This window comes from Gorilla gorilla, chromosome 1, assembly GCF_029281585.2.
Source record: "Gorilla gorilla gorilla isolate KB3781 chromosome 1, NHGRI_mGorGor1-v2.1_pri, whole genome shotgun sequence".
Classification (NCBI taxonomy): domain Eukaryota; kingdom Metazoa; phylum Chordata; class Mammalia; order Primates; family Hominidae; genus Gorilla; species Gorilla gorilla.
In genome coordinates, this window is record NC_073224.2 from 141,837,084 (window position 1) to 141,898,031 (window position 60,948).

At 35.6% G+C, this 60,948-nt stretch overlaps 1 protein-coding gene and 1 long non-coding RNA gene across 2 annotated transcripts; one reads left to right on the forward strand and one right to left on the reverse strand.

The window, feature by feature from the left end:
• Positions 1 to 32,457: 32,457 nt before the first annotated feature.
• LOC129529405 (uncharacterized) lies at positions 32,458 to 40,526 on the forward strand. Its single transcript, XM_055374100.2, is given in 4 exon segments — positions 32,458 to 33,018; positions 35,751 to 35,859; positions 35,982 to 37,220; positions 37,222 to 40,526. Coding segments are annotated over 2 exon segments (513 nt in total). The 5' UTR covers positions 32,458 to 33,018; positions 35,751 to 35,859; positions 35,982 to 36,972; the 3' UTR covers positions 37,487 to 40,526.
• Positions 40,527 to 48,415: 7,889 nt separating this feature from the next.
• LOC134756910 (uncharacterized) lies at positions 48,416 to 53,510 on the reverse strand. The gene is made up of 3 exons (XR_010130362.1): positions 53,221 to 53,510; positions 49,490 to 49,582; positions 48,416 to 48,658 (listed from the first exon to the last, which is right to left on the reverse strand). It is a non-coding gene; the product is annotated as an uncharacterized lncRNA (long non-coding RNA).
• Positions 53,511 to 60,948: the final 7,438 nt, after the last annotated feature.

A 60,948-nucleotide genomic window follows, 5' to 3' on the forward strand; every position in this document is an offset into this window, starting at 1 on the left:
TCCAGTGTATAGTTTACAATTACAGCACATCTCATCTCATACCAGTCACATTTCAAGTGCTCAATAACCTATGTATTAGACAGCCTCGCTCTAACAACTAAAACAGTAAATTATTGGCACAGGAATAAGCAGACAGGTGAATGAAACCAAATAAACAATAGATTCAAGTAGAAACGTCCGTTTATTATATGATAAGGTAGTATCTCAAATCAGTGAGTCAAGGATAAAGTTTTTAGTAATGGTGCTATAACAAATGGATAAGCATCAAAAGACAAATTCTGATCCTTATCAGTAAACACTAAGTGGACCAAAGACATAAATGTAAAAGGGAAACCATAAAAGTACTAGAAAAAAAATAGAAACATTTCTTCATAGCCTTGGAAGAGCAGATTCTATTTGTAACTCAAAAATCCAGAAACTATGAGGGAAAAAGACTAAGAAGTTGCATTACATTTTTTAAAGAAGTCCACAAGGCAAAACACATCAAAATAAAATGTACACACATAAAAAGGGCAAAGCGGAAAAAATTGTTAATTGATGTCAGAAACTTAAAACTAAACCCCTACATAAATAACAAGCTTTAAGATATGGAGAAGAAAAAGACCACCAATACAATAAGCAATTAGAAAAGGATGTGAGTAATTCTCAGTAACAAAAATACAAGCAGTTTTTAAACATATGAAAATTTCTCAGCTATCATTTCTCACCTATCATATTGACAAAAAAAGCAAAATGTGATAAATATACTCTGTTGTCAAACCTATGGGAAAATAGGCATCAAAATTATTAATTTTCTTTCTTCTTTAACCCACTTTTAGGAACTGACTTAGATATATTTTCACATGAACAAAATGACAAGTATACCAGCGTTTCATTGTGGCACTGCTCATAAAAGCAAAAAGTTGGACACAGACAAGAGGCCTACAATAGAGAACAGCTGAACATAAACTATAGTACATACATATATTAGCATGCTATGCAACTATGGTTGATCCTTGAACAATAGAGGTTTTAACTGTGAAGACTTTATACACAGATTTTTTTTTTCAATAAATGTTACAGCATGTGCACCTGCCTCTTCTGCTTCCCCTTCCACCTTCTCCACCTTTTCCACCACTGCCCTCTCTGAGACAATCAAGACCAACCCTTTCTCTTCTTCCTTCTCCTCAGCCTACTCAACATGAAGATGATGGCTTTTATGAGGATCCACTTCTACTTAATGAATAGTAAATATATCTTATCTTCCTTATGATTTCTAATTACATTTTCTTTTCTCTAGCATATTTTATTGTAAGAATACAGTGTATAATAAATATAACATATAAAATACATGTTAATCAACTTTATGTTATCAGTAAGGCTTTCAGTCAGTAGTGGGCTATTAGTAGTTAAGTTTTGGGGAGTCAAAAGTTATACATGGATTTTTGACTGTGCAGAAGTCAGCACCCTTAACTCCCAAGTTGTTCAAGGGTCAACTGTACTAAAATAGCAAATAAACAGAAAATGATAAAAATATTTTAGTGAAAAATAAATACATATATACAAATAATGCTGATTTTAATAAGAAAAATAGAAATATAAAATACTTGTTTTTTATTCATATATATTTGCACAAAGAAACACTGAAATGGTGTCCACCTACAGTGGGTAGGAGGAAATGGGGTGGATAAGAGGGAAAGTGTTGTGATTTTGATTTCAAACCACATGAATGAATTACCAATTCACAAGAAGAGAACATAAGGTCAAATACATATATGTGCTTGTGTGTATTTTTGCATGTGTGTGTATGTGCATGCACCACGTTTTGAGACAATGGGAAATGGAGATCATTACTGGTAATCAAGAGACTAGTTCTAAGTCTGGCTCTTCTAAAATTAGGCTATTACATTGCCTTTAATTTTTACTTTTGTTCCATAAAAATGAATGAACATCTTTCAGCGTGGTTGTTATAATGACATTTTAACATTTTAGTTAAATTATAATTCAAGATAAAATTAGATATTTTAGAGTAATTTGGAATTGGAGAAAAAATGAGAAGGAAGACTTGAAGCAGGTGAAGGATACTTGAAAGAGTCGGTGTGAACAAAGTGGGAGACAGTTAAAGGGAAAAAGAGCAGATTTTGCTAAAGTTTTGAGGGTCCAGCTGAGGGAGGTGATCAAGAATCTACCTAGTTGTATGATTTCTCTCTGTGTTTGTTTCATCTATGTTTGAACCCACAGATGGGTTCATTCATTGTTGAGCTTCCTATTGAAAGAAACAGGAACTATCACAGGAAAAGGGAGTATAGGATTTGATTAGAGACAGGCTGAGGCTTTGGACCAGAGAATATCAGCTTAATGATGGGGAGTGGAGAGTGAAGATGAGCAGAAGGAGTATCAGAGAGGAGAAAGCAATGGGCCAATGACATCACTGAATGAATTAGCTGCAAAGATAAAGATTAGGATAAAGACTAGGGTACAGAAATTTTCCCAATGACATGCCATTCATAGTGAGTTTTCCATTCTCCAAATTTCTCCAGATTTTGCATTTTGTACCCCAAAGTCAGATTATTTTTGTTATCTCAGACTTTCTTGCTACTCAGACTTCCTTGCTTCAAATCTTGGTTCTACCGCTTACTACCTGTGTGGCATTGGACAAGCTACTTAAATTTATGTGCTTCAGTTACCACATCTATAAAAGAGAAAAGAGTGATGCCGCCTGCCTTAGCTTGTCATTTTGAGTTGAGGACACTATCAAACAATTAAAATATGACAAATGCTTTCTTATTACTGGCTGTAAGAGAAATTCTGATTTCAGAGATGTTATAACGTAAAAGCAAATACGCACATTGGATTTGATTCTTATTTAATTAGTTTGCTCCTTCACCATAGAACCTAGGACTTCTAAATTAATATTTTAAAGGCCAGATTAAAGATTTAATATAACAAAGTTACAGCCCATTAATGTTCATTACCAACCCACATTTCTCCCAGTGGTTCCTCTAAAACAGTGAAATAAACCAGCCCAAATTGTAATCATCCTGAAAAGGGGGGTAAGATATTTTTGTGGCTTCTTTAAACAATGCTTATTGATAAATGTTTCTAGTAGAACAGTTATCAGATACAATGTGCCCTATATTCTTTGTGTTTATTTAATAACTGCAGGTTATTGTACCTGTTTATTTATGACCCTTTAGAAATGCAGAAAAATTAGCGATAATGATGTTAACATCCCTAAATCAAAAGACTATGTATAATAGGAGAAAGAATATTGATTTGGATTTAAGCTCATGTGTTGCCTTCTCCCACCTCTGTTACTTTCTCTCTGTATGAATTTGGATAAATTACCAACCTTCTCAAACCTGTTTTCTAATTTGAAAAATGGGTACAATCTAATAGGTAAAAATACATACCATTTAATAGAATTGTTGGGAAGTTTAAATAACATACTGTCTATAAAGTGTCTAGATACATGAGGCTTGAATGCTTGTCCCTAACCCCCTACATTGATTTCTGCCCTGACATCTCTAACAGTATAAGGTTAAATAAAAAGGGAATGCTAAGAAAGCTGGACCTATTACAAAACAGTTCATACTTACTAAGATCACTCCCCCTCACCCAAGTCATTTAGTCACTTCCTCTTTTTCTCAATATCCCATTAAAAACAGTCTTTTTCTCTTTAGTTTATGATTGATTATCTGGGAAAGGGCGGTAATGCTCTTTGTGAATAATGCTACATATTGAATTGAGAACAAAATAGCTGAAAAAAGTCTGAGGCAGTTCTAGTTGGCACACAAATCAATTATAGATCATCATTTAACAGAAACCAAAACACACGCACACTACAGGACTAATTTTGCCCTCAACCTCTTTCTGAGAGAATATACACACACACACACACACACATGCATACATGATATATGTATATACATATATGTATACATGTATATATACACATATAATTGTCAGCCTTCTCCATTGACTTGTAATAAAAGAAAAAATCTTAAAAATATCAATATTGCCATTCATTTGAATCAGAAAAGCATTGTCTCTATAGTATGTAACGTCGGAGTGAGTTACCTGCAGTAAAATAGAAATTAGATTCTCTGCATCTTAACAAAGTATTATATTGTGTAAACACCGATGCAAAAGAATGGCAAGAACTTTTAGCATAACCACTAATACTGATTCCAAAAACAGGGGGAAGAGGCATAAATGCTCTCATGTCTGTGTGCACACTTCTTTGCAGTGTGACATTAATGTTCCTTTCATCAAGAGGTAGAGGCAGTTTCTTTACCTACTTATGTTTGGGTCTGCCTTGTAACTCCCCGTGATCAATGGAATGTGATGGGTGTTATGTTATCAGAGTTCCAGGTCTATGCCTTAGAGGCCTTGTAGCTTCTATTGTCAACCCCTTGGAAACCAAGTAACACTTTCTAAAGAAGCATGAGCTAGCCTTCTTGACAATTGGTGAGGGGTGTGGGTTTTGCCAACAGCCAGACATGTGAGCGAGGTCATCTTAGATTATTTCATCCATTAAGCCTCCAAGTTGCTGCAGTCACATAAGTGACCTCATGTGAGACTCGCAGAAAAAATATCCACTGATCCCAGCTGAAGCAGAATGAGGAGAAATTCTACTATTCAAGAGAATTCAACAGAATTAGGAGAAAATAAAATTATTACTTCATTTTAAGCCACTGAAATATTTTTTTCTGAAAAAAGTGGCATATTTTATTGGTGCTCAACAAAGTTTTTCAGAAGATTAGAAGATTAATAATAACAGTTTGAAATACATTCTCAGAAATTGCAACTGCTGGGCCCAAAGAAAGCACAGGTTAAACCAAGATGAGTTCACTTCGTTTCATCTGATTCATTCATTCTCTACATCTCCTGCCTCTGCTGGAGCATGTTTTGAATTTCATATTTCAAAGCAATGATTGGACCAGGACAGCTAGTAAAGAACCTTGTCATTTCAGCTGTACAACACCATTCTCAAATCCTCTACAGGCCATTTCTCCTTTATATTCTCCAGAGTTGGCCATATTCTAGTTTCTAACAATTTCTTATTTTTACCATAAGTTTTTTTCCAGATCCTTCTTCTCCTGAAGATGCTTCCTCAGAAACTAAGGATAAACCAGGTGCAAAGAAGTCCAAAATTGTTGCATAAATATCTGGCTTCATTAAATGTCAGTCTACATCTTCACTTTCACTTGTGAAAGCAATGAAATCTGGGCTAAAGAAGACATTTTTGACTCCTTCCATCCTAAATAACTGCTTTGCCAGAAGGGAGTAAAATGCTGCAGCTGGTGTGGGAAAATCTATGGTCCTTGTCTCTAAAATTGGTTTTCCTCTAATAAACTTCAAACTGTTGGGATTTGGGGTATGTTATGTTTAACTAAACTTATTTTATATGCAGTTACAACTAAGTGATAATTTCTGGTGAAACAGAAATTGAAACTAAATAAGCATACATTTTACTACATCATTGTCCTATACATGTATCAGTTTGTGACATAGTGACCAGGCAGGTAGTTGGAAAAGTGGTCTTAATACATGTTGATAAAGAGGCTGTTTCTTAGAGATATGCAGATTTATCATATTTAACAGAATCACTAGCAAGGCTCTATAGCAATGGCTACAGTTTTCTCCAGCCACTATTATATGAGGTGATTTGTTACCCAGCAGTAGATAACTAATACATCCACCAAAAAAGACAGTATGTTTTGGTAAAAAGAATACTGAAAAGGCAGATGGTAATCTGGGTTCAAGTCCTAATTACACCAACAGATTAACCATGTGAAATTGGATGAACCTCTTAAGCTGTCTAGTCCACAATTTCTTCTTGTGCAAACAGAGAAAGTTTCATTGGACAATCTTTTTATTATTATTATTATACTTTAAGTTCTAGGGTACAATCTTTTAAGTCACCTCAGCTATAAAGTTTATGCTTCTAACTTACTATAGCTGACAGCAATTGTAGATCCAAATTAATTGAGCTTTAGTTTTAGAATATGGGTCATAACTGTCTAGAAAGCCTGGATTCTCACCTGCTGAAAACAATGATACCTCTTATCTTTCTCAGAACAATGATTCTGGAAAACATCTAAGGGAAACTGCTAGTTTGAAAGATACTTTTCTTTTACAAGCTGAATTAATACAATATGACCAGGTGAATAGTACTGGCTTATATGTACAAACCTAACACAAAAGATGAACTTAGAGAATTTTTAAACTTTCCCCTATTTGAGAGAATATTATTTGTAAAAATCCTTAGCCATGACAATAAATCCAAATAAAGGAATCTGCAGAAATACAGACGGAAAGTGTTGCACCAAGTTTTCAGAATTTCCATTTCCTAATGTCTTCATATCATTTTAAGTAGCAAGAACTAAAAATTATACGTGTTGTCTAATATTCCATTCTACCATAGACATCATTGAATCTACTTATTTTGTAGCTACCCAAATGTTAACCAAGGATTTTGAATATAAACATTTCCTGAACAATCAAAATATTTGTAATTAGCCTCAGGAAATGTTTGTGGGCTCTGAGAAAGTGCCCTCTATCTGGAGTCTGATATCCAGAGCATTTGCAGTCGGCTTCCTAGCCATGTGACCCTGGGCAAACCACTAACCTCTCTGAGCTGTAGTTTCCTACTCTAAAAAAAAAGGGATGAGGTTATCTGTCCTAATTATTTCACAATGATATTGTGAGGATCAAATTGGAGGAATCAATGGAAAGGTTTTTACAAATGCTCAACTGGTAATATCCAGAGGAAAGGAAAAATGAGGGGCCTGGATAATTCTCAAACCAATGCAATGCCTGAAAGTTGGCTGTATGTCCATAAAGCTGTAATGTTTGAGACAGAAATGATTAACACCAGAAATAGACTTTGTTTTTCTTTTTAGGATCATTTACTTTTGTCAGTTGAAAACTTTTCCATTTTTTTCTTTTTTCAGCCCTTTTACTTTTTGTACCCCATGCTGTTCTCATTCATATGTTCAGTAACTCAACTAACAAACATTCATTGAGTTCCTAGAGAATGTGGAAGACACAGATGATCAAGACCTGCTCCCTGGCCTGAGGGGCCCAAAGTCATAAAGCAACAAGTCATTCCAAGGCAAGGGGAAACAGTAGTAATGAAATCACAGCCAAGGTGCCAAGGAAGCAGAAAGGAGGAACGACTCTCTTTTCTGAAGGGGAGAGAAAGATACACTGAGCGGCCTCTCCAAAGGAAGTGATTGGCATTTGAGCAGTATCTTGAAACATGAGAATTTTTCTAGGTAAACAAGGGGCATCTGAAGCAAATCATAAGATCACAGCATATGTAAAGCCCTTCAATAAATAATGATAAAAATGATATTAAGAGTTAACATCTAGCATGCATTTGCTATGTGGTAAGAAATGAGTTTAGACTATATTTTTAAAGTAGAAGGAAGATATTTTTCACACTTAGAGTATTTCACATAGCAAATGTTCAATTCCTGATTTTTTTTAATTTACATAATCTTTTGGTGAATTAATGTCTCTAATTGGCGCCTCGGTGACATGATGCCCTCCAGTGAAAATTTACCTCAAGGCTATGCATTTAGCAGTTTTTAAAATGTACCCTTTGGTTCAGTTTTGAAGAGAAAATAATTAATGATTAAGAAGTAGAAGTTGTAATAGCTTAACAATAATACATTCAGGACTCTAGTCTTTCTGTTTACAAGGTGTTCAATCTTTTAAAAAATTGCAACTAAAATGCTAGCTATTGGAATCATTAACAATTTAACTTGCACTTTCTTTGACATCAGTGAAAGGGTATTATTTATCACACTAAGTATATATTATAATCTTCTGTTGATAGTAAAAGATCAAAGATTACCTTGCATCAAACAGAATTATGATGCCATAACATTTTATCTTGTTACAGCTGATATCAATCACTAGGCAACAGTGAGCTGCAGAGGAGATTTTTCAGTCAGTATCCCTGACATGCTCAAACATCTGAAATATAGCAACCAAATCCTATGTGCATTGGTTGTGAAAGTGAAAAATGTAGTATAAACAAATAAGTGGCTGATTGCCAATATCATACATGTTGCTAAATATCACTTGGCTTCTGAGTGAAACCAATTGATAGTATTCTTACTAAGAGCCTCATTAAAAGAGAGAAAAGACAGCGTCAATAAAAGGAAAAGTGGAACATTGTTTTAAACAGATGGTGGTAACATCCTCAATCACAAGATTAAGGCAAAGCCCCCTCCTAATGTAACTCTCTAGAGAAATATATATTCCCTCTCTTTCATCAGAGAGCTATATAAGGCCCTGACTGAAGTCACAAATCTCCCAAGCAAATCTTTCTCAGGAAAGGTCACAACCTCTTTCTTGCATCGATTTTGAGTTATATCCTAGGCTCACTCAATGGGTAATCTAGGCCAAGCTTTTCCCCCCTCATGGTCATGTAACTGCATAGGACTTTTCCTCCCTTCTCATTATGGTGGTGGCTTTGCTTTTTAGATAAAGAGAGCAGAGTCCTTGAGTTTTTGCAATGTTCAATGTGCATCCAGCTCTCTCAAATACTGAAGCTATAGAGAGGAAAACATTTTAGTTGGAAAATCATTTGTTCATCTTCTTATGCAAATTTTACAGCATGCTGATTCATGTCAAAAACTCAGCACTATATTCATCCCTTTGTCATACCTGCCTCTTTTTTGATATTTTTAAAAAGGAATTACAGATTAAAAAGAGCTTTATTATAAATCCCAAACTTCAACCCTTCCAAGGACTAAGTGAATATTAAAGTATTTAGCATTTATAAATTGTTACATTATTTATATTAACAATAACAGTCACTCACCCTGTGAATCATAAAATCATTTGCCTGAAAATTGTATTTTCTTTTTTTTCCTGTATCGAGATGGTCATATATCATATTATCGAGAACACAGCAAAACGTTCCCAAACATGCAAAATTATTGGATGGGGACATTCATTTTTATGCAAACTATATGCATATTCATATAAAACAGTTTGAAAAATGTATCAGATATAATTAGCATGTTTATGAATCTATTTGCTCTGCTATTAAGTAACAAATTTGTAGTAACCATGGCAACTGCAACATCACAGGCACAAGTTCTATTTTTGTAGTAACATGAGTACTTTTCTTAAAGCAACATTCATGCTCAAACCTCACATTTTTAAAGTATTAAAAGAAGAGTTTTTAAAATATGTCATTTCATTTTTCATTAGACAAGGGCATATTTTATATTTGAGTTTAATTTATATTAAAAACTGTTTCTTTTTTGATGTGTGTTGTATCCGTGTCTGTGTGCTTGTGTTTGCCAAAAATAATATTTAAGTGTAAAGAGGAAAAGAACCATGGAATAGCAGGGGTATGTTAGTTGACACCTGTGGTTATGAGATTGTTAATTTTTTAAGATTCCATTTCACTTGAAACAATACAAATATATTACTTTTCCAAATTTTTATAATAAAAATGAAAGCCAAATGTGGTTTCTCATTAGGTTTTCATTTAAAATTCTTCTTTAGTTGTAACCATTAAGTTTTATCAAAATCTAAACAATAACATTTCTCTGCGTGGTCAATTTGGGGAGGCTATGTTTTGGTTAACACTTTGTTAAAATAAAGTTTTACTTATTCATCATCTTAGCAGAACCACTTTCAGACATGTCACCTGGGCATTATCTGTAACCTTGAAAACCTGACTTTCCTTCACTGTAAACTGGAGATTATAATAATACCTTTATTAAAATATTTTGGGGAATATAAAATCAGAAAATGCCAGCTTGATAAAAACCTTCATAATCTTTAAAAATTACAATTCTACATTCAGATGCATTTTGTTAAAAATATCAAATCTAACCCTGAAATGAAAAGTTACAAACAATACAGGTCCTACAAATATCTGATTTCTGTATTTTCTCAAGAAGCTGCAGAGGTAAAATGGGTGTCTAGGAATTGGGATGATGAGCTTGGAAAAAAGGATTTTGTAAAAACGACTTTTTTCATTTAAAAAAAAAAATGTCTGCCCTGGGTTTAAGTCCTTGAATCAATCTCTTACTGAGACTCATTTTGCTCAGCTACATATGGAAATAATACTACCTACTTCTTTGTATTTTTCCATGAGTAAATATAAAGTAGTCATCATATCCTATGATACAGAAGAGTTGCCAATTAAAGTAGTTTACTTAATTCCCGTCCTTCATTTTAAAACTTTATTGACTTGAGAAAGTAAAGAGAGGGCTAAAGAGAAAGTAAGATGTTCAGATGAATTTGGTCTTTTAGCTGTATGCTCTGAACCAAGGATAAGCTGGAAGGAAATTTCTCTGGACAGACCATAGGAGATGGTATTTGAGCCAAGACTCAGTTGGCTTTGAGAAGAATGGCTTCAATCTGAGCTTCAAGGGTAAAGCTGTATGCCAGATGGAAAGGACATGCTCATCCTGAGACAGAGGAAGGGACTCTAATCAAACTAGACGGTAAACAGTAAAAGCAAACCCAGTGATACCAAACTTTGGAGCTGGCAAGGTAAACGAGAACCCAAGAAAGATGGAGAGAGTCTGTGGATCTTTAATTGTCCTCCTCTACCAATAGATTTAATATTATCTTGACCTTTCAATGATAAAATTTCAGCCCCATTCAAGACACATCTATTCCCCCTTACTTTGCTCTATTTTATTCATAGCACTTATTACATTGAAATTTGATACATAATTCACTTATTATTGTTATTTTGTGTCTGCGTCTACCTGCTAAGATGTATACTCCAAAGACTTGCATTTCTGTCTTCACTGTTTTTCCCTCAGCAACTACTTTTTATATTGAAACAATAAAGATTCCGCGTGGTGTTTGGCTTCTAGTAAATACACAGTGAAGAATATTTGTTATTAATTTTTTTTACATTTTTCTCAGAGAATTTAAAATTAAGGTCTTCCTGAAGCTGCTGATAATGGAAATAATGACCTGCCTTACTGTCTTTGGGGAAAAGAACCTAATTTTGCCTAGATCGATCACTAGAAAGAGATCTAAATATCTAATCTTCCAAGTGACTATAATCTGTGGCCAATTGAATACAAATTAATCCAATAGATTATTTGGTCAACCAGTTTAGTTGCTAAATCAAACAAATAATTATCAATCAAGTGATCATTTGCTAAGATGAATCTAATTTTGCCATGGATTCCATATACATCTTTATTTCTGTAAGATCTATTCTTTATTCATAAAAATAAATAATTTGAAAAGTCTATCCCTTTGACAGTATAAATAGCCCCAAGACTGAGTTGCTTACTTTAGAGTAGGTACACATTTTAACTGATTTGTTATCATTTAAAACTTTAGGAAGAAAATTAACGATGATGGTGTGATTAGGTCTAATTTATCTCAACCAATGCAGTAGATATAAATTCTCTCTAGTCAGAGTCAACATTTGTCAAATTTACGTACCTTGTCTTATTTTGTGTGTGTATTTCAGAGGCATAGAAATAGGAGTCATTTTCTGAGCAATAATGTAGTTAGTGATATATTAAACAGGACTTACAAGTTTTCTAATGATAAGAGATATAAACAGTAAAAACAACAGGGAAGGAGTGTTGCCTATGTCTTAGGAAGAACTGGAAAAGCAATGGGTTGGTCAGGTGTGCTACTAGTAGTTGGTGAGGCAATCTGGATCAGATTGCAAGGTAAGTGAAATGAGAGGACCATAAACCAGTCAGCTGCATTTTAGGGGACTCCTTATAGGAAATTTAGAAAGAATATTTTTACTCCAGTTCTATATATCAAACAGAACAGGGACTATCTGGATGCTCACAGAACTAGTCTTATTTCAGCTGTCTCAACAGAATTGTGAGTCCGTTGAAAAGCACATATCATGATGGCTGAAAAGGATCTTATTTAGTTAAACTGTATGACCAATTGCTGTAATGAAAATATTTCAAATACATCATGTCCCCACTTGATGTTTATTCATTCATTCTAGAAAAAAAAATGTTGTTAAAGTTAAATTTAAAAATAATAGTATACATTGTGAACAATTAGAAAGTTCAAAAATAATATTAACCAATGAAAATCCAATTGCAAAGGACCCTAAAGACAAGGAGAAAAATTGATTTTTATTCCTTCTCATGCTGTGGTGAAGACTGTCCTATAAAATTTGTATCCCAGAAACAGAATTGTAACAAGGCCCAGCAACACTATTTTGTAGCCTCCCTTTCCTTGCCTTTCAATGTGGCTTCATGATTTTTCTCTCCAACAATAGCTTCTCTTCCAGCCGAAGCTATTGTTATGCATAAGTTCTGTTACTTCCAAGGTTGGCCCATAAAGCTCCCTAAATATCCCTTCAGGTTCTTCTCTCCTTAATATGAGTAAGAATGATGTGTTTAAGATGGTATAGTTCTTGTCAACCCAGGTCCTCAAATGATATTCATTCATTCAACAAATATATATTGAGTGCATCATACGTTGCTAGGCACTAGGTACTATATGGTTCTAATAATTTACAAAACTGGACCTATTTTATCAAAATGATTTAAATGTTATTTCAATAAATTCAATCATGCCATTCAAATATGTGATTTCATAACGTATTTAACGATGTGAGAAATGAGTGTGATATTTAAACTGAAAAATGCCAGACGTAACACTATCTATATAGCATAATCCTAATTTTGTTTGACGTTATAAGAGTTGCATAGGCTTTTTCACACCCCATTCCACTCCCCTGCAGCATCAGAGGCTCAGAAACTAAAAATGGCTTATTATATATCCCCTTGTAGCTAGTGCTCCAGATGTGATTTGGATTCCCCTTTGATTTGGGTGGGAGTTATGCAGGGAAACAAGGAGAGAAGCAGGATGCAAGGCACCTATCCAGGTTGTTTGTGTGGATCAAGGCAGTAACAGTGAGGTGCTGGAGCCAGCAGTCACGAGGCGAGGCTTCCTAATTTTGCTGATTCCTGTGAGTGGCAGACACAGTAGTCCTCTGGCTTCTGCTGTGCTTTGGAGTCATTTCTGAAAGCTGGGAATAGACACTGATTTTTCAGCCCTGCAAACACTTCTGTGATCTATCCATATTCTCTAGTAAAGTATTCTGTGCTTAAACTAGCTGAAACGGTGTGTGTGTGTGTGTGTGTGTGTGTGCACATTGTTATATCTGAATTATTGGATTAAAGATTTCTTAACTGAATCTAACCCATAAGTCATTGGCAATTATTATTATTTTAATTGCATATAAAAGGCTTATTCTCCGTAAGTACTTTAAGTCCAAATTCAATGTTCTAGTTGCTTCTGAAATTACTCTTTAACCATATTCTTTTCTTATGTCTCTATTGTGATAGTATGGAATCATAGAAACAGCAACTTCTCTAAAAGTGCTGTTACATAAGGCATTTATAGTCATAGCATTAACTATATTCCAAAACCACGTGACTAAAAGCATTTATGGTCCTTAACAAAAAACAAGAGTACAAATTATAAGCGCTGAAGTTTGGGACTGGCATTAGCCCCAGTGGAGCCAAATCAGTTGAATACTCTAAACAATTTTATAGACACTTTTTTAAAAACAAAATAATCCAGAAACTTTTCAAACCATATATTTAGATATTATAAGTGCATAGAGCTTTTGTAATAATATTTATTATTATTAAACAGACATTTGTTTTGCCCAGATGTATGGTGTCACTCAGAATTGAAAATGTACTGGCATTTCTAGCATAATCATATGGAGACCTCTTAATGAATATTTGCATAATTGTAATAGTATACTCCATTGGTATTATGAAATGGAAAATACATGACCACATCTTCTTGTTGGAAATTGATAGGCCCTCAATAAAGTAAAATAATGATAATAACTGGTATCAGTGCCTTTTGGATTAACAAACAAAAAACTTCTGCACTACCCCTGTTTCCATACTTTCAACCACAACTTTCAAGACTAGCAAATAAAGGTTGATATCACTTGGATTATGTTGCCTTTTTCATTTGCTTTCAATGCACTTCCATTGTGCTCTTGCCAGAGAACAATGTTATAATGCCTGTGACAGAATTGCAGTGATTGATTATCCAAATATTTTAAACATCATGTTGCACAAGTATTTCACAATATATCACTATCTACCTTCAGCCCAGTTTTTATTCTCTTCCTTCCAAATTCCATGTCTTTACCTTGATCAGAACTACTTAAGAAAAGGAAAAGGTCACAGATTACTTGGGAATGTTTGAGTACACCCATTACTGCTGAATCAGGACCTGGTCATACCCAGACCTGGTGACCATATTCTGTCAGGGAGTGCAGTCTCACAGGCTGTTCCCAGGCCAGCTACTCCTAGCTGGGGACTCACTCTCTGTGCCTCCTACCATTGCTTTTTGTCTCCCTCCTCAAGTGAGATGTGCCTGACTTTTTACACAAATATTCCTGAATGTGTATACAAATGTATATGTATGCATGAAGAGTTCACTTAATTATAATTATAATTCACTTAATTAACATATTCTAAATTCATTTAGAACATAATGCAGTATCTAGTGTGACTTCTGTTATGGTAGAAATGTAAAACCTCTGTTGAATTTCATTGAATTATGACAAATTTTTTTAATATTCTAAAGTAGAAATGTTTTTCTCTATTTTTTGTGATTAAGTAATCTAATGTTTATTATACAAAAGGTTAAAAAGTCACATATAATCCCCCATCCAGTTATAACTAGAGTGAATAAATTAATGTACTCTGGTTTCTTGACAATTTTTGATGCAAATATACACATTTTTAATAAAAAAGAGTGTTCTATTTATACCATTCTGTTGCTTTCTTTTACAATTTAAAAATATTGGCCGGGCACGGTGGCTCACGCCTGTAATTCCAGCACTTTGGGAGGCAGAGGTGGGTGGATCACGAGGTCAGGGGTTCGAGACCAGCCTGGCCAAGATGGTGAAACCCCGTCCCTCCTAAAAAAAATACAAAAATTAGCCAGGTGCGGTGGCAGCACCTGTTATCCCAGCTACTCAGGAGGCTGAGGCAGGAGAATCGCTTGAACCTGGGAGGTGGAGGTTGCAGTGAGTCGAGATCACACCACTGCACTCCAGCCTGGGCAACAGAGCAAGACTCCGTCTTAAAAAAAAAAAAATTCACATGTTCAGGTGAGACAGATGAGTCATGAGGATCTGTATCAAGTTTTGCTCTATGTATCCAATATTATCTCTTCATCTCCTTTTCAAGAAAATTTCCAATAACAACCACTGATAGATTCCAAAACAAACAAAGAAGAACAAATGTGTCACAAGAGGCATTCTCAGTTCCTGTAGTATAATGTAGTAAAGTAAATCTTCATTTCTCCACACTATGTCCAAAGGGTCATATAGAACAACAAAGAAAGTAAGTAAAACCACTTATCCCCCAGCCTGCAGAATAACTAGGATAGAAGGACCACTACAAGTTTCCAATTCTGTGTAAATATGAAAATAAATGCCTAAATCTAGCAGAGGAAGCTCCTGAGCCCACATCAAGCACAGATTCTACACATGAATACCCAGAGGGAGCATTAGCTGACCAGTGTGGTACACAGTTAAAATGCTCATACCCCCCATCCCCTGGCCCAGAAAAAGAAAGTACAACCTTGAATGAGGAAATACAAGAACAAGTCTGAGATCTGATAGATCAGAGCACCATAGACTGGGAAATCAACAGGAAAGGGATAAAGTGCATGAAACAAGAAGTAGGTCCCTGGGAAAGTACCACTTCTGCAAGGAAAATACCAACTTGCAGAGGATGCTCTTGGAAGTTTGAGAGTGCAGGAAAATATGGAAAAAAGAGATGAAACTTAAGGAGTCTGCACAAACAAAAAAAGAGTCACAAAATCAAAACACACAGCCCTCCACTATCCCCCTACCCAAGAGAAAAATAAATGCAATCAAAGAAAGTCAATTTCACCATATTACAAGAAAGACTCTTGGCCTAAGAAACCTAATGAGCTATGCAAGCACATCTCCTTTGTCTACATAAAACTTACTTCTAGTCTAAGAAAATTAAACATGTTTAAAATTTTTTAGAAAGATAATGTCAAACAACATTCATACAAAACTATTTTACAAGAAAAATGGAAAATTCAAATCAAAATAGTTCAGCATATATTCTCTTTAATAAAATGACAATAAAGCATAAGGAAACTGAATTAAATATCCTTAAACAATAATTTACAGAATTTTTTAGAAAAACTTAAATCATAAGTTTATAAACTTCAAAACAGAAACAGACAAAAAAGCATGAAGATATGAAATAAGAATTGACATTCAGAACAAAAGGCATTCTTAAAAAGACAAAAATCATCTTGGAAATAAAAACTAACAAAATGCTCAAGCGAGAATTAATTCAACAACAACAAAAATAGATTATAAGAAATGCTGAAAAAAATGCAAGTATAGCATTATGCCAATGAAAACAAAGAGAAAAATCAGAGAAATGTAGTTGACATAGAAAGTAAATACAGAACACCTACTATAGAAATAATATAATCCCCTGAAAAATAAAAAAGCAAAACAATGAAATAGAATTAATATATAAAATTACAATCAGAGAAAAACATCCTGAAAATAGATAAAGACATGACTCCCATATTTTAAAAGGCCCATATGTACCTGAAGAAATCACCTAGACAAACTCTAATAAAACTAGTATTTTTTTTTTAGCCATTAGACTGTAAAGGTGAAGAAAAATTCTGTTGGTTTACTCAAAACACACACACACACACACACACATCAGCTCTATCAATCTAAACAGAAAGAGAAACAGACAAGCAGATAAAATGTCTATAAAATGTAACATTGATAAATCAAGGTGAATGGTATCTGAGTGTCCATTGAATTATTCTTTCAACTTCTTTGTAGGCTTAATTTTTAAAATAAAAGCAGAAAAATTATCACAAGCAACACATACAAAAAAGATAATGAGCAATGTTTATGTAAATTATTTCCTTATTTCCTATCATAATGTCATAATATTTTTGGCTGCATAATGTTCTCTGTAAGAATTTTATGCCATTTTTTAAACCAATAAACCCTTCTTTGGCATTTAGGATTTGCTTCAATTATTAGAAATCTTCAAATTTTGAACATGGGTTAAATTTTTTTTAATGAACCAAAATGAGAACAAAAAGTAACCTGGCAACAAAATAATGAGACTGACTTTTGAAATGATTCCAGAAGACAATCTTAAAAAAAGTCTTAGCAATGTCAACATGAACAGAATAAATATAATCATTTTGAAAGGTGAAATGACATTTGCTGTGTAAATTTCATAGTTTGTTTCAAAAAAGAACCTTGAAAATAAGTAAAATTAAAAAGTAGAAGAAAAAAGGGAAAATGTATTACTTTATAGTCACACTGAAAAAAAATTGTAGGGCTATGGATATATCTCAAAAGATAGCACCACTTTCCCTTGATCGATTGATCTTTCTTTCTTTCCTTCTTTCTTTTTCTTATTTCTTTCTCTTTCTTTCTTTCTTCTCTTCTCTTCTTTTTTCTTTTCTTTTGTTTTCTTATACAAGCAGTCTAGTGTGATTCGTTGGCTGACTGATCGAACATTCATTGAAAATGTACCATGGAAAGCATAAATATATGATCCCTTTTCTCGTACCACTCACATGTTTTTAGGGTACAGGTATGTACCTAAGAGCTATAATATGGTAACACAAGCATGCACCTAGCATATATAATGTAGGTAATACAGGCATACAAATAACAGTTATAAAACAGGTAAAGAGCAATCTGATATGTGCCATAGCAGAGGCAGAGAAAGTGCAGTGCAGCATAATAGAGACGAGATGGTGCTTGGTTCAAATTTTTCAGAGGATGCCCAAGAACAGTAACAGAAAGTTACACAGATGCATAGGCCATGACTCAAGTGAGAAAAGGCTTCCCCAGAGAATTATGGGAAAAGTCTTGTAGTCAGAAAAAAAAACAAAAACAAGATTTAGAGATCTTTGAGAATTACTGGATAAATGCAGGACACAATGTATGACAGCAAATATCCATGAGCTCATTCAAAAGATACTTATTGAGGCTGGGCACAGTGGCTCACGCCTGTAATCCCAGCACTTTGGGAGGCCGAGTCAGGTGGATCACCTCAGGTTAGGAATTCAAGACCAGCCTGGCCAACATAGAGAAACCCCATCTCTACTAAAAAAAAAAAGAAAGAAAATTAGCTGGGTGTGGTGACACGTGCGTGTAATCCCAGCTACTCGGGAGGCTGAGGCAGGAGAATCACTTGAACCCAGGGGGCGGAGGTTGCAGTGAGCCGAGATCATGCCACTGCACTCCAGCCTGGGCGACAGAGCAAGACTCTGTCTCAAAAATAATAATAATAATAATAATAATAATAATAATAATAATACTTATTGAGCACTACCATGGGGAGACTCGGCTGATATGCTCAGGATTTTGAAATTGGTCCTCAGAAAATACAGAGTTTTGAAGGCTTTGAAGAAGTGTGGAATGTGGTGATCATGCAAATGGTTAGTGGCATATGAGGGCCTGTCTTGGTCCAACACTAGACATCATAGTCTGCCTTGACTTTGTACAACTGACATGCCCAACAAGTTTATCTATCACTCCTGTGGCAACATGGTTTCTGCCTTAAAAACACTTGATTTCCTGATCAAAATTACCAACTTTCTATTACTCTACACAATTATCCTAATGAGCAACCCAAGGTTCTCTAGAGTAGTCATATGGCTGACACACAATAACAATAACAGAAGAATCAGCCCTAAGCTATATCACAGTATATGTACACATGAATGCTGAATAAAGAAATAATTTTTCTTCTAAATGGCCAGATATGGGTATAGCATGATTAATCATAGAGAAAGATAAATGGCCCAGTTATTCACTTTTTTCTTCTGAATGTTTGGAGATAAAATTGGTTCAATCTAAAGGTTTCTACAAACTCCAGAAACATTCTCCATATGTCTGGCAGAGATATCTACTTGGTCTGATGCGTCTCTGTCCCTTTCAATCACAGGGATGAAGATAATGTACTACATCAAGAATTATGACTTGATTGGAAGTAAGTGTGATTTTCTAGGTCTTCTGGAAAGTACTGTACATTTGGTTGTTGTGTTTTTGCATGATTTCAATTTGAAGCCAACCTTTGAACAAATCTCCTTTGGCTGAACTGCTGTTAGTTTCGGCCTCATTTGATTTAGGCAAAAAGAGTACAATCATGTGCTGAAAGATAGAGCTAAATTTCCTGCACCAGAAAGTAGAGACGTTGCCCCACTCCTCCTGAGGATTAAGTGACAAAATGAAACAAACACTGGATTGGGATAGAGGACACTTGGATGCTAGGAGTCAATCTGTCTCATTCATTCATTCATTCATTCATTCAATAACTAGTTATTGAGCTTCCTATCCACCAAGCACTGAACTAGGCATTGAAAAGAAAAAGACAGCATTGACTTGGAGAAATAATCTTATTCTGAGTTAACCTTCTCAAAAACTTTCAATATTGGGATATCTCCAACATAGTCATGAACTCCAGATGATTTTAAGAACCAAGTGGAGAATATGTGAAACGAGGATGAGAATTGGTAAGAGTGGTGAGGGATCATGCTGTACTGGATACTCTATGTCCCAGCTAAAGGCATTCAAATTCAATTTTTTGAAATATAATATATTGGTGGGGGGGAACCACATATGTGAGCCCAATTTGGAGAGCTTCCAATTTCCCATCCTTGAACTATGTAATTTATAGGATTTTCTCTGTTTCTCACATCACTTTCATACTTTAAAATGAAGGAATGAGGCCAGGCCCAGTGGCTCACACGTGTAACCCCAGCACTTTGGGAGGTTGAGGTGGGAAGATCATGAGGTCAAGAGATTGAGACCATCCTGGCCAACATGGTGAAACCCCGTCTCTACTAAAAATACAAAAATTAGCTGGGCATGGTGGTGCGCACCTGTAGTCCCAGTTACTTGGGAGGCTGAGGCAGGAGAATTGCTTGAACCCGGGAAGTGAAGATTGCAGTGAGCCAATATCACGCCACTGCACTCCAGCCTGGTGACAAAGCAAGACTCCATCTCAAAAATAAAATAAAATAAAGGAATGAATGAATGCACAAATGAATCTTGTTCTTTAAAGCTTGACTTCTGTTTAGTTTTTCAGACATGCCTAGTCAGACACAAATTTTGCCTGGAGTCCCTTCTTCCATGAGTTGGTTCTATAGAAATGAGAAGTAAACTTGAGGAAAAGAATGGAAGTAGATAGGAAAAGGAGTTGATGACACATTGGCCCACTTTGCTGTTTCATTTTAGGTTGAACCTACCTATACACCCTTCCACTTCTACACTTAGCCTAAGCTCAGAAGTGCCTTTTAGTCAAAATCTTTGTCTTAGATCTATGATTTAGATTTGGTGCTAAACAAGATATATTTTCAACCTGTAAAGTATTAAGTACAGCATCTGACACATGGTAAGTGTTCCATAAATGAGAATTGTGAAAAAGCCACACTGCGTTGTATATAAGAGCCTTCCCTCATAAATCAGAACTTGATTTGAAACCAGGCTCTACTTTTTTTTACTAGACGGGAGACTTTGAACAAGGCATTTCAGTCTCTGTAGTCTTAGTTCTCTCAGAGCAATTTCATGTGGGGTTGCTGTAAGATGCAACGGGATAAGATGTGTCCTATATTCAGCACAGTGACTGGCATTTAGCAAGAACTAAAGAGGCACCAGCCATTTTGTCAGCAATGATGAAAGTTCTGCTTATTTTTAAAAAACATTCTCATTTATCTTTCTGGAAATTGATATATAAAATATCTTAGGAGCACATTATTAAATATATCATAAAAATTACTCTAAAAGAAGTCTTACATATCAACTGTAAAAATTATACACATTGGATGGTTCTACAAAGAGTTTAATCATTGCTTTATCTTGTATAAGCCTAGAGAAAACCAAGTGGCACAAGGATCAATATCAAACTTCAAATTTTTTTTTCAAAAGGAAAATCTTACATCTAGAGTTCAGGCACATTTTACACATCACTGAAAATTCCAATCGATATTTCTGAAACTTGTTGGCTGGCATAGATTTTCTATATAGTTGGAAAATTGTATCCAGTTAAATTGTGAAATGTTTAAACAAGGCAACAGAAGTTATGCTGGTATAAATGCAAATAATATTTTAAAATTTAGTGACTAATCAAAGTCCCTAATCTTTGGTCTTATCTAAATCTAGGGAAATTAGTTTGATGATTCTAAGTCCTATTTGTGTGTTCATCATCCACATTCTGTTCATTTTTTGAAATCAAAAAGGGACATCCTATTTTTTTGCATAAAAGCTTATTTTAATCAACAAACAACCATCATACCACTGAAAATAATTAAATACCTATTTAAAACATAAAAGTCAGTATTTTCAAAAAGTGTACTTTTATCATTTACTTCTGTTTTTTAAAGTTTGGTTAGGATGAGGTATTTTATTTTTTTGAACGAAAGCTTTTTTCAGATGACACTAAAGGGCTGCCCTCCCTCTCTTCCACCCATATCCATACCAATCATTTCTGTGCCTCAAAGCAATTTCTGACATGAGTAGCATCTCTTCAACATGCTAGCTGCCTGAACCTTAAAAGTAAACACTAACAGTGAAAATAATCCCTCAACTTTTAAAAGGAAAATCTCAGAGGTACCATAATGCTAAGGGAAGACTTCATTTCACCCTGGATTTTATTTAACTATTATTCTGAGTTGTCTCTTTTCAAAGCAGGAAACATTTCTCCTTTGGCAATGTTCTAAGCAAATGACTTTATTTCAATCATATAAACCATAAATAAACAGAAATAAAAGAGATTAATGAGCACCGGTGCAACTGAATGACAGTCGTTAACGACAATTTTGCTTTATTGAAAAACCTCTCTCTGACTTTTGTTCCATTAAGACCATATCCCAATTATCTCAGTTTCATTCTGCCATTAGCAACCTTATTTTCTTAGAAATAGTACTGATAGATGGGTTTTAAACTGTACTTTTATAAGTAAGACAGACTACAATCAAGAAAGGGGTTCCCATGTATAGTTTGTGGGAATACGTTTGAAATGATCACACTTCCTAACTGGTCTTGCAAATCAGACTTCAGCTAAATGTAGTACTCCATTATAAGGGACAGGGGAAAAAAATTGAATGTTGGAGTTCAAATTCGTATAATAATTAGAAGGGACATTTAAAAAATGTGGAGGACTTGACAGTAAGAAAATGACAGAAATTCAGCTCCACCGTTAATTATAAATGTCAAATTACTGGTATGCATGTAAAAAAGTATGTAGCTATTAGAAACCATACTCTGCATTCACGTGCAGTGCTTCTGCCTTTATCAGTTTCTTATATTCCTCTAAGGTGTTCTGTCATTCACTGTCAAATTTTCAGTGTAAGATTATAAGACATATGTCAGATCAGTGTCCAAAGCCTTCCAGGTTCTGGACACACCAATGCAGTCCCATATTTTACACAATATTAAGTATATTAAATGGGAAAAGCTGCTCAGTTATTAGAAGTCAGTTACAGAGGGTACTCTAGCATGTGATATCATCTACTCTGAGGAATGCAAAGTGCAGGGAAGGGGGGAGCAGCATGACTCTATATTGTGTGTGGACTCACGATGCTGTCAGAGTGTCAGCAGGATGAACAATGAAAAGGATGCTAACTAAATTTTGATGTGCAAGAACATGTGTTTAATTTGCAAGATGCTTTGTTTAATTAAAAGGTAAATACCATTTACAATTCCTCTTGCAGACAAATTTAGAGCTGCAACAACACCTACGGAGTGTTCAAATTGCCAGCAGAATTTCCTGGATGCACTTGATCAATTAAAAGGGTACACATTTGGGGAAAAATAATTATTTTTTTCCATTTGTTTTCAAATAGAAATGGCTTTATTTTCCATAAACAGATTATTCCTAGAATTTAATGCCTAGCTAAGTATGGATTTAAAGATCCAAAAACCATATTATTATGTACCTGGTGCAGAGCAAACATATCTGAAGGCTAAAAGCTTCTCTTGTCACTCAACCTCCATCTCAAATAGGATTTGTTTTCCTCTTTCTATCTGTCTGCTTTTTTTTTTAAGCAGGTTAGCTCCAAAAGGAATGTGGGTCACAAAGACCCTTTCACCCCTTCAGAAAGATAACCTCATTCACATTATTTGGGAGCTTCAACATAATTATTCCATAAACTCTGTCCAATCTTAAGGCAGATCGAAAAGATCTCAGATCTCATGTTTTCCTTTATTTAAGATTTGCTACTTTTTTCAGTGACCATGGTGGGAGAGGATGCTATTACTTCTTCAGCTGGCCTCAGGGCACAAAAAGTTGAAAAAGACCCAGACTTCTTTACTTACAACTTCTAATCTCCATAATACAGGTAGTAGAGATAACAATTCTACCACATTTCTGCAATTCAACACTTCCTATAGTTGTAGCTTGGTTTCAGATATGCTTGGAGGCAGGAAATATACCAGGGACTCTCCAGAGAATCCAACTTAATCATTTACCTGGTTGATACCACCACATGACATCTGACAACATGAAAGAGAAATTCTGCAAAATTTCTTCAACAGTTCACATGCAGTGAATTGGACTTGGGTGGCCCCCACTATGTAGTAATCATCTAATAGTTTCTTTCAACCAGTCCTGCTTACATGTTTTGTGTTACATGACTAACATGTAAAATACTAAAATATGAAATAGCCAAACTATTATACTATTAACATATTATATTATAAACTATGTCTGTTACATTAATATATCATCAGAACTCCAAAGAAAATAAAAATTAAACTGGCAGAAAACAGTACAAAAGAAACTTCAGTGGAGTAAATGCACTTTTCCCCCTTGTAATATCAGACAAAACCCTCCTCTCCCCTGTCCCAAATTAACAAAAGTTTCATTCTGTATATTTGCTGAGAGGGAGCTTCATTTCATTGCCAAGTCAAATACAGTAAAACACTAGGAAAAAAAGTGCTCCTCTCAAATGGCAAATATGGATATAAAACAATTGGCAATTGGTCCAAACCTTGACAGGCAAAAATTCTTGTGAGGAAAGTAGCAGTTTTAAGGAAGTTACTACATCCTAGTCATTTGATAATTTTTCATTTCAATGCCCAGTGTATGTTCTCTTTGTAATAACCAGTTCTATTTTCTAAAAAAACACCGTTTTTAATGCATCTCACAATCACAAAACCCAAGATTTTACAGAATTGAATTATTTATACCTTTCCCTCCCCAGTTATTCCATTGATGAGGGAAGACTACGGTATATCATATCCTAAAAGGGAAAAGTTGAGTTAATCACAAAAACCAATTATAGTAAGCCTCGAAGCTTCTGCCTTAAACTCAAGATAGTGCTCTCTTGCTCTTTGGTTCATCTGCTAGGACAGTCTAATATACATTTGAAAATATGTCAAACATCTTGTCGAATAATTTCCTCTTCGATCTCTTTTTTATTTCTTTATCCCAGCTCCTGTACAAGTCTATGTTTTCTCAAAGGCATTTAATCCCCAATTCACAGAAAGACCCTGTGAAGACTCTGGGAAACAGTCTTCCTTGGTCCATGGATGGATCATCTGAGAGGGCTCTACTTACCTGGTTAGGGTTTGCTATGACCATTTACTACTAATTTCCAGTTGGTGATTTCATTATTTGGCGATTTCATTATTTAGTGATTCATTACTTGGTTTCATTATAAGTTCCTCAAATTTCTTTAACAGAAAAAGCAGAAGAATATCAGCATATTTTTGTCTGCTTTGAATTTTACAACCTATTAAAGGTAATTTTTAAGAAAAATGTCTTTATAAAATGTCTTTATAGCCACTGTTAAGACTGCCATTTGATTCTGTTCCACTCCACCACCAGAATATGTTTCAACAAATGAAGGCCTTTTTTCAGGATTGTTTTATTTTTCCCTCTGTTGAATTCCTAATGCCTAGAACAGTTGCCAAGTTCATGACAATAACTAGTTGTTGAACGAGTGACTGAATCTCTCACAATGAAAGAAGTAGGGACGTGATGCTGTGAGAATGCATGGGTCTTAGAGCTTGAATACAGAAAATCTGGGTTCCAGTTCCCATTCTTCCTCTTACTAGATGGGTGACCTTGAGAATTCTGTATTACCTCTCAGGACATCAACTTATTCATCAGTAAAATAAAAGGGTTAGACTAGATCATTTCAAAAAGCCCTTCTTCAGGTCTAAAAATCTGTGAATGCATTTATGGTATAAATTCACACAGACAAGCAAGCTTCATTATATAACATAATAGTTCAAAACTGATATTGATACTAAGGGTTTTAATGAGAGGTGAGAAGGAAAAAAATTCCCAACTTGACAATAACGATCATATTTAACTAAATTAAACCTTTGGAAAAATCGCAGATCCCCAGCATGACAAGAGGCCATGTGGCCAAATAATTTGCACACAAGTGACCCAGAAAGCTAAGACATGGGCTGCAGCCCAATCAGTGACTTAAGGCAGTTCATCTGGTTTTCTCTGATACTTTGAGCCTTACTGAAAATGGAGGAACCCTAAAATCATTTTTTGAAACATATTCTGGACCTGAACTCCCTTTAACATAAAGGGTAAATCAATTTCCACAATTTACTTCAGTACATCATAAGTGTGTCTTAAAATGTGGATGCCAGTCAAAAATCTTTGGTCAATTAATATTGTATATATTTTTTTCTGTTAAAGTGTTCATTCCAGAGGTTTGTTTTGACATTTTTACTGTAACCATTCACAGTTGCAAAGAAGAAATATATGAATGGAGATGAAAAGCACCAAAATCTTGTTAGTGTTAAACTCCTTTGTGAACAAAAGCTAGCAGAAATAAATGTAATGTGGAATGGCTTTCCTGGAGTAGGGTAGGATGGGTCTTGGGGGGTGGAGAAGACTAAATTGGTACTGAGACGAGCCTTTCAGATATCTTTTTAACTGCTTTAACTGCTTTTCAAGCAAAGCTGATGTAGTTATTTTAGTCTTTTGCCATTTTTGTCATTTAATTCACCACTGAGAATAGCCCTATTTCCACATTTGCATCCTTTCAGTATAAAAAGGTATTCACAATTAAGGTGAAAGAAAGCTTCCTCACTGAGAAATATGGGATTCGGGCTGTTAATGATCTACTGCTTAGCATTTTCAGAAAAACCAAGGATCTTTTTGTGTTTCAGCAGTATGGTTAACTGGAATGGATATAGAACCTGGATCTGTAACTCTGGTTTTAAGGCCTGGCTATGCACTTTGCTATGGTAGCTAAATGGATTCATTCTCTCAGTTTTCTCATCTGCGAAATGGGGATAGGGAGTTCATAACAAACATTTTAAAAAGCAAATATCTCCCTTTGATCAAATGCTGTCATTCCAGGAAAAGAAAATATTTTCTTCTTTTCTTTATGAAAAACAAGACCGAGACCTGAAATATTAGCTTAGTTACTACCAGTCTGAATTCAATACAATAAACCTGAGTTCTCAAGATATCTCTTTTACTGCCTGCTTTCAGATCCTTGCTCTTCTGCTTACCAACTGTTATAACCTTGGTCAAGTAAATAAATCTTCCCAATCCTTACTTTCCTTCTCTGTAAAATGAGAAACTATTGTAGTACCTAATCCATAGGATTACAGTGGAAATTAAATGAGAAAATGACGGTAAAGGTTGCAACACAGCACCTGGCAACGAATAAGCACTCAACACATGTTAGTTTTTATTGTTATAATTGCGATTTTATCCTCAGGAGGTGCTGCAACTCTTTACGACCTGTTCAGATCTCCTGGATTGATGAACACAGAGGAAAGATACCAGATCCCTCTTCATGTCAGCCCCATCCCCTTACTTATTAGCAGTTCAAAGATTCTGTCATCCACCTGAAAATACCAAATAAGAAAACAGACGCCATTTTAAAAGATTGTCTCGTGGATCCTGCCTAGATAGAACAAACTAATTCCAGGGACAGTAAAAAAAAGTCCTTTGGCTTCTTTCCCCAGAAGAGTGTGTGAAGAAAGTAGAAGCAAATATTAATAGTACTGATCACTTACTAGACCTATCTATACTTATTTTTTGCCTAAGCTTTTGAATTTTTTTAAAAAAACTATCATTCTCCAAAGACAGTAAACATCCAGAGGCAACAGACTTTACTAAAAGTCACAATAATCATAGCATACTATGCCCATCTCTAACTCAAGGCTGCCTGAATAGAAAGAAACATTGTGATTTCTAACAACCTTTTCCTGAGAACAGAGAAGCATACAGCCTATTTCACTGTACCACTCAAAGCATATAGCTTATTTCAAGGTTAAACTAATTTCAAAACGCCATACAAAACTAAGTCATGAATTGTCTAGATAAACAAAACAATCACTTCCCCAGTTCCATAGTGAGGGGTGGGAACACAGGAAACCTCGAAGAAATGGATAACTCTCTCTCTCTCCTTCTCAGTATAAGAATGAAAACTTTTCGGCCCACGCTAGGACTTGGGACTGAAAGTAGGATTCACACTCAGATACGGGAGGAAGGGTTAAATTAAGAAGAATCTGTCTTCCTTTACCCTCCCTCTCCCCAATTCACAGAATAATTATTGGTGTCTACAACCTGAAATATTAGTAAACATTTCCTCCAATAGCTAAGGAAATGCTTCCAGAAACATGCACATCGGTAGTGCTCTTCCAGACTGGCAAGTGTGGGTTTGAAGTGTGTGTGTGTGTGTGTGTGTGTATGTGTGTGTGTGTGAGAGAGAGAGAGAGAGAGATTTTGATGCTTGGAAAACATATTCTAAAAAGCGGCCATAATTTCTTTTTCAGGGGGGCCCCTTTTGGCTCCTTCAGACCTCAGCCCAGAGAACCACAGAAGGGTCAGAGACGCACGAGGGAGAGGCTGAACTCACACTTACCTTTGACCAGTAGACGAGGTGAGAGTGGGGTTTGGCGCTTTGTTTGTTTTTGTTTTGTTTTCTGTTGCTTTTAGCACGCCCCCAGCGCCAGGGCGCTGGAGGGTGGAGGCGGGTCCGGGCTGGGCAGCGCCCGCGGGGCGGAGGGGACCAAGCGGGCCGCCGCGCCTGCCGCGTCCGGCCAGCAGGGGGCTCCGGCGCTCTTCTCCGGGCGTATTGGGCTCAGCCCGCGCGGCCCGGGCCTCGGGCAGGGCAGGGGATCTGGAGAAGGGAGGACCAGGGGAGGAAGGCGAGAGCTTGAGAGAGACAAACGGGGGTGAGCCGCACAGCGGGGTTCCCCAAGAGCCAGCGGAGCCTTCTCGGAGCTGCTTAAGACATGACAAATCCTGGAGGAGCCAGGCGTTTTCGTGAACGGAGTCTGAGCCTCCGCCTTACCAAGGCTCCCGAGTCCCGCGGGGCCGTCTTGCTCCGGCCTCCAGCCCGGGGCGCCCTTGGCCCGACGGGCAGCCGTCCTCGCGAGGGCGTTAGGGAGTGAGCCGTGGTCCCTAGCCCAAACTCGGGAGGACAGCAGAGAGCTCGGCCAGGGCTGCGGGGTGAGCGATGACTCCCACGCCCCCGCGTCCGCACCAACCGCGCCTCGCGCTTCTGGAGCCGCAAAGCGCAGGCCCACTTAGAGAGGCAACGGTTTGTCTATGGATGTCCTGTGTAACCACACCTTTGCTTTGGCTTCCTTTCCTCGATCTGAAATCCAAGGTGGTGGTTGATTTTTTCGCTCTCCTACTCTCCCAGAGGAGGCCCGGGTCCGAGCCAGCGCTGGCGGGCTGCGGCTGCTGAAACTAGAGTTCCTGTGGCCAGAATGGTGCCCCTTGCCCGCTCCAGGGCTTCAGAGAAGAGCGAGCCCGGCCCGGGGCTAGGGTGGCCGGTCTGCCCCGCGAAGGCGCGCTGGGCCTGGAGACTTTGCGCTCTTCACTTCGCCAGACGAGAGTTTAGCCCGGGGCCCGTCCGCGACACCTGGCCTCCGGCGGTTTTCGGGACCCTCTCTCAAAACTGCGCGAGCGCTGAGATCACTCTGGTATTAGCTCCCTTTAGATGAGGAAGGCATTGTATCTTTCTAAGGGGGTCTCTCAGACCTAAGTTATTTTGGTCTGCAGTGGTAGTAATGGCCTTGAATTTGTTTAAACTTACTGCCCAAGACACCCTCTCCCCAAATCCCTCTACACCCACACAGTACGCTCCATCACGGCCACCACCACTCCCACTCCATTTCCATTTGAAAACCTCTGGAAACATAAGCGCTTTCAGGATGAACTCTCTCTCTCTCTCTCTCTCTCTCTCACTCTCTCATTCTCTCTCTCTCTCACTCTCTCTCTCTCTCTCTCTCACACACACACACACACACACAGCCCGCCAAGTGGAAACTGAGTTGAGTCATAGGATGCATATGAATAGGATTGGATGGTCCTTTGCTTCTGCGGATAAGAATGTTTAATAACCCAGGATTCCGGCAATAACAGCATTACAGGGTTTCTAGAACTCTGTTCTGATCCTTTAGAAATTGTTAGAACAATAGTAATGATAGTAGGAGGAGAAGTAGGACTATGTTTTTCAAGGCACTTGCAAGCAATCTGCTACATCGTTTATGGGAGAACTTAAAAATATTCCCCTTGATTAAGACTCACAGGTCAAATATCATCTCTCTTTTCTGGATGCTAATTAAAAGCAACTCTGTTCTTAGGTATTTGGCAGTTATTTGAATCAAGATACTTGAAAATTTCTGACTCAATAGCAATGTGCTTCAGTACACACAATCAAGTATAATCATATATATGTGAGATATGACTTTGAAGAGGAGATGACTTTTTTAAAAAAAAAACGCATACTCAAAGACAACTAGAAATGGCTGCTGCAGGCAACCAGTCACTGCTCTGACTACAACATATTTGTGCAATTAATAGTCTCACAGCCTAGTCCAAATCCCCTCTTTACTTGGAGCAGGAGTGTTAATGAACTGTAGATGCAAAGCTCTTAATGTATAGATGTAGTGTCCTCTTGAAATTTAACAAGCTTTGAAAATGTAATAAAACAGATAAGTATTCAGGTTATTTTTAGTTTGTGTTGGCTTGTTGTGTTTTTAATATTGTTTAAAATATGACACAGTTATCCTCAGTTCCTATCCCATATGTCCATTCTGGAGGATCCAGAAAACATATCAGTAGTTAGGGTAACAAAAAATCCTCCAAAAAAGACCCAAGTTTTGCCACTAAACTTTAAGTCTTTATTGAGCATTTCATAATAGCTTTAAAAAAACAAAGTGCAGTTCATGTTTCCAGCTACTTTCATACAATGTTGAAATAATACTATAATTTGACTAAGTAAGATTCTTATTGATTGCTAATTTGGTGTTAGAATTGATTATATTTCACATAATGATATCCCACTGCTCAATGAGATGAATGTTTATGTAATAGGGAAATACCATTGCTGGTTTCTTTACAACTCAGTGTGAATAGCCACAACGTTGACTTCCAAAGAATAAAAGAATCTTTCCATAAACCTTCTGAAGTCGTTTCTGTAAACTTGCTCCACTTTCTAATATTGTGAAAGAGTTGATGTAATTTAATTTCTATTCTGTCAATTATAAATTTATTTCATCTTGGCAAGGTGCCCTATTTGGAAAAGTTGATTGTGGGAAAGGATGATAGTGTAGCAGGAATATGGAGGTTGAAATAATGTTTAATTTTATAATCAAGATAAATGGTGTAATTGACCTCATCATATCAGGAGCAGGGAGAATCTGAAATGGTTTGATTTGCACACACTTCATTGAGTCTACCAAAAGCATACTGATATCAAATTGCCCAGGGCTATATATTTATTATGAGAATTCATAATTCCAATCCTGTTACATATGTTTTTTTTAAATTTTGCTGGATCTTGTGGAATAAGGATAAGGGAAGATGAAGAAAACTATACTAAATGTGTCAAAATGCTCCTTGTATCACAACAAAGTGGATGTTTTACTCAATGCAGCTAAATTCTCAGAAGAAAAACTGAAGTCACATCTTTAAAGAGCATTTTTCTTAATGTACTACCTATCTGTAAATACATAGTTTAAACCATAATGAAAGCAAACTTAAAAAGTTGACTCTAGTTAAATATTGGGAGAGACTGAGTAACTTGTCTACCATCAATTTCCTGAGGACTTGGCCAAATTCTGCTTGCACTTTCAGCCTAACCTGCAGGGGGCAATAGCTTGACACGAATGACAACAAAGGCTGCTGAACTATTAGACTTGAATATCTGACTATGACCCTGGAATGTTGTGTAGGTTGGAAAGAGTGCTTAATTAATGTATATTGAAACAAAAGATCAGGTAAATTGTTTGATTTGTCTTCAAGCTATATTTTTAGACTAATTTAATTCATAACTGTTAGGTTTTTTTTCCTTAAAGAGATTATCAAAGTTTTAGGAGACACATTCATCTTTAGAATTTTCCTGAACATTAATTGTTTACTACGGAATTTATGTACTGTATGTTACCAAAGAAAAGACAGCAGAATCAAAGTGACCATAGTTTTCAGTGTTCAAATGGATGACAAAAATCAGAGGAAATATGGAATTTTGAGATATATTTAATAAAAGATTGTCACATATCTAGATAATAAACTCTATTTCAATATTTTTTAAACCTACAACTATAAATGGGTGGGGGGCAGTCATCCCATTGTTTGCAATATGTCTTCTTTCCATATATCAAACATTATTTTTTAAAACTGGTTTAAACTTAAAATCACGATCAACAATTAGTGAGTTATCTCTTTTATTGCTATATATTTTTCTATTACAAGTGGAATAGAATTTATTGGCTATCGATAATCCACACTCTCTTTCCCTCCTTCTCGGTATTTCCACTCCCTCCCCCATCCCTATATTTCCCCATCAACTGATCTGGGAAGACTGGAAACAGACCAAAAGGGGGTTTGGCTAGAGAGAGTAATTACAGAATTAGAAAGGAAAACTCTTCTCATCTCCTCACTGCAATCATACTTAATGTTCATTATGTCAATTTTAAATGATACAAAATGCCTTCCCCAAAAGGCATCCTGGTTTTAAGAAGTCAAAAGGATACCTGGCATTAAACAACCTTGAATCAATCCTGGTGGGATTAACTGGACTGAGTTTCTGTATACTGCACATGCTATGGATCTACTTTGATCACAGTAAGGAAAAAAATGAGAATAGATTTTTTTTAAAAGAATTGCTGCACAGGAGTGTTCCGTTTCTTTTATATGGCAGAGTTTGATCTTGATAAAAACCTTTTAAAACATCCTTTTCCCCCCACTATGGTAAAGAGATCATATCTGTTTTTGCTTTTCTTTAAGAAAAGAAAATGGGGATTGCTTACACGGGGAAAGAAAATTTTATTCTCCAACACCCCCTCCCATTCTACTAAACCATTTTAGTCGACATATGTTTGTTATCAGAGAGAGGTGCTGTGAACACACAGCCATTTTCTTAGCAGCTTTTTGACTGTATGTTACCATAGTCCCACAAGGCATTGGTCCTTTCCCATTGGGAAGTCATGAATAAGAGACTATGAAGCTTGCACGTCAGATCTTCCTCAATTAATCCACCATTAGCATGTTTGGGATCCACTACTGGATGGTTAACAGCAGCTTTTGTAACTGTACGCCGACCATATCCAATTATGCTCTGCTAAAAATGAACTCTTTGCAGACCAATCCTCTCGGCTGTCAGTGTTTTCCGTTTTCCTATTTTAACGTTTGTGTATAGTGGCAGGCGACAGATGGTGTAGATCAGATCGATTTGATTGCATTAGATGATTTTTTCCCTTCCCCACTCCTTTCTGGAAGCTCGCATCAGCTGAAGGCTATCGCCTGGGACTCCTCGGAAGCATGAGCAAGCCGCCACCACGCGAAGGCACTGGGGCACAGCCAGCGCGAGGCGCCGAGGTCCCTTCCCAGGGCTTGTTAACACTGTAACCCGGCACTCGGAGAGAAGAAGCAGCTCCCACTGCCCAGAGCCTACCTCACTGCACATCAGATGACTCCCTGGCTTCTACACACAGTTGGAGTTCCGCTTGAAACCTGGATTTAGAGGGTAAGCACTTCAATCGAGGTGGATTTGTGACAGTTACTTTGCCATACAGCAAGACAAATCTCAGCAAACGTAAAGGATGTAGGATGTATGGGAGAGGCAGACTATGTTTACATCGAAAAATGTGTTTCTTTTTGTCTGAGAACGAGAGTATTATTCAGTAAAGATGTGTATACTCTTTTTCCATTGACTGTAAGAGTCGACTACCACCCTCCTCCCGATTTTTTTCTCTCTCCTTGGTGTTTCCCCCTTTCTACTTGAGAGGGAAGGAGAGAGGGAGAGGGAGGGAGTCAAGGGGGAAGAGAAAGAGGGAGGGGGGGGAGAGAGAGAGAGAGAGGCATTTCAGCTTTAGCTTAATTGGCTTATTTCCTCAAACCCATTGCTTTGTCGCGTTTCTTTATGTATTTTTGGTTGCAAATTGCGAAGCGATTAACTGGGATGGGTGTTGGAGTGTGGGGGATAGCATAGGAAAGTACTGGGAACCGTCAGTCAGTCGCGGTGGCCTTGAGAGATCAAAAGGTGCTGAAAGCCCCCTGCCCGCAAAACACACCTCTAGTTATTGGGGCGCGAGAGAAATGTAGATTCTAATAAACATGGCTTGCAGGAGTCGATGAACAAAGATACTTAATGCGGACCTAAGCCTCCGCTGATATTGTTCCGCTAGCAGTATCTAAATATTCAAAAGCGAAGTGTAAGTTGATCAACAAACGCCCTGATGGTATTGGGCTTTTTCCCTTTTTTGTTTTTGTGTGGAGGGTGGAGAAGGGGGGGAGGGTGGATGGGTGGGAGAAATCCGACAGCTTAAGGAGGCTTGAATTGAATATGCACCCAGCGGCAGTGGTCTCGTAGGAAATGGTGTTCTCGTAAGTCAGGCTGCCCCGCTCAAGCACGAGAGAGCTTTGGTTAGAGCTCAGAGCGTCAGTTCTGCTGCGAGTGCTGCCGGCAGTCGGCCCGGGTTGAGCTGTCCACTCGTCCAGGTGCTGAAGCTGGTGGAACATTGGGTAGGTAGGGAAAAGGCTGGCACTGCTACTTGGGTAGAAAGAAAGCATATCAACTGCGTTGTTCTAGTTTCTTAAAGCGTGTGAGTCTGTGGGCCAGTGTGTGTATATATTTTATTTTAATTGTGAGGAAGCAAAACTGAAGGAGACTACTTGGAAAGCATTGAAAAGCTGTGTGGGTATTTATGCTGTGATTCTGATGCCCTGTGTATTGGGGGGTGTGTGTGTGTGTGTGTGTGTGTACCTCCCTTGACCATCCTTTTGAGTTTATAACGTTCCATTTACTAAATCCAAGCCTATCTGTATAGTGTGTTTCTTGTTTTCCTTTTAATATTAGTTGAGATTTAAATAGAAGAGTGCAGAAGCAAATGTACACTTTGCTCATAGACTATTGCATTACTTTCCCTAAGGGCTTTTGTTTCTAGGAGTTCAAGCTGAAGAGAACCTGTCAGCTTTCTGAATTTTTTTTTTGTCTAGCACCAGAGAAAAGCTCCACTTTATACCTATGTTAGGTAACAACAGAAAATAGTGCTTATTTATTTGTTTTATTGGTATCTGTCTTTTTGTAAGTGGTGTACTTAAGAGTTATCTGAAAATAATGTAAAACAGTCCGGTAGTTGGGCTATATTGGTTTTCTTTCTAGTTATTTTAGGTTCAGACATTATATATTAAACATCTATTCATATAACCTAGAATTCATGTTGATTTTTCCATCTGTAAGTAACATGTCAAGAAAATGATGAGTTGATGTGCCTGGAGAAGTATTATAATTTTTTAAAAAATAAGAGCAAACACAACCTAAGCACCTTAAATTGCAACCAGGTCAGTTAGAGATGAGTTGTGGTAGTGGGAGAGATTCTGTTATATAATTACTCCTTGATGAAGAGCTATTTGCACTTACATAATTTGGGAAATCATAATGTCTATTGCCATGTTTCCATATTCCCCCCCCCATTCCCCTTACATGGATGTACTTTCATGTATTTGAGAGTAAAGGGGAAAGCAAATTCAGAACTTTCTAATGAAGCTACACCATGTCTTGGGTAGTGACGTTGCACTTGTCCATTTTATTTAGTGAACAATAAACCCCCATTATCAGAATATCCACTGCAGGATCTTAAGACAAAGCTTTTCCAGTAAGAGCCATATTGATCATCAAAGAATCACAGAGATTCTCTCTCTGAATGCCAAAATTACAGTCACTTTGCAAATGAGTTTTTATTGGCTTTTTCTTCTTAAAATAATATTTATGAACACAGAGCTTCAAAGGTTTTTCTGTAGAGGTGTCCACAACAGCTGTACAGCAATGCATTTATAGTATATATTTTTAAAGTGTGCTATGAAATTAAACATTGTAGTGATATAAAATGATGCTTAAATCATAGAAAGTCTACCAGATTGTCAACTCAGTGAGTTTTGACACTATGGAAAATGGGTTTAATTACTGTGTGCCTTCAAGCTTTTTTTTCTTTAAAAATCATTATGTTGTATAGCTATAAGGCCTTCAAAGGACAGATGCCTATTTTTTGTACATCTATAAGTATTTGATTTCAAGTAGTAAATTGAATGAGTGTTTATTTTCCATGATCTTGGGCTTGAGAAAAGTGCATTTCCAAAACACACTACTGAAAATTTCACCCATGCATGACCTATCTTTATTTAAGCCTCACTTCTTCCCAAAGCCGTCTAGGCAAATATATTTGTATTTGTGTGGGTAACTATTCACGTCTCTTACAGGGTTCTCTGGCTGCCATGGCACTCAATGAAACCACCTAGAGTGGACTGGCCGAGACCAGACTGGGTACCAAGCAGAGAAGTGCAGAGGAAAGCACTGGGAGAGCACCAGGTAAACTGAAGGTTACTTGTCACTCCCACTTGTGCCCAAAGAGCCTTGCCACATCTTCCCTCCTCACTGGAAAGACAGCACTCTTCTGTGTTAAGTATTTGATTTTGTGATTTGTCTTTCAGAATTGGAAATAGAGCGGCCATTTGGATTTGGGCAGGAAGCAGCCGAGCACAGCTTTGGATCCTTCTTTAGGGAAATCGAGTTATGGATTTATGGTCCCGGTCAAGCTCAGCCCATCCCCAGGCAGGGGCGGGCTCAGCGAGCAGCAAGAGTTCTGGTGGCGGCGGCGGCGGCAGTAGCAGCGGCAGCGGTAGCAGCGGCAGCGGCAGCTTGGTCCTCTGACTCTCTTCGGTGACGGGTATTCTTGGGTGGATAATACGGATTACGTTGTTATTGCTTAAGAATACGCGTAGTCGAGGAGAGTACCAGCGGCAGGGGGGCAGCGGCCGCCCTCCCCAGCCCACCAGCTGGCCACTAAACGCCCGTGGTTGCCAAGGTAGCACTTTCTTGTTCTTTTCCTTTCCTCGGGTGTTTTCGCACTGGTTCCACCGGAAAGGCTGTGCGCTGCGCCTCTGGTGACCAGGACTGGAAAATGGGTTCGCGCAGGGGGCGGGGGGCGAGGTGAAGGGGATGGGCGGGGAGCGGAAGGGGGTCCGTTCCCCCGAGCCTGCGGGGCGGTTCGGCGTTCCCAGTCCGCTCCTCTCCTCTCCACGGTGGGGTGCGGCTGGAGGGAGAGACGCGGACGGGGCGATTTTCTAAAGTTGGGAACGACTGAAAGGCCTTGAGCAGTTTGGGAGCGTCGCGAGTGAGGCGCCGAAGCTGGGCAGAGGGTCGCTGGGGGCTGCCTCCGCAGAAAGGGCGTGTCCGTGGGCGAAGGTGCCCCCGCAAGCCTGCGGAAGCGCGTGACTTCGCGAATCCCGGGCCCGGGGCGGTGCCGGAGCCCCACCCCCGGCCGGCCGCGCCGCTCCGCAACCAGACTTGGCGGCCGAGCTGGGGAGGGGGCGGGGGCCCGGGGGCTGGGTCCCCGCGGAACTTCCAGATCGGAAGTGTGGCGGGTCTCTCAGGAACGCATATTTTCTTTTCGGATTCTCCGAGAAGGGGTGGAGAAACAGGATGGGAACCGGATTGGTTGCAGTGTGGCACAGACCTGGAACCTTCCTGAAAGAGGTTGGGGCAGGCAGTGACTGTTCAGACGTCCAATCTCTTTGGGACACCTCTTCAGCGCTGTCTTCCCTGCCTCTTCCTTTAGGACGAGTCTTAAACACCAACAAACGCAAGGCACTTCCCCCCTCTCAGGTCAACCTTGAAGGCATGGGAGCAAGAGAGAGCCTCTCCCTCCTTCTACTTAGAGTTTTTGTTTGTTTGTTTGTTTCAAATATTAATGGACGATAAAACAACACGGATTTGTCACCTCCTAGCGAAGAGGAAGCCACCATCACCACACCCCTCAAGCATGCCCGGGCACTCCTGGGGACAATCGGACGTGGCAGGAGTTGGCATGCCCAAGATGAAGCTGGGAAGGATGACCCAGAGTGGAAGGCGTGGGCTGGGGCTCCAGGTCTCAGCTCTCGCCAGCGTCGGACCACACAGCTTTGCCAGCTTTGCACCTTGCCTTTCCTTCTTGTGAGGCATCTGGGACCGTCCTATCGAGGCGCTTCAAAGGTGGAAGGACAGAGTGCTGGGGACAAGAACGTACCAGGCGCCCAGAAGATTCCACTAGCGCGGCCAAACACTAAGACCAGGTTTCCTCCCTGCGTGGTGGTCGTTGGTTGTGCACGGGCTGCGCACGAAGACTGAATTCCTGAGAAATGGAAACTGCAGGAGAAAAATCAAATAAACTTAGAGGCCTGTGAAGCTCTCCCTCTTGTCGCTCTGGGACCGCTCTAAGCTGAGCTACATCTCAGATACCTTCTCCCCCTGGAGGATGGGCCTTTCTCAGGCACGAAGTGCGTGTGCCCCACTGGGCTCTTGCCCACAAGAGCAGTCTGAACCCTGGAGAGGCTGACACCGAGGTGTCTTGAAGGAAGCAGGCACACTCTCATGCTTCCCCACCTAGGGTTTCGCCTTTCTTCTAATATTTAGGATTCCCAGTGAAGGGTACTCCACACACACCCTCTCCCTACCCCTAATCCCACCCCATTGTGTCTGATCCCACAATTACTCCCAGGGTATCTATACTCACAGCTTTTGCGCTCAAAGAACATTGTCGTCTGCAGGGAACGGGTGGAGCCCTTCTCAGAAGCTCCCGGGGGCGAGTCCATTTTAAGAATGAGTTGAAGTAGGAAAGAAAACACAGATGCTGTCTTTTCATTCGACATTCTATCACCAGCAAGAGAATATGTAACTCCTGTTCTTTCCTTCATTATTCCATGAATTACCTTTTTTCTCTAGGGATCTACCAGTTGGTGATTTAGGGCTTTTAAATATTATGCTTGTTATGTATTTAACAAAATGCAATATGTCTACTGGTGGCATTGTTTCCTTGGGAAATTAGAAAAGTAGAAGCTACATACTCTAGTTCCTAGGTGGTCTCTGGAAAGTTGGCCTCATGCTGGTTGGCTAAATAATAAGTGTTTAGGATTTGAAAGGAAGAAAGAGAGCTGAAGCCCTGGTGACAGAGTTTGTGAGAAACAGAAGATTTAACACTCTGGCATTTGTTGAGGGGATGAGGAAGAACTTTTGAAAAATAAGCTATTCTATTCAGTTTTGTGCAAATTTATTGCAGTTGCTTCATAGAGGAAGAATAATGTTTAGAATGGAATAATTGCAAATGCTAGTGATGAAATCTAAAGGAAACCTCTACTCATAGTTAACTGAAAGTATTTTTGTTGTTGTTGTTTAAATACTTATCTCATTGCTTTCTTTCCTTTGCAGAATTATTTTCCTATAATAGTTTCCATTAGGTGTCAGTCTGAACTGGTTCTTACTTAAGTTAGGGGTGAAAATGTTCCATCATCACACCTTTTAAGATAAGAAAGTGGGAAAAATTAAAACTTTATTAAGTTGAAATTACTGGAGTTAATTTTTATTGTTACAAGGCAGCTTTTTTCTTCCCAGAAAAAATAATTTTAAATTATGTCGCCACTAGTCAATGACTGCTTTTGCCCTGTCACTGTCCATAGCCATGATTAAAGAAGTACAAAATGCTTGTTTGTGCTTTTCATGCTAGATCCAAGTAGTGTTAAGTAGTCATAATTTTTGGATGGCTTTTCAATTGATGTCCTAAGATTAGAAGGGTAAGCAGCCTTTTCTAATATTTCTTTTGCTTTACAAAGGTGATAGAAATTTTTCCTGAAAAAAGGAACGTGGATTCAGCTTAAGCTGTTCATTTGACAATACTGAGGGCACAGTAAAGGAGGAGGGAGACAAATTCTGAAAATTACTTTTGTCCACTAGTTTTACTTTAATAAATCCTGCTTAAATACTCAGAATTTATGAACACAATTTATGATGTATAGATGGGAGATTTTAGGTCGCCCATTTAAATTTATATAATGTCTATAAATGGTCAATTTTATACTATAATATTCATTAATAAGTATAAGAAACATCATCTTGATTGGTCATTTGCTACTGAGTCCCAAGTAAGTAGCTTGATAGAATCTGCATTTTTCAGAAAATTTGCTTATTTTATTCTTTGTATTTGTGAATTCTGTTCTGATGTTGTTGCTTGAATAAAATTGTGGGGAGTGGAGATGGTATTCGTGGTTAAAGATCCATAGAGCATTATGACAACCCCATGAACTTTCCCTGAGGCCATTGTGAGCCCTAGAATGATGTGGCTCTTGGTGTCAGAGCAATGCCAATCTAGAACCAGAACAGAGGTCCCAGTGAAAGTCCAAGCAAAGGCAAGCAACGATGAAGTAGCATTTTGATGGAAGGAGTATTCCAAAAACCCTATTATCAATTTTTGTATTATTATATTCCACATTAGTCATGAGAAATTTTCAAATATAAAAATAGACAACAAAATTAGAGATGATGGGTATATTGGGAAACATTTTTGTGTTTTATGTAGGGCAGAGGAGAAGTGCTAAGGACATAGAAGGAAAGACAGCATAAGGCCATCACAATTGTTCACCATCTTGTCAATATGTACAGGTGCAGCTACCATTGTATCACGGAAATGACAGAATGATGTTCTTACTGTGTTGGAAAGTAGTGTATTCTGCATGGGATGCTTACTGTTTAAAAGTAAATTTCTTTTGGATATATTTTCCGTAAGAAGAAAAAATATAATAATGACATCAGAATATTTAAAGACTTTTAAATCATTTAGCTATTGAATTTAGTTATTGATAGCTGTACAACTACATACACAAATGGTAAGTAGATTTTAAGCAAATAGCTTTGTAGTACAATTTGTTTTTTAAATGTTTTCAGATTTTTATCTTAGTGCTTATACTTTAAATCTTGACTTACAAGTCTTGCATTTAAGTCTAGAAAACATTTTGCATGATTGTATAAAATAAACACTTTAGTTGAGGAAACACTGCAGTTCATCCAAAAAACATAAGCTAAAAAGATATATTATAATATTTTAAATTTCTTGAAATGTGTTTATTACCCAGTAATTAGTTGAGTTTGTTGAGTGCAGCCTAACAATAAAATCAGTGTATCTGTATGTTTGTATTGTTGACCAGCTTAAAAATTTATTACCAACTGTATCTTGTGAGTTCTGGGTTCTGTTACATCCTGGCTAATAATAATGTGAGCTAAGCAAGGCAGTCTGATCTTCAACACAATTAAAATATTATAATACATATGCAAGGGTAAAGACAACACTTCATTTGCTTTATTTGTGGAAAAGCCCTTTGAGACTCATAGTATTTGAAAATACATATATATATATATATATATATATATATATATATATATATATATAGTAGATCAAACTAGAACCAAATGTTAAAAACCTATGAGTTCTAAAACATGCAGTTCAAAGATTTTAAATAAGGGTTATTGCCTTTATTAATTTAAAACCAATACTGAATCTCATTCAGTTAAATTACAAACTAAAAAAGACATATTGCTGGAATCTATTAATACTATGTTTCCAGTTCAAATGAAATTTGTATCATAATATGCTTTTTAAAAACTTGACAAATTATATTACAATAGTGACATAATTGCATAATTTGAAAGTAGTGTCTATTTGTAAACTTGAATGAAATATGTGCTTTTTGGAAACACTTTTTCTGAAAAGATTATTTTTATAAAAATGATACATTTTAATTGGAAAGTTGATATTTCTTGCAATTTTGTTTTTAAAATTTGTATTCAATACATGAGTAAGTATTAATTGTTTGAAGCCTATTTTTGTCTCTCTAGGCTAGTGTAGTCAATTTCAATAACTGGTTCAAAGAAGTCTCAAGATAAACTAAAAATTACTCATTTAAAATAGTTTTTTATATATCTGCCAAATAGTCCATTAGTTTTTGGATTCCAAGAAGAATGAATGAATGAATGAATGAATGAAGGTCATGCCTACTATTCTGTCAGAAGCAGATATAAGAAAAAGACCTTTTCCTTTGTAATAGAAATATATCATGATAAGACTTCCAAATATCCTGGATTGTTTTACAGATAACTACACAGGAATTAAAGTTATAGAATGATTACTTTATGGATCCAGTTTCATGTATTTTTTTCCATAACTGTTATTTATATAGGCTTTGGTGTTTACTGAGACAAAGCAAATTAGAGAATTGAGGCTGTTACATGGAGAAATCTCAAATTTCATTTTGTCCCTCAATTACATGATACTTAAGGAGAGAGGTATATCCTGTGGTAGAAAGAACTTTGGAATAAGACTAGAAAATCTGATTTCGAGTACAGATTCTGTTGTGAACTATGACAATGGACCTATCACACAGCTTGCCTGGTCTTCACTTGTCTCATCCATGAGAAGGGCTAGATTTAGATTCACTTAAGGCCTTTTTACCTCTTTAGGATTCCATTTCAAAGAAAGCCTTTTTTTTTTTTTTTGGTATGAATTCTACTCTTCATTTCATGTAAAGATGGTGGGCCAACTGATATCACAACTAAGACAGAAGCTTTTAAAAAGTATTCACCAACATTTTGTCTTAGTATTAAATAATAAAATGGTCTTTAAGATTTTTACTTAAATTCTTAAAGCATGAAACACATGGAAATATTTGTTGCTTTTTCATGCTTCATTTTTTATTTGAAGTTTTAGTAGGGAAAAAAGCCCCAAAAGAATGCTTTACAGATTCATTCTAATGTGTTAGCATGGGAGTACACGTATATGTACATCTGTATAATAAATTTGAAGCTACTCAAACTGCAGATCTATCTTCATAAGCATTTTAGCCTAATGAGGCCAAATCACAAACAACTCCATTCAAAGTTGATGTATATGATTGTAGTGGATAAAGAATGAACATGAACACTTGGCCTCTAAAAATGTTTACTCCTTGTGTAAATGTTTATGCTATTAAATTCAATTACAATATTTGGAACAGCGTGAAAATTACTGTTTTTTTCCACTCTGTTAAAAGGACCAATAATTGTCTAGGATATTTAATTCTTCTAAAATGGTTAATCTTTTAAAATACCTAGTCCAGTGTTTGGCACATAGTAGGTGCTCAAAATATTTATGAATTTTGTGAAAGCAATGATATCCTTTTGGGGCATACATGAATATAAATTTTACATTTTTTCATAATTATTTAAAGTCAGTATTATATAAAATGATTGTTATACAGCATATATTTGTTTAATTTAATGTTAACATAAAATTTAATTCTTTAATTGTTTACTAATAGTGCAGTTATTCTTTGCCAAGAAGGAAAATACATTCTCTCGGATTATTTGATATAACTTTTAAATAACGGAAAAATCCATGGGAACATTGCTTTCAAGCTGATATTCTTTTTGAAACTCCAAGAATCTGTTTATCTACTATTGAAATAGAAAATTTTAGTCCATGTGAATGTTACCTAATGTATTTATTTAATATTAAATGTATAAATATTTGTAAGAATTTATAAAGTTTTAAGAAGTAATCAATAGAAATGCACATTGTGCAATATAATAATTACTATGATAGGCATATTTTCAAAGCTAAAGATCTGTGTAAGTTTTTTTAGTTTAAAAAAATTATTTACTAGGAAAACAGACTAAGTTACAATTTTATTTGAAAGGTGTGACTCTCCGGGAGGTTCAATTTATAGTAAATATAAATTGACTTTTTGATCACAAAATAATACACCCATCCTCTAAAAATTAAAATAATATAGTTTATCAGCTATTGCTTTATTCAGATAGTTTACATACTATCCATTCTCAGTTTAATTATGGGTATAAAACATTATGTCCATTGAAAACTTTGACTCTGATTTGTGTGCTAAATGGAAGCAAGCATAAAAAGAATAGAGATTTAAGGAGAAAAAATTAATTAAAAAATAAAAACTTTGAGAATAAGTTCAATAAAAATTCTACAAATCTTTCAAAAGTAATTGCCTTCAAATATATATCGGGGTAGGAGTGTGAGGTTTGGAAGCCATTTATTCACACTTTTATTAAAATATCTCATGTTCCTTTTTGTTGTTGGATGTGGTTGTCCATAAAACAGCTTTGAAATTGTTTTAATATTATATATTATAACAGAGTCAAAATAAGGAGATTCTTTACCACAGACAAGCAGGTTTTTGTTAGTTGTGAATGCTATGTTTATTAAAAATAGTGAGTGACATTAAACTTTTGAGGTGGTTTCACATTTACGTTTGGTGATTTGTGTAGATAACAATTAATTTGACAAGAGAAAAGGGACAATGATAGCAAGTAACAATGTTAATGATGTGGACTGGAGTGAAGAATGTGCAGATTTTGGTGATGTATTAAAGTAACAATAATGAAATTCCTGGTGTCTGGGACCAGTACACCTTGAAAAAATATAAATCTTAGGAAACATTAGAAGAGGTCTTGTTCTTTATATGGTACCGTTTACCCTGTTGTGATGGGTAGTGTTCAATATTGATTGTATATAGTTTATCTGTGTAGAAGGATTCTTTCATAGTATGAGTGACAAGTGTATCCCAGAGTTCTTGCTTTCAAAGTCATGCTCTGATACAGAAATTTGAATCAGTTAAAATAGAAATAAACTGAATAAAATAAGCCTAGCTTATCTGTAGAAAATTGAGAAAGGCAAGAAATCTGGATGTTTCTCAAATAAAAGAAAGAACATCAGTCTGAAAAGACAGACTTCTGAAAATTGAGCCTAGGGGGATATGGCTTAAAAGAGACAGCCTTTTTAACAGTTTTTCTATTAGAAAACATATGTGTGATACTTGAATTTATGCTCTAGAAGTAAAGTAACCTAGGAGGATTTGTTAAGACAGTATTTCCTGATATAAAATACTGATACCAAGAGTTTAGTTTTTCCTATTCACTTAATTGATTTAGATTTTAGAGAGGAAATCTATTTGTTAGTTAACCATGATAAAGATAGAGAAGATTGACACATTTGTCCTTGTCTAACTTGGCCTTTATTTCCAAATACGTAACATTTCCACCTGATCATTTGTTTGCTTTTAATATGACTATTTTCCATTCCTATAACCACATGGAATACAAAATTTCAAAAGTCTTTGATAAGCTCATAGTAAACTCATATGATATTTAGTTGTCATTATAAATTTCTATCTCAGATCTAGTTCTTTGGTATGTAATACAATTCCCATGTTTCCCATATGAAGTCCTCACAACACAGAGAATCCAAATAACTTCTCCATGGACACCCAGATAATATTTGGAACCCATTTTCTCAGTCCTTGTTGGGTGTTTTCTTTCTAATATATCACACTAAAACTTCACTAAATGTTGAAGTTTTTCTCACATTACTCTTCCTATTGTCTGAGAATAATTCTTATATTTTTCATACTGTTCAGTGATATTTTACCCAAGTAATCTAAACTTTTCAAAACTTCTTATATTGTATATATAGATGTGAATGTATCAGCAGATTCCAAAGGTCTCTAGTGTGCTTGTACTAATGATTTTTTAAATCTTGGAAAATGGTATAGGCTATCTTAATGTAGAAACAGAAGATGAATCATAATTAAAGGAATAATTTGACCTTTTACCCTAGTTGAAAATATTTCAGTAAAACAAGGGAAATGTTAATCACAATTATATCAACTCAGTTTAATAAGCTTCCAAATGCAAATGTTGACTAAAAGATTGGATACAAAAATATTTGTAATGCAGTGTATTCAATGAAAAATTTAAAGTGACATTGTTAAATAATAGTGACCCCATGATGTTCTCATACCAAATAACAGAAGTAAAATCACATTTTAATATACAATTTAAAATTATATTTACTTTTACTTCACTTTTTAAATGTTCAAAGTTATCTTGTTGAATAAACAAGGACAGATCAGCTCTTGGATTAGGGCAGAATCAAAGTAAAATTCTCAATTTTGCAATTGAACCCTGTTCACTTCTGTTGTGCTATTTATGAAAATTGCATGGTGGTCTGCCACTGCCACATCTGGGTTACTTGCAATGCTAACAATTTAGGGGTTTGAGAAGGTGATTTTGCACTGTGGGTTCAACCAACTTATCAATCGTGAAGCATGCTCCTCGTACATATGTTGCTTAACAACAAGGATACATTCTGAGAAACACATCCTTAGGCAATTTTGGCATTGTAGGAACAACCTAGAATGTACTTACAGAAACCTACATGGTATAGCCTACTATACACCTAGACTGTATGGCAGCCTACTGCTCTTAGGCTGGAAACCTGTACAGCCACATGTTACTATACTGAATAATGTAGCCCATTGTAACACAATGGTAAGTATTTGTGAATCTAAACACTCTAAATATAGAAAAGGTATAGTAGGAATACAGTATTACAAGTTTATGGGATCACCATTGTATATCTAGCCTGTCACTGATAGATACACCATTATGTGCCATATGACTACCAAATCACTCCTCTATCATAGCATTGAGGGTTCACTAGAAAAATGGTGTAACTATCTTTGTTTTAAATTCATCAAGATAGAAAGTTGATATCCTTTTGACCATTTAATCCCACTTAATAGGTTTTCCTATTTTAGTAATTATAAACAATAACTGTAAATAACTGTGTTCATTCTCTTTCTAAAGTTTTTTAAAAAGGTTGTAGATATAATCCCAAGATAGGTAGGTAGATAGACAGACAGACTAACTTTTTAAAATCTATTTGCTTGCTCAACTGAAAATAATCCAGTGGAAAAATTGGCACTGAGAAGCCACACCTAAAATAATCAATATTTTGTCCAAAGAAAAATATTTTATAGATTCACATAATTTGGCCAAGAACAAAATGTTTTAAATTGTGTAAAGGATAGATATTAATCCTCGTACCAGCTAATTAAGCTTCTTCTGTACAACATACAGTTTTAAGTTAACAGTAATTAATATAGCCAGCTTGGAACCTCAGGAAGCTAAAGCCAGCAAGTGCTTTTTGGTTCACTCGAGAGGATGCGGTTTGATTGCTGGCGCCAGTAAACAGGTTGGGAATTGTCAACATTGTAATTAGCAGCAAGTTTCTGGATTCTCTGCCTGCCAGACTAGTGGGCTGATGCTTGGAGCAGTTGCCCCAGTGGGGAGAGTGAAAAACAAAGGAAGGGAATTTGAGCAACCTTGGTAGGCTCTGCCAGCATATGCCACTGGACCAATGTTTTTCTTGGCAAAGTTCTATTTTAAGACATCTAGCAGTGGTTTCCACAAAATATGAAACTCACCATAGCAACCAAAATGGCAAGTGTCTCTAGGAACCTTTCCTTGATTGGGTATCAGGTCAAACTGTGTTCAGAGTGATATTGCCTTATGTGCAGTATGCTCTGTACCGTGCACAATGTGGTTATTAACAGTATGATTAAAAGGGTTAAAATCTGTTTTGGCAGCAATCCTTAAATAGTCTGCCTCTGCCAAAAAACCTTCAAAGAATAAGGTTATGCAAACCTTATTAACCCTTCGTGTAGTACAAATGGAAAGGAAATGTCAACCTGAATACCACCGAGCATCCAATCTTCACTACTTACTTACATGATCATTTCAATCTAGTTTTCTTAATTCCAAACCATGTGGTTGTTATGATCAAAGGTTGTCATAGATTTTAAACCCAAACCGTATTTGCAGTGACTGTAAGATGAGGACTACATTAGTAAAGTTTATAAGTAATTTATAACCCAACTGAACAAAAATTAGACTATCTTTTGAAACCTGCTTAATAAAAGTTCATGTTATATATGTATAGACACACATATATGTAAAATTTCACTATCTTAGAATATTTTATCTTATCTAAAATAAACAACATACATACTCTGAGTAGTCACAGGATAAATACTAACCCACCTACCTTGTGGCAAAAGCACGATAACAAATCCTTTGGCCTTTTCTTTCTATCTTTTTTTTTTTTAAAAAAAAAGCAGCTCTGTAGTAAATTGATTTTTCTTTCCAGTGAAAAAAAGGTCAAGGTTTCTGAGCATTGCTAAAATACACATACTAATTTCTCCCAAATAAGTGATTGGAGTCATATCACAGATATTCTTACTGTCACTATCTTTGCCAAAATGTGAGGAGGGGTTTCAAAAAGATAAACAGCATACAGAGAGACAAACAAAATAGCTTTCTTTACTGTTTAAAAAAAGTCCTCAAATGGATCAACGTGCTATATTAAGCAATTGCCAAGTGGTAATTTCTGCAGGTGGATTATCAAAAGTGCACAAAAATGGCTGTGTAGATCTGGCACCCAGGTGTCTGGTGTAGCATTTAGCGAACTCTTTTGTGGGGAGAAGGATTACTCATTTGTTGGAGAGAGTTCAGTTCTCTAATCCTCCTCCACAACAGAATCCATGTTGGAGTGAACAAGCAACACGATTCTTATCCACTCTCTCTAGACTCTGAGGAATGCTCCACAATTATTTATTATTTTCACTGGAATTAGATGCCTACAGGTGGCCCCATAATGTGCCTCCAGGCATACAACCTGCAGTAAATTTTTAAGTTACATTAACTCAGCAGTATGTTGTCTTATAATGACAGTTCATTCAGTTTATGGGGAAAGGAAAGGAAGCAGAAAGGCAGTCTTTCGTGTTAAGCATCATTACAGCTCTTTCTCCATTCTTTCTTTGAAGTTAGTAAAGGATATTTGGCAGAAGCAACACTCCTGGTGTTTTGGTGTGGGCTGTGTCTCCTGATAGATTCAGAAAGGAGGTCACAGGCTCCAGGCCTCTGTATCATATCCCAGGGACAGATTTGTTTATGGGGTGTCAGTATTAAAAACAGGCAGAGCAGTAGGACTTTTTCTTTTTTTATTCTTTTTTTTTCTCTTATTATTTCCCCTTTTTTCCCTCCCTTTCTCCCTTCCTTTCTTCTCTTCTCTTCTCTTCTCTTTTCTTTCTTTCTTTCTTTCTTTCTTTCTTTCTTTCTTTCTTTCTTTCTTTCTTTCTTTCTTTAGTCTCTGAATGACTTCTATTACTCAAGTGTTTTGTCGTTAGTGGACTTTCATATTATATTAGGAAAAAATTAGTTTAGTTTTATCGAGACATTTGGGCTTATGATGCTGTTGCAATTTCACCCCTGTCACATATCCTATATTCTGCAATTGTTTTTTCCTGGGTGTTTGGGTTACCGATCAGTGAGAGAAGGAGGGAACTGCTTCATAGCTTTTTGGTCATTGAGTTTTATGCCTATCCTTTCTTTGTAATGGTGCAGTTGTCACTGAATGGATGCAGTTAATTCACTTGTATGTTTTTGGATACAATTCTCAGAGCTGATGAAAAAACAAAGATAATATCTAAATTAATATACTTTAGCAGTAGAAATTAGTAGAAACATTTTTAGGGGCAATACACAAGTCGATTTAAGCCTCAGAAGTCCTAGTACTGGGTTATAAAGCTCCTTCTTACAGCCATAACAGAGTAAAATTTGTCTCCCACCATTCTATTCTCATTAAACCTATAGCTTATATTACAAGCAACAATAATGATGTGCATATTTTAAAAATATATTTTATGTGTACAAAGTCATATCTAAATTATTAAAAAGTACACAATAAAACTTGTTTTAGTGTTAAAGCATTTTTATTAAAATTCCTATATCAGAGACGTGGGCAAACTTAGTAGCATAAGGCCAGTTGGACACTTGAGAAGTTATCTGCCTTAATATACAAACACCTACACTAGCCCATCTTTTATTTTATAGCAAGGGATGAACTTGCTGAGAAAAAGCAACTTGTATATTCAAAAGAACTAGGATGTCTTTCAGAGTAAATCATTAAATATCCATTATGCATGTACTATTCATGAGGTTTGTGTCCAGGTCTGTCAACATTTCTTAAGTACCTACTATGCAACTGGTATTCTTCTAACTGCTGGGGCTACTGAGGAATAATTAACAGACCTTGCCCTTGAAGCATCCATGATGTACGGGACCTCTTACAATTCAGGCTGTTGGAGACTTGGTGGGGAAGTCAAAGGAATGTAAAGCAGCATCCTCCTTTCAAGGAGCGGACTTGGATGTGGTTATTATTAAATATTAAGCTGTATGAAAGTGGTTGTTTCTACAAGCCCTTACTGTTGTCTCTTCACCAGAACATACTTACATGTCACAGATGTAGTAATAAGTTCTTTCTAGAAGTAGATTTGCCTTCTCTTTTTTCCTTTAAAGTATGGAAAGTCTTTCAGAACTGAGTAGACTAAGGAAGCACCAGTTAGGAAAAGGAAAACATACACACTTTTTCACATCAAAGCAATAGTTACTGTATAACCAATTATAAGTTATATAATACCATTTATAATGAAACATAATTATATTACCCCAGGACAAATTATTCGTGTATCCATAGTTATCAGAAAATATGTTTTAGTGATTATAAAATGATAGTGCTTGCATGTAATTCCCAAATTCATTAATATTTGATTCCAGAGTCAATAAATGTCTTTTGAGAATGTGATGATAGGCTTTATAAAAGAAAGTGCTGAACGCATTATGCTGTACTTCAGAAAGTGGTTCTCAAAATGGGGCCTTCTTAGCAGTAGCCTGAGTGTCACCTGGGAACTTGTTAAAAATGCCTGTTCTCAGACCACATAACAGGCCCACTGAATAAGAACTCTGAACCCTAATCTGAGTCTTAACAAGCCCAATTCTGATGCCTGCTAGAATTTGAGAACCACTGCTTTCTATTGATTTTTTTAAAATGACAATTAAAGTCAGGTTCTGTGCAACACTGATCCAGTGCTGACCTGTTTTAGGCTCTCCTGTAGATTTAAAGTTACAAGTTATTATTATTAATTAAACCACATATCTTAAATTAAAAATTATCACTTTACTTGTCTGGTAAATTCTACATTTGGGAAATATTTTAAGCCCCCATTTTGCGTTCTCTTTATGTAAAACTTACATAGTATTCTTATTAGTGTTATCTAATGCTCACATTGCTATCTTTATAATTATAGCATTAGATTGAATTTTTCCAGGACTTAAACCATTCTTTTATTTAATTTATTATTATTTTTGTAATTCCAGTAGCTGTCCCAATTTTTTACTCTGGTATTTAATTATATCCCAGTTTACAATCTAGGAGAATCAGCTTAATTTTATAAAAGGCATACAATATTGAATAAGACCTTTAGATCATTTGTGTGTGTGTGTGTGTGTGTGTGTGTGTTATTGTCTCATGGATTATTATTAAAGTTTTCTCATTCATCTATGACACAAATAATTTTTAAATTCCCGTGGAAGGGAATTGCCCTGACAAAACTATTTGAGCACTTACACAATGTTTTAGTATTACAGTAGCATAAAATAAGTTTCCTAATATCTGTATTGGAACTGTATTTAATAAAAATTTACTTAGAACATAGGTGATTATATAATAGTAAAAATGAATGTTACTGGTTAAGCAATTAGATTATATGGGTTCTCATTATACCAACTGGAAATTGTCTTACAAAACTATAATATGTTCTTACTTCAAACCACAGCTTTTTATTGAAGCTTTCATTAAAATATTAGAAATTCAAAGGCTGGCCTGTTTAAAATGCAGCTCTAAAACTTAGTGAATAGTTTCTTGTTTAGTGCTTTAAATTAAAATAGAAAAGAACAACTGTTGAGACCATGTAACTCTGGATTGCAAGACCTAAACTAGTCCTGTGACTTTTACATTTTGGCTTTTGTGTTTAACACACAAAAAATAATATCAAACCACCTCGAATATAACACTGAAGTAACTGGCTGACAATGTCAGTGGGCTTTTTCTCAGTCCAAAGTCTTCTTTTCATTAATGAAACACTGTGTTTGCTTATGTCAATGCATGAACTTAGTCATACACATTATAGGATGCCAGGATATATAGCAAAGAATTAATGATAATATTTTTTAGTAAAAGTGCGTCTTTGGGGGGTTTTCTCTTTGTTCAAATCCACCCCCCCGTCTCTGTACGAGGGAGCTGCTTTCTTCTTCCTTTCTTTTTTCTTGCCTATTAAAGTTTTTGCTCCAAAAAAGAAAAAAAAAGTAAAAGTGCGGCTTTTACTAATATGTGAACACAAAAGGTAATGGCTTGAGTAGCAAAAAATTCACCTAAGGAAGAAGTATGTGTAACATTGATTAATAAATTCTGTGGTATTTTACTTCCTATCCCTAACACATTGATGTATTCCATAATACTCTGTTTTCTCAAACTGTTATTTGACTGTGTAACAGATCTTCCCCTCACTAAAAATACATTCTGACTATAAGCATAGAAATGTAAATCCATTTCAGAATATGATCTTATTTCCTTTTCGTGGTAGGGGTGAGTAACACTGTCCAAACTTACAAACTTACGAGAGAGTCACAGTGGTGGAACAATTTATGCACACCCAGTTTAGATGGAATGATTGACAGGAAATGTGTAAGAAATTCAAGTTATTCTTATGGAGGGAAAAAAGGTCTATTATTTTGACAGTTAACATTTTAAGATTAAGCACTTTAGATTAACCAGCAAGGAAAATGAAATCGTTTTAGTAGGCCTATAGTTTGATGGATTTAGTTATTAAATTAAATAGACACTAATTTAAAGGTTACTACTTCAACCCTTAAACAAAGAGAGTTTTAACTGTATAAAAAGATGCAAATAAAGTACCAAGTAGCTTATATTTAGGCAGAGAAGATACTTAAAATTCAGAAATGTCAAAACCAGCTTATTCTTCTCTTGCAATTTAATTAAATGTTTCAGTTTATTTATCTTTAGTTTATCTTAAGTTGTATGGTGGATTAATTGTACTCAATAATTGTTTTGCTGTTAATGGTTTACATATTCTTTTTTATATTAACAAGTGTTATTTTAAACATTTTATAAAGGAAAGTTTGAAAAGAGTTGTTTAATATCACAAAACCCATTGTGATCTTTTTCAAGTGAATTTATAGATTTGTTTTTTTGGCTACATCTTTTGTCTAGTTGTGGGCCGATATCACTGATAATCCCATAATACAAGTTATTATATTAAGAGCTGGAAAACGTATCAGATGTGAGCTTATTAATTATTCACAATAAAACATTAACAGTTTAACATTTCTCTTCTGGAAAACTCAACATGTTTTACATAGTTGATTTATTCATATCTCTTAACCATTTTATTTGCAGAGTGTTACCTTTGCTATTTAGATTTTTAATGTGCCTATAAAAGTAGATTTATGATAGAAAAGAATTCTAAATTACTCAGTTAAAAATGTATTCTTTTATACTTATTGAACTCTAATTTTTACGTAAAGTTTTGCAGTTTGTAGTATGTGAAATCTTACACTTAAAAAAGACAATATTTAGTATATTTTTAATAAATTACCATTCAAAAATGCATGATGGATTGCATTAGGTTAAGAAGTATTACCAGAATATCTATTTACAATAGAAAACTGTTGCAATTATAATTATATGCTAAATCTATATATTCATAAAATAATTAAGTTAAAATTATTTTAATTTTTAGATACTTGACATAGGAGTTCATAGTTCTCCTGAATTCTGAATTACATTTCATCTTCTAAAACTTTCAAATAAGATTTATATGATATAAATTTTCATTAAAAAAACTTGGAATGTTTGACCATACAGGAAAAGATAATTGAAGAAAGACTTACTAAGGAAATAAAAGTGAAAGTACACTTTGGTCAGGTATTAAGTCCAGGTATTAAAATTAGCATACTAAAATACAAAATTTTATGTATAGCCTGTTTATTAAATCAAAGTATTTCTAATGCCTTTCTTTTCTGTTCTTTCATTTTGATCCATATCGACTTTAATGCCACGACTGGCTCACTAGTAAGTATCAGTCAAGATCATAATTTAGCACTTACCTCAAATTATATGAAAATCGAATCCAAAAATGGCATACTGCAACCAGGTCTACTTTCATGTATCAAAATGGATTGCTGTACATTATAAATGATACTCCCTGATGTTTTTGCAATGATTCATGAAACTATGGGGCTGATATTTTAGTGCAAAAATTCCATAAATGTTAATAAAGCAGGAAAACGAAACACAAAGCACTTCCAGATCATGATAAAGCCAGGTATTCAAATAACTTTAATCTCTTTCTATTACTAATGCTGTTTGTAATGCTTAAAAGATATCAAAATACAATATAAAATATTTTTATAGCTAAATGAGTCGAAATTAAATGTTACAAATCAAAACTGAGCTATGATAAAAGATCATCACATGATAATTAAGTTTTTGCTTTTACATCTCTTAGTATAACATAACCACTTACAAAATATCCAATCTTTAGGATGATTTAGCATCTTAGCCTGATGTAGAAACAATTACAAAATATAAAGAATTATCATTTATATCATTTTGACATTATGTGATACATTTCTTAAAAGAAACTTTGAATCAAGTTTTAAATTCTGTACTGATTCATTAGCTTTTACCCTAGTTGATGTGGGTTTCTTAATCTTTAAAATGGAATCCCTCATCTCTCACACAGATGCCATTTCTTTAGTTATATGTGTTTAGATACATTTTAAAATGTAATGTTTTTAAAATCTTTCACTTGTTAATTATATTTAATAATTTATTTGAAAAACTAGGCCACTTATGTCAAAGATGCCACTATTTATTTTTAATCAAGAGTTAAAAATGTAGTTTGCCTTAAACAATTCTAATATGATTTCCCAAAATGATATTTGGTACATAATGATTAATGTTTTCATTTTTGTCTGTTTAACTTTACATGTTTATCAGTAGAAAGTACACTTATGGTAAAAAAAAATCTATTATATTGTTTATATAATTTTTTTCTAAAAGAATTAGCTTCATTTTGATTTCTTTCCATTTTTTAATAAGAGGGACATTTATATGAAATTTTTATTTTACCTTTATTATAATATAAAATTACACTAATTTAAGGATTAAAGTTCATATTCAGAAAGGGCATTTATTTTATTTTATTTTTATTTTGCTATATACATAATAATTTGCTTTCTGTGTCCAGACCCAAATGGATATAGAAATTATTTTGAAATAAAAACATTAATTTTTAATATTTAAGTTCCTTTAGTTATATATTTTACAGAACTATTTATGTATTATTAAATGTTTATATACATACATGTATTTGATTTACATTGATTTGTGATGATTATTATATTTCCAATCAGTCTTTACTATGAATATTGGTTTTTTCCCAGAGTATCTAGTTTTAAACAAAAAGTAATCTGTCAATGCAAATCTCTTGGTGTAGCATATTTGAAATTTTATCTACAAGTAGAAGTAGACGGAAGTGTACTTACTTAGTATTTATTATGGTCTCAATTTCTGTGAATTTCACGCTCACTTTTCCCCTTCATTTCTTTTTCAAATGGCCACTTTGTCATATGTTTTAACTGTAGGAAGATGAAAAACTCTAAAAGTGCTCACCATCAGCATAAAGTGAGGCATTTTGAGCTCTACTGTGCAAAATGAAAGCATAATAGTCACTGCAAGGAAGACTTAAAGTTCTATTATCCTGTCATTTATACTTAGAGGCACTTCAGTTTCTGGAATAGTTTAAACAAAGGAAATTTGGAATGGATTTCTCTTTAAAATTTTGAAAACCTGGAATCCTGAGGCTGAAAGACTACCGAATACCTTCGACCACCTTCCAGATAATATCTGGATGGAGGATAATATGTGATGTAATAAGCTGTAAGTGTCAAGATATGTGAGCATTAAAAAAGGAAGCTGATTTTGTGATGCCACTTATATCACCTCCACTAAGGGAATAGGTCAGCACACTGCAACTGATTTCCCATTTCTGCAAAACAGTGCAGTTCTGCTTCAGGCTCTGAATTTGGGATTTCCTGTTGAAGTCAAAACTAGGTCTATGCTGTCCTGGGGGGTCAGGAACAAAATAGGTTGTGATTATGGAAACAGTATCTCTGGGCTCACTGCCAAATCCTCCAATACTCCTGGGTGTCAATTTGACCTATTATAATAGAACCTCACAGGGTGGAACATCTCCCGTCAATCCTCAGTCCTGATAGATTCTGGGTCCATATGTATGAAGGCTCTATCTTTAAACGGGTATCTTTGAATCAACAATATAATTGTTTTGAGAGTTTAGTGGTGGAAGAGACTTAAGTGGTCATTTGGTAAAATCCAACTTATTTTAAAGATGACAAACTGAGCTTAGAGATATTACAGTTTTCTTTTTCCAGTAAAAGTCCTGCTGATAGTAGTAACTCTGAAGTCATGGATCAGTTGAGTACACATGTGGTTTGACCTATCAAGCATTTGTCACTACCATCATGATTGTTACTACAAAAGTGATTATTATTATGAAAATATTTCTTCCTCACCTATAGTTTATCACTAACTTTCCCATTATTTACTTGACCACTGGATATCTTATGGAATTTACTTAATTTACAAGGTATTTTAATGTCTTTATTTGAAGTAAATATATTGTTCAAATGTAACATGACAGACATTGAATTCTTTTTCCCTTTATGAAACACAGAGGCTGGAAGGACAACTCTACGTCCAGTTATTAATGCTAATATGTACACTAACATTAAAAATAACTGATTTTCACATTCAGTGCATCTACTTGTTGGCATTCACATGATGTCACAATCCCCCCCTTTTCTATGTAAATCTGATTAAGGGGCTTCTCCTGCCATTATTTTGCACGCAAAGCTTCGTTCCATTTTGACATCAATCCTCTTTACACAAGGACCTAAGGGTTGAACACTGAAAGTACCTAACCATTACTGTATATTGAATCATGCCTTTTCACATAAAATTGCAAATATGGTTTGAGAGCCAATTTCCAGATTACTCTGGTTGAGTAGGACTAATTACTTTTAAACTGGGTGCAGCCAGGGTCTGCCAAAACAGTGCTGAATTCTTCCAATCATAGGCGAGCTCTATACCATACCCATCCTGAGATTGTCTCATACTGAAGTGCTGTAAGATTATTCATCCTTGTAGTAATGATTAACTATAAAAATAATGCCAATTGCAGATGATCGTAATAACAGCAGCTATAGTTTATTGAATGCCTACCATGGGGCAGGCATGGTATATAGTATCTATTATCTCATTTCATTTCCTCCTGAAAACAATCTTATGTGAGGTATTATTATAATTATTTTCTAATTTTGTTTAAAAACTGAGTTTCCAGAGATGAGTCTGAGAAAAACATCAGTTTGCGAAGTAGTAGACTTGAGTTCTATTCCTGCTTTTACCACTAGCTGAAATGTGACTATAGGTTCAACACTTAGTACCTCATTTCCCTCCTCTACAGAATTAGGTCATAGAACTAGCTTTAACTTTCTGTGACTTTTAAAAAGCTCAAAGCAGTTTATTATTTTTTTGAGAAAGAAAATCTTTTTTAAAGCATTCATAGTAACAGTATCACTGAACAGTATTTTTCTGGTATTTCCCACATTCTCGTCCGATTTCATGGCTTCAAACACAGAACAAAATCCTCATTAATATAAAAGGAAGTCCGTATTCTGACCAGATCAGTGAAGCACAGAGAAAGATATGAAATTCACTTACAATGGGTCAGACTCTTACAAAGTTTGAATTTAGCAACATGAATTTATTATGCTGCATATATAAAAAATTAAATGGATGATGTGAAGCAAGGTGGGAATCTAGTACAAGCATAAAGGATATTTACTGTATGTGTGATGAAGTATAAAAATACATTTTTCTCCTTCAAAAAGCAAAATGTTGGATATATTCACATAAAACACCTTAGGCTATATCAAGAACACTATACTTAAATACTTAAGTACATTTACATACTATTTATGTAAATGTATTGACTTAATCATAGCAGCTCTAGGGATTCATGATAAGCTGTGAAAATTGTCTATAAAAGATAAATGAATGACCCTTTAAAATAGAATAAAAATTAAGTATAGCACACCAGCAATTTTAAGCACATATACGTACCATTCTGAAAATCTGTGCTTTTGCAATGTTAGCAGTTCCTTATATAGTTCTCATAGTGATGCATCCACATCACATATACAGTCTCCTAAACATATTGTATTTTTCTTAGAACATCAAACACCATTATGTCCCATGTCAATTTTGTAATATTTTGAAAGAACAAAATATGGTATAGTAAGCTGACATATTTTCCTTCATTGAAATATTCTTTTGTGTGTAAACTTTTTACAGATTTTTCTCACCATTTTCTCCTTTTCTAAAGTTGACAAAAATGTAAATGATGGCAAAGTGGAAAGAATTATCACTTCTTTCCAAAGTTACTACTCTGTGCTCTCATACTGCTATTGTGTAAATATTGACTAAATTTCACAATTGTTGTATCTGAAATAATAATAAATAATTGCTCCCACTTGGAAAATAGGATTTTTTTCACACATATACAAATATGTCACTTGCCCATTGTGAGCAAGTAAGCAATAAAAAGTATGGTTAAGTTTTATTTCACTCATTTATTTATTGAACATTTATTTATTGAGCTCTACTATTTGCCAGGCACTATGCAAGGCACTGAATGGCGTTGCTAAAAAGAAGACAAAGTTGATACCTAAATGAAGCTTACAGTATGATGAGAGAAATGCAAAAACAAATCAATAAAGAGAATCAGTGATTACAAATAGTGAAAACTTTCATAGAGGAAGTTAACGCCCAAGGAGAAAGAGATAAATTAGGGAGGCCAATTTAGATAAGGTAGAATGAGGATCTTTCTGAGATACTAAAAGATAAAAATAAAACTAATGCGTGATAAAGAGTGTTCTAAGCCATGGCAATTTCAAGTACAGAGACATTGAAACATATCAAAATATTTTATGAATACATTCTCTGCTTTGTCCTTCAGTTTCATTAATTAGCATGATTCTCAGGAAAATTCAAACTCTTTGCGCAAAGATTTGCCAAAGAGATATCAGGCATTTTTGAAAAGCTGTAGTAATTTGGAAAAATAAAGAAATTACTCTTTAAAAATAGCTTTCAGAGGGGAAAATACTTAATACTTAAAATATTATTCTTCACTGGATATAATGTTTTTAAGAAACTTCTAGCTCTTATAGCAATGATCTCTGCACTTCCTGTGTTTGTAATAGCATGTGGGAAAGATCAAGGTGTTTTTATACAGTGTGAATCTTATTCTGATGATTTTTTGTCCTTAGCATAGTAACTGTTTCTTATTTATTTCTTCTTATTCTCAATAAATGCGTTGGATTTCCAAAATATATACTATATTTGAGGAAGTCAGAAAAAATAGAAGTTATTTGTCAAAAATACCTAAAAGTATTTTTATGTGAACTCATCATTTTAGAAAAAAAAGTACATGGACCAGCTCAAAGACTGATTTAATGAAGTATCCTGTCATTGGGTTATACATAGGTGCTAGTTAGAGAGTGCATTATTTTGTCTTGAAATATTTACATTGCAAAAATAAATTAAAGAATATTTTCTAAAGCCATTTTAGATTTTTTTATGAAAGTATATTTTGATCAACTGACACAAAAATTCATGATAATGGCATCATATACCTACATAACTCCATAACAAATAAAAAATAAAAGAAATTTTGTGTGATTTTATGTACATAATGTAAGGATGTGTCTTTTTTGGCCATTCTGAAATTTTATTTGATTCAAATATTCTTAATTGACTGGTACTGAGTGATAAGAATTAAATAAAAATTGAATTAGTTTAATAACTTTGCATTTCCTGATTAAATGATAATGCTACCAGATGTAAACTAAAACTGGTATATTCTATTAATCTTTAGCTTAGTACTTGGAGGGGGTACCACTCAATCTTCAGAATGATTCCTACAGGTATAACTCTCATTTATTTATTGAGACAAGGTCTCACTCTGTCCTCCAGGCTGGAGTGCAGTGGTCTGATCATAGTTCACTGCAGCCTCCAACTCTTGAGAATAAGTAATCCTCCTGACTTGGCCTCCAACAGCGCTGGGATTCCAGGCATGAGGCATCATGCCTGGCCTCTAATTCTCACTCAAATACTACTCTACAGCACAAGTATCAGTTAAATATCATTTTCAATCAGTTCTGAAATAAATTTAAAGCTTAACAGGAAGCCAAACCATCTCTTCTGAGATAGATGTAACACAATCCAAATCCACTTTGAAGAAGATAAATTCTAGAGCAAGGATTTTGTAAAAGTTGGAGATAAAAAGAATTTCTCAGTAAGCTTCTAAAATAAGACATGCAATAATAGTTTAACTTAAAGGCTAAAGCTTGAAAGACAAAGCTAAATTCTGGTCACATGCTAGAGGTCGTAAAATAAAGCTTTGCCCAAAGAATGAATAGACACCAGATTACAGTCATGAATGTCTCTTCCATTTTTACATAGTATTTAGAAGAAGGGAACAATTCGTTCAGATACACTTTATACAGGTATTACACAAATGAACTAAGTTGAAAATTATGTTTCAGTTTCAGTTAAGGTTTACTGTTAAGGTTTTGAGCCAGCTAGACGTATTTCTACTTACACAACAAATGATGTCATTGAATATACCTTAGTAATTCTTGCGTGAAAGATCAAATGAAGCAAATTTTTATATGCAGATAGTACCTGAGGAAAATATGAAGGTGTCATTGACATGGAACCCATCTGGAAGAGTAGGAGTCTTTCCATGGTTTCATATTTCCTTATGAATACCTTATGGTACCTATGACATCAAATGTAATTATTGATTTCCAGACCTATGTCTTCTTCGTGCAGAATTCCATGCATACACAATTTTGGATAACTAACACTGTAAAGGGTCTCTTCTAAATCTCTGGTAGATACTCAGTAACTGTGAAATGAAAGGATAAATGAATCAATGAGAAGAGAAAATGAGGAAATGTAACCAAGATAAAATTAAAATCAGCTACACATAAAACAGGAGCTGAGTAGAGGGGAAAAACGATTTTCTTTCATCCTATTTACCAAAACATGGAGAAATGGAGGCTGTTAAATGATACATTAGGAAACTATAAATTTTTGGTGCTCCAAAATTCATTAAAGTTTGGCATGCTTTGGTAGGGAGGCAAAAAAAAGAGGGTGATAAACCATGATTTCCTTTAAGCATGCTTTATATATTCACATAAGGATATACATCACCATTGTCTCACATCTATACACTCTTGCCTCAGATGACATCTATCTTGTGGTGTCATTATGATCTTATTCAATTTACACTAATTGATCCTTATAGCCATGTTGGTCTGCCTCATTTTTCTGCAGAAATTTAATCTCATATGCTTTTTAATTTCAACAGTTGTCCTTCAAGGAACAAAGATGGTCTGTATGCAAGGATGCTGTTTCCGCTAAAATGTCATCTTAGCCAATATAGAAGGGTAAAAATAGAAACAATTTTGGATAACTAACACTGTAAGAGTAGCCATCTGCTTCTTAGAAAGATATAAATGTGTTTTCTTATTTCTTTCCTCAAACTAATCCAAAAGATTTCATTCCTGAAATCTGAGATTATGTTATTTCCCCAATTGAAATTTCTGATATTTTATGACCGAATAATGAACTTGCAAATACCTTGGATGAACTTTAAATAACCCATCAAATGTTGTTGATGGATA